The 72,089-nt window shown below is 34.3% G+C and overlaps 2 protein-coding genes across 2 annotated transcripts; one reads left to right on the top strand and one right to left on the bottom strand.

Moving 5' to 3' along the window:
• Nucleotides 1-13,997: 13,997 nt before the first annotated feature.
• LOC139866058 (uncharacterized) lies at nt 13,998-15,461 on the bottom strand. Its single transcript, XM_071854184.1, has 3 exons — nt 15,306-15,461; nt 15,039-15,114; nt 13,998-14,915 (listed from the first exon to the last, which is right to left on the bottom strand). The coding sequence occupies exons 1-3, from the start codon at nt 15,309-15,311 to the stop codon at nt 14,491-14,493; spliced, it is 507 nt and encodes a 168-aa protein (XP_071710285.1). The 5' UTR covers nt 15,312-15,461; the 3' UTR covers nt 13,998-14,490.
• Nucleotides 15,462-37,073: 21,612 nt separating this feature from the next.
• Nucleotides 37,074-43,687, top strand: LOC139869384 (uncharacterized). The gene is made up of 2 exons (XM_071857702.1): nt 37,074-37,217; nt 42,803-43,687. Exon 2 carries the CDS (start codon nt 42,803-42,805, stop codon nt 43,637-43,639), a length of 837 nt encoding a protein of 278 aa, XP_071713803.1. The 5' UTR covers nt 37,074-37,217; the 3' UTR covers nt 43,640-43,687.
• Nucleotides 43,688-72,089: the final 28,402 nt, after the last annotated feature.

Genomic DNA, 72,089 nt, shown 5'->3' with positions numbered 1-72,089 from the left:
AACGATGCGCTGCCGTATTAAACCATGGGATCATATAATGTTTTGTATAATATTATTAGTGTGGTTTGCTTAATGTTCGATGTAAGATAAGCATATGTAAAATAGTGAAGTGTGAAATGCAATAATTTTCCATGGTTAAGTATTATTTGGGTGGTAGTAATTGATTTTCGTACTAAGCTATTAAGTATGAACTTTAACGGGTAGGTACTACCCTAGATATAATTATAAAATGCTAATAAGAAGAAAAGGCTTTTATAATAATAACTGGTTCATATTATTAATAAGCTATAATGTACTATAAATACACACTACATCTATAATATTCCATGTGAATAATTATTTTCTTTTCATTCTTATAGAAGAATATGGCGCGATTGAATCGAATGACGGAACAAGAAGTCGAGGAATTCATCAACCAGCGAGTGAACGACAAAATGTTATGGGTCGAGGCTGCAAGAGCTGCTGCAGTTAACCCAAATCCTCGTGTAGGATGCACCTACAAGACGTTTCAAGCTTGCAAGCCCTCATCATTCAGTGGAACAGAAGGACCGATCGGTTTAACCCGGTGGATAGAAAAGATGGAGACTGTGTTTAAAATCAGTGGTTGTGTTGAAAAGGACATGACCAAGTATGCATCGTGCACTTTACAAGATAGTGCACTCACGTGGTGGAAAAATTATGTGAAGGCTGTAGGAGGAGATGTAGCTTATGATACCCCATGGGAAGAATTCAAAATAATGTTAATCAACGAGTATTGTCCAAGGAACGAGGTTAGGAAGTTGGAAGATGAATTACGAAGCCTGAAGGTTGTTGGTACTGAAATCACCAATTACAATCAGCGATTCATGGAATTAGTTTTGCTATGTCCTGAATTGGTTCCAACCGAAGAACGGAAGATTGAAATGTACAAAGATGGTTTGCCCAAAAAGGTCAAGGCAAATGTTACAGCATCGAAACCTAAGACAATTCATGAAGCTATAACCATGGCAAACGAGCTAATGGATCAGGTCATCATGGATAAGAAAGTATCCAATACTGATGTGAAGGTATCAGGTAACAAAAGAAAGTGGAATGGAAATTATGATTGAGGTAACCAACAACAATCTTTTAAGAAACAAGAAATCACGCAAGGTGCGGGTAGTGGTTTAAGCTTTGGTTATAAAGGACAAAATCCTTTATGCAACCGATGCCACAAACATCACTCTGGTTACTGTAATGTGGTATGCAACAAATGTAATCGAAAGGGTCATCTTGCTGAAGATTGTAGGGCTCTCGTTACAAATACAAATGGTACCAAGACTCCTGCCACTAATGCAAATAGAACTGCTTTGGCTACTGTTACTTGTTATGGATGTGGGAAACAGGGTCATTATAAGAGCCAGTGCCCGAATCCAGAGAAGAATATCGGACCTGCACGAGGGAGAGCATTTGTTATTAATGCTAGAGAGGCGTGTGAAGACCCGGAGCTTGTTACGGGTACGTTTACCATTAATAACTTATCCGCATCTATTATATTTGATACTGGTGCTGATAGAAGTTACGTGTATAGAGACTTTCACGCTAAATTGAATTGTTCATCATTACCTCTAGATGCTAAGTACATGATTGAGTTAGCTAATGGTAAACTAATTAAAGCCGATAAAATTTGCCGTGATTGTAAAATAAATTTAGCCGGAGAAACATTTAAGATTGATTTGATACCCGTAGAATTAGGAAATTTTGATGTAATAATCGGCATGGACTGGATGTCCAAAATAGGAGCTGAAGTTGTGTGCTCCAAGAAGGCAATTCGCATTCCTCGTAAGCATAAAACGCCAGTAATGATTTATGGAGAGAAGGGTAACTCAAAGCTAAAACTCATTAGTTATTTGAAAGCTCAAAAGTGCTTGAAGAAAGGGTGCTATGCTATCTTAGCACATGTTAATAAAGTCGAAAAGAAAGAAAAAGAGAAGTGCATCAATGACGTGCCTGTGGCAAGAGATTTTCCTGAAGTATTTCCGGAAGAGTTGCCGGGATTACCTCCATTTAGATCTGTAGAATTTCAAATAGATCTTGTACCAGGAGCTGCACCGGTTTCCCGTGCTCCATATAGACTTGCACCGTCCGAGTTAAAAGAACTTCAGAGTCAGTTAAAAGAATTACTGGATCGTGGATTCATACGACCAAGTACTTCACCGTGGGGAGCTCCAATTTTATTCGTCAAGAAGAAAGACGGATCTTTCCGAATGTGTATAGATTATCGTGAATTAAATAAGTTAACTATCAAGAATCGGTATCCACTACTGAGAATTGACGACTTATTTGATCAACTCCAAGGATCATGTGTGTACTCGAAAATTGACCTAAGATCGGGCTATCATCAATTACGTGTCAAAGAAGAAGATATACCGAAAACTGCTTTTCGGACACGCTACGGTCATTACGAATTTTTGGTCATGCCGTTTGGATTGACGAATGCGCCAGCTGTATTCATGGACCTCATTAATCGAGTTTGTAGTCCATATTTAGATAAGTTTGTTATCGTTTTCATTGATGATATTCTTATCTATTCCAAGAGTGAGCAAGAGCATGAGCAGCATTTAAGGTTGATATTAGAGTTGTTAAGAAAAGAACAGCTATATGCTAAATTTTCTAAATGTGCTTTCTGGTTGAAAGAAGTGCAATTTCTTGGCCATGTTGTTAGTAGCAAAGGAATTCAGGTTGATCCAGCAAAAATTGAAGCCATTGAAAAATGGGAGACTCCTAAGACACCAATGCAGATACGCCAATTTTTGGGTTTAGCCGGTTATTATAGAAGGTTTATTCAAGATTTTTCCCGAATAGCTAAGCCGTTGACAGCGTTAACGCAAAAAGGGAAGAAATATGAATGGACTTCTGAGCAGGAGAGTGCATTTCAATTACTGAAAAAGAAGTTAACTACGGCGCCTATTTTATCGTTACCAGAAGGGAACGATGATTTTGAAATATATTGTGACGCTTCGCGACAAGGTTTTGGTTGCGTTCTTATGCAACGAAAGAAAGTTATTGCATACGCATCCCGACAATTGAAGATTCACGAGCGGAATTATACGACGCATGATCTAGAACTGGGAGCAGTCATGTTTGCATTGAAGATATGGAGACACTACTTGTATGGGGTTAAATGCACTGTGTTTACTGATCATAAAAGTCTTCAACATATTTTTGATCAGAAACAGTTGAACATGAGGCAACGTAGGTGGGTCGAGCTGATAAACGACTATGATTGTGAAATTCGTTATCATCCCGGGAAAGCGAATGTGGTGGCTGACGCACTAAGCAGAAAGGAACGAGAACCAATTCGAGTACGAGCGATGAACATAAAAATTCGCATGAATCTCAACTCACAAATCAAAGAAGTTCAACAAGAAGCACTTACTAAAGAAAATATAGGAAATGAAATAATGAAGAAGTATGAGTAGCAACTCGTTATGCGGGAAGATGGAATTCGATATTTTGCAAATCGTATTTGGGTACCGAAGTTGGGTGGATTAAGGAAGTTGATATTGAACGAGGCACATAAGACAAGATATTCGATACATCCTGGAGTTGGAAAGATGTACCAGGATCTTAAGACACATTATTGGTGGCCTAATTTAAAGACAGACGTTGCAACATATGTTGGGGAGTGTTTAACTTGTTCCAAAGTCAAAGCAGAACACCAGAAGCCGTCAGGGTTACTTCAACAACCAGAAATTCCAGAATGGAAATAGGACGGTATTACCATGGATTTCATCACAAAGTTACCAAAGACTGCCTGGGGATACGACACCATTTGGGTAATTGTTGATCGTCTTACCAAATCTGCACATTTCTTGCCTATAAAGGAAATAGATAGAATGGAGAAATTATTACGATTATATATAAAGGAAATAGTTTCAAGGCATGGAATACCTATTTCCATTATATCTGATCGTGATAGTAGATTTACCTCAAAGTTCTGGCAATCACTACAGGAGGCACTAGGAACTCGTTTGGATATGAGCACCGCATATCATCCGCAAACCGACGGGCAGAGTGAAAGAACAATTCAGACTCTTGAAGACATGCTCAGGGCATGTGTGATCGATTTTGGAAACGGATGGGATAAATATCTACCATTAGCAGAATTCTCGTATAATAATAGTTATCATGCGAGCATTAAAGCTGCGCCATTCGAAGCATTGTACGGAAGGAAGTGTAGATCTCCTATTTGTTGGAATGAAGTAGGAGATCGACAATTAACTGGTCCCGAGATCATACACGAAACGACTGAGAAGATAGTACAAATCAAGGAGAGATTGAAAACAGCCCGTAGTCGCCAAAAGAGCTACGCCGATGTTCGAAGGAAACCATTAGAGTTTCAGATCGGTGACATGGTTATGTTAAAGGTGTCACCTTGGAAAGGTGTAGTACGTTTTGGAAAAAGGGGTAAACTAAACCCAAGGTATGTAGGCCCGTTCAAGATCATCGAACGCATTGGACCGGTAGCTTATCGACTCGAGTTACCGCAACAACTCGCCGGAGTACATAATACCTTTCACGTCTCAAACCTTAAGAAGTGTCTTGCAAATGAAGACCTCACCATTCCTCTTGAAGAAATCCATGTCGACGAGAAACTACAATTCATCGAAGAACCAATCGAAATCATGGATCGTGAAGTTAAACGGCTCAAGCAGAGCAACATACCGATCGTTAAGGTTCGTTGGAATGCTCGAAGGGATCCCGAGTTTACTTGGGAACGAGAGGATCAAATGAAACAAAAATATCCACACTTGTTTTCTGATGACGCAAAATAGGTACAATTTTAAAATTTCGGGACGAAATTTATTTAACGGGTAGGTACAGTAATGACCCGCATTTTTTCGATCGTTCTATACTTATAAGATTAATATTTATATAAATTAAACCTTACCAACAAGATAAGCAATCCAAATTGTTGAGACTTATGTTTTCAAAGAGAGTTTTACACAACGATTGACCGTCTAGTTTGACCGATGATATCACGAACTATACAATATATGATAATTATATGTTTGTGTATATATATGTATATATACATATTTAACATGATCTAAGGATGTTTTAATATCTCATTTTGTATTAATAACAATAAGTTATAAGTATATTTTGAAACTACTAACTTAAGTTTTCAAAACAATAACCATACGTAACGTTATTTGACATAAATACTTATAACCTATAATGTTTATACATATATCGTATATGTAATGTATTTAATCACTTTTAAAGACTTAAATACATAAAACAATATAAGTATATTCACAAAAGATAGCTATATTTGAATTCTCATTCCATTTTTCACAAGATTTCTATACGTATATCTAGAGTACATGTACTCGTATCATACCTAGCTTCTATACGTATTTACTATTAGTATATACACATAAAATCACCACCAACCAGCCCTTGTTCAATGCCTTATGTATAAGGTAATTACTTTTGGATGATTGCAAGACTAATTAACAAGATTACAAACTTGAATTTTGTTTTGTCTCCCCCCCCCCCCTTGATCACGTTTTTAAGGGAGTAAGGGTACTCCATTTTTGATTCACTTTTACTTCCATTCTCTAGCTAAAAACACACACATCTTCATAACCCTTAAACTCCATAACCATTCAGCTAATATCCATGAAGATCTAGCCATAAAAACATCACTTAATCACCATAAGAAAACTCTTACAAAAACACTTCAAGAATCCTTCCAAGAACACAAACTTACTTCCAATCTTTCATCCAATTCCATCACCCTTTTAGTTCTAGGTTTTCACTCATAATTTACAGCAATCTTGTCCAAGTAACTTGAGGTAGTAACTTTGTTCATAACCTTATTCGATTCATATATATATAGCTATCTTATTTTGTGGTATAAAATTTTAACAACAAGAACATAGTTTGAATGTTTTCAAACTTGTTTGCAAACTAAATAGATCCTTCTAACTTAACTTTTAAAATACTTCAAGACCTGTAATATATCATAAATATATGCTAACTTAACAAGGTAAAACTTGGTTTTTCAAAGAACACCTTAAAAACTGTTTTTACGACGTCGGAGTGCAACCGGGGGCTGTTTTGGGTTGGATAATTAAAAACCATCTTAAACTTTGAATTGGAGGTTTATTTTCTGGAAAAATGATTTTTACTATGAATATGATAACACATAAAAATTTCATGATTTAACTCAAAGTATAAGTATTTTTAGAAAAATAATCATTTAAGGTTGTTTACATGATGGAAAATGATTAACTTCATAAGTTTCACTAAAGTTTGACCTATGACCTGTGATTTCGAATACAAACTATGGTATTTACAGTTCATAGTCTTAAAGAGGGACTCGATCCAAGGAAGTGGCAAGTTGAATCAACGAAAACGGAGTTGTAACGAAGAAACTATGACCAAAACGAGATCGGATATCTAAGACTAGTTTAGCTACGAAAATAATTGGAGAAAATTAAATAAATCACATTTTTTTAAAATAACATGATATTTTATATATATGTACTCATAATTTAATTTTATATGGTTCAGGATCACCCGTAAACAATACGAGAAGATTAATCATAAGATCCCATGATTGTACGCACCACGTCATTTGACAACACCGGTACTTTATGTACGCAACACGTCATTTGACAACACCGGTACCGTGGGTCAAGATTAATCTCGACCAATACATATACGATGGGGGTTTTATTTATTTCATTGGGGGTTTATTAAACACCTAAAAATGAACCATTAAAATTGAATTACTAACATCGGACTGCTAACTACGGACTAAGGAATTATTAAAAGTATTAAAAGTATTATAAGTATATATATGTGACGTTTGTTTAAAATGAAAATATATTGATAAATTATATATGGATAGGTTCGTGATATCAATCGGAGACCAAGTCGAAATTACATATCTTCAAGACAAAAGTGAGTATATAGTCCCACTTTTAAACTCTAAGTATTTTGGGATGAGAATACATGTATTTTATGTTTTACGTTATGGACACAAGTAACTGAAAAATATATTCTACGTTGAGTTGTACCACTGGCATACTTCCCTGTAGCTTGGTAACTGTTATTTACAGCGGTATTGTAAACGCGAATCCTGTTGATAGATCTATCGGGCCTGACAACCCCAACCGGACTGGACGACCAGTATTCAACGGTTGCACAGTACTTCGTTTTGTGACTACACTTGGTACGGTGTAGTAAGATTTCATAATAAAGGGAATATGCGACGTGATTAAATGTTAAGTATGGTTACCAAGTGCTCAACCACTTAGAATATTTTTATTAAAACGTTTATATATGAAATCTTGTGGTCTATATATATATTGCTGCCGGCATTAAACCTATCTCACCAACTTTATGTTGACGTTTTAAACATGTCTATTCTCAGGTGATAACTAAAAGCTTCCGCTGCAACATGTTGAATTTAAACAAGATCTTGAGTATGCATATTTGTGTCAAAAATAAAACTGCATATCGGAGGATTTGTAATGTAAAATATGCTAGAAATCGTATTGTTATCATCACATGTAAAGTTTGTAAGTCTAAGATTATCGCTAAACGATAATCATCTTTTTATTGTCTAAAGCTTGTATTAAAATAAGAGTTATGGTTTGTAATGTAAAATAAATGCAGTTGTTCTTTTAAAAATGTCGCATATAGAGGTCAATACCTCGCAATGAAATCATACGTTATCTAACTCGTTCTTATGGTTAAGGACGGGTTATGACAACCACCTTCCCATCGATCGATCCACACAAGCCCATCCGTCACTGGATTAATTCAGGACGACAATAATACACCACGAGTTAGACGAAACATCAACACTTGATACAGGGTTTCTGCCCTAAATCCTCCAACACATCCTTACAATTGCGGCTTCCTAGTACTAGCATGGACACTATTCGTGTACTAGAATCCTGTCAACAATGGATTATCATCACAACAATTCGCAATTCGTCACGTGACCCACAAAATTATCCACCAACGCCCGGTGAATCCTCTTGCCTCGACCGTCCGTTAAGGATGGCCTTGATATCTCAATGCAACTAACGGGTCACATCACTAGGGAACATGCTCACGCAAACAAACAACAACCACGTGTCTCTATGTGAGACAATCGGAACCGGCACTCCCCGCTTCACAATCATTCATAAAGTGGAATAATCCACTAACATTTTCCACGAACACGTTTCCCGACAGGGAAAATACAGTATCCTTCGCGACATCAAACTCATACCCATTCAATAATACTATCTGAGTTTCATGACAACCCAGATTTTCACTATGAGAGCACCCACAATGACAGCTTCATTCTCTCACTTCGGGATCTCAAACTTCACATTTGGTCTCATACCGCACATTGGTACTACATGACCACCTTACATAGAAACTCTTACACTTCCTTCGATCCCATCATCACAATCTTCACGCATAACATTCCAGAATTGTAACTCACGATCGTAATGCACGATCTCGAGTCGACATCAAAAACTCGTCACTCTTCCTCGTTAGAAACTCTGAATACCTATTGAGGTTTAGCACGGTACACTCCGACATTTCACTATACATAACACCACCGGAGTTTCCTCGAGCGGCAGTAAAAACTCCCACGCTTAGGATTCATCTCCACATTCTCACCGCCAAGATGATAACACCCCGCAGAATTACCATTCCACAACACACGTGATCATTCTCACCATTGATCGTAAACTCTAAATCACTGCAGTTCACTTTAGGCTCTCAGAGCCGTCATACACAATCGCTAGAGATGTCGTACACTCGACGACATCGCACCTTCATACCAACAATCACAACTAACAGCCCTTCATCGTTCGCAAAGCGAACTCCATCCAAGTCTTACATACGCCTCTAAGCCTAAGCATATGCCACTCCGCTTAGTCAGTCGTGCATCTTAGTCGAGATCACCCGACCTTCCACGCAACGAACCTTCATCAACAATTGCTCACTCTCATGGAGAAGAGTGACCAATCCGACACAATCATTCCATCGACCGCAATATCAATACCTCATCATAACCTTCGGACTAACTGACCATTAAGTCCTTCACCGGCTCACCAGTCATCTTTACCCGTCTATCTCTTAAGAGCAACAAGATTTGCTCACCCGTCACTTCATAAGAAGTATTTACCGTGATGCTCTTAAACTTCGACTTCCGCAACCGTTAAATTACTATCACCTGTCGATCACTATTATAATCTCCGATGCTTTCAAGGGTATCTCACGGGCACCCTAAGCATAAAGTGATCACACCATCACCAGAGTTAAACATTACACTAGCAGGTATAAGAAGGTACCTAACGCAGTGTCATACAGACTCCCACCGCAATCCACCAAGATTTAGAAACTCGATCTTTGGGGTTCCATACATCCGATGTCACCCCCTCTCCACAATAATGACCCGAAGTCATAAATACCCGACAAACCTTACGGTTTATCGCCTTATCGAAAGTTCCTAGCGATCACACTCTACCCACAATCTCCACAAGGCCAACGATATAGCCTAACGAATCCCTTTCATTTAACACTAAGGAGATGCTCGGGAACACCAAGTCTTACACCCTTCCACATATCGGCACAACCACAACAACAAGGGGTATTCCGTTAGGAATGTTACCCTATAATCCACAACACACTAACACAATCATCATCATCATACGGGTCCCACTCCTATGAGTTTAATGACCCGAAGACTCTTCGATTTGCCAATTCCAAGGCGACTCACCACTAGAATCCTAACACGATTCTCGAACCATACACTCTATCGAGTGTAACCTAATACTACAATCATTAGACTTGTCGCATTCCATTATGAAATTCGAGTCCTCGTTGCGCACACATGGACACATAAATCGGTCATCCTACTTACGATAAGTAACTACAACTAATGACAATCTCAATAGTGCACCCACTACTTAGGGTGACTAGGCACACACCAACTCGTGAGTTCGCTCACTCACCTTAGCTCACCGAAACCACCGTAACACTTCCCGACTAACAAGGAACCCGATGTGACAACAAGCACATCACTCGAGACCATTATATCCTAGGAACCAATAAAAGATTCCAAATTCATCCCGAATCTACCCCAGCCATGCCACGTTTCCTCCGTTCGGTACTCGTCATGTCATGCTCGATGTCAAGATACACTTTCGTAATAATGGTGATCAGTCACTATTACCAATGCGTACCTTACCATTTTCACATGGTCAAGCAAAGTACTTTACCCGGACTGACGCAACATTCACACAAGATAACTCCTAGTACGCGAATGACCAAAGTCCTTACCGTGAACTTGATCACCCAATCCGCCAAACATGCGAATCTCTAAAAATAGATTCGTCTCTAGGACACCGCACCAATAGATACCTGTATATATACACCAATATACAATATAATAATAAACGTACACAAGTGCACCACAACAACAAGTCAACCTACAACCTAGGTGACTATCACTAAAACAACGTCCAAGTTCGCCTACTTACATTAGGCACTAGCTATCTAAGGCACTAATTTACACGCGAAATAACGCCCCACATAATCACACTTTGAACAAACACAAGTCCTAGTTAGTCACATACTCTAAGGCACTAACAAATCTCAATCTGACCCGTACTCCTACAAGTCCCGCAAATAATGCACAACTGTCAATAAGTCTAAGACTAGGCACCTATTCCAAGGTCACCTAATTCTCTTAGACTATGCTTTGATACCACTTGTAATAACCCAACTTCGATTAACCAAAAACACGACTTATTATTATTATTATTTTTTGACATACCATCTGGACGGCGTCCAGTTACAAAAGACAGGACGACGTCCCAAAAATTAAACGGCGTCCAGTTGAACTAAAATGTTCTGTGCCAGAAAATTCCAACCCACGTTATACTGGACGGCGTCCAACACACCTGATCAGTCCCATTCCATTTCAAAACAAGCTTTAACACTTCAAATCCACAACCAAACATTTTGTAACAACCAACTCAAGTTTTACATCAATAAAACGTTAAATAAAAGTGTTTACGTCACAAATACGGGTTAAGACTCAATAACCCAATCCAATACCAAGAGCATAATCTCGGGGACTACCAAATCCCCAATCCGCGTCCAAACATCCAAAAGCTACCCCATCGAGCCCAAGCGCTCCTACGCGTCTAGTCTAACAACTAGCTAGCTTTACAAATCACTATACCTGTAAAAAGGAAAACAACGAGAGGGGTAAGCATAAAGCTTAGTGAATGCAATAATTATACATATACATATATAATGTACCTACTTGCATACACTTACTCACATACCGCATACATGCTAGCAATATAATTAGTAAACCATCTCAAGTATAAAGCTAATAACCTCCAATATCGCAAGCTAGCATAACCAATAGCATAATACTCAAACAATATAATGTGCTACACTACAACACATACACAAACCATATGGTTAATCATAAACGCTATGGTGCTACCGGCTCATGGTTCACACCATACATAATGCTATGACGCTACTGGCTCCTTGGTTCACGCCACTACGCAATTGAGTCATACTCTTTTATAGTGCTACCGGCTCCTTGGTCCACACTTTGGCGCTACCGGCTCGTGGTTCACACCTCATTTTATAGTACTACCGGCTCGTGGTTCACACTTTGGCGCTACCGGCTCGTGGTTCACACCTCATTTTATAGTGCTACCGGCTCGTGGTTCACACTTTGATGCTACCGGCTCGTGGTGCTCGCATCAACCCAAATACCAAGATGTTACCGGCTCGTGGTTCACATCATGACACTCGTCACATACATGTTATGGTACTACCGGCTCATTGGTTCATACCATAACATTTACAAATAAATACACTATATACATACATGCATAATTATTCACTCACCTTGGAATGCCCGCACAAGTAGTGTATTATGATCTCCGTCCTCATATCCGAGCAAGCAACCACCTATATCACACATAGGCACAATATGCACATAAATATACATTCTCTAAAAGAGAATTCGACACAATTATCCCTTAGCCGAGGGATCACACCTTGCTCGCCACAACCCGCCCATTTAACACCTAATGGACACAAACCAACTACCACTTCGGGTGGTAATTTAAATCCACTCAACAAAGTACAATTTAACCTAAATTATACTTGACACCAATTAAACCAACCTAGGTCTTAACACTAAATTACTACTTAAGTAGTAATCATTTCAAACGTCATTTACACCAAAACTCCAACACGTGCAACATTGACCCATATTGCTTTTGATCACGTTTGACTTATGTTAAAATATCATTTTAACCCAAAATTACTTCTCGCGAGTAATTACACCCAAAAACATCATTTAACACTTAACGAAAGCGTTTAACATCCATTTAATCCAATTTGACACATAAACTCTAATTTTGACCCATTTCAAAATTAGTCAACCAAATACACTCAAAAGTGTTTCAATACTTCCATAATCACTAAACTAAGTGATTACACCCAAAAGCAAAGCCTAATCATGGCCAAAACGTCAACCAACCCAAAACCCGTCAAGTATCAAAAATGATTAGTCACAATAAACCCACTTTGTCATCTAAACGGTTTTCACAACTAACAAGCTCAAACCCTAACTTGAATATCAAATCAACAAAATGAAATTCGGAGTTGAGACTTACCAACACTACCACAACGCAGCCGTGAACGAGGTGAACAACTTTAACTCTCGCGACTTGACCCGATTCGCTCTTCTTCTTCTCCAAACCAAGCTCTCTCTCTCTCTCTCTAAAATGGGTTCCTCTCTCTATAGGAATTGATGAGAGTGTTTGAGAAGGTGAAAATGGGGATAAGAATGAAATTGGATCAGTTTTAATGGCTCAACCAACCCCCAAGTGAAAAGACTCAAATAACCTCCTTTAAAAACTTTAAAATTTCACAGCTGGCCCGTCAGGCCATTTGAACGGCGTTCAAAATGGCTGGACGGCGTCCAAATGAACTGAAACCACTTACTTTAGTATATATAAATAAATTAATACTCCGTATTAATTTAATTTACACATATAAAACACTTATGCCATGTAATCGAATTCGGGTCTAGGATTATCTAGACCCGACCCAAACTGGCCCGATGTCATCCTAATTTTGACCATTCACATGATCATAAGGCCATAAAGGAATATACATGTCATGAATACATCCCATACACAACTTAAACAAAACCTCACCATCATAGCTTTTGTTTCTTTTCATATCATGATAACTAAACGACAAAATTACTACATGAACATGAACATAAGTTACATAACCCTACTAATACTACTCTCCAACTTTTTCCTCATGTTACAAACTGTAAACTTGAAGATCATAATACCATTTTCAACTATGACATTATTCTTTAAAAAAGAGACTAACATATCCGCATTAACATGTTCTTTTCATTTCCTCCCCGGAACATATTCATTGTCATCTACGGAGTATAACATGCTCGTTCGGTGATTGGTACTTACTCGATGATTCTATTTTGGTTTTTCGGAGACGAGAGATTTTCTTGGTTTGTAGGCCTCGGTTAGGTGTTCTCGGATTGCCCGGTGAACGTTTTGGTTGTGCGGTTCTCGAGGAGTGACTGACTTGGGATTGGATACGGGATCAGGTTTATATGTGTATTTAGGTTTTAGTCTGGTGGTTGTTACTAGTTTGTTTGTTTATTTCACACTTTCAATTATGCTCGCTCTACTTTCAATTTAGTCTAGGTAGTATCAGACGTTTAGAGCGAGTGTCAATTTCAATGTATTCCCACTACAGATCAGCAGGATCTGCAATGTTGTAACACCGGTTCTTTGAACCTTATATATATATATATATATATATATATATATATATATATATATATATATATATATATATATATATATATATATATATATATATATTTTTTCGCCGAAAAATAATATAGAGTATAATATACTTTCTCACTATTACATAAACCCACTATATTAATACAAAAAAAAAGTACGGAGCAATTTACAAACAATTATATCATGACATCCATCCTCAATTGTGCTATGGAAAGATAAAATGCAGCGGGGAAGGGTGAGGGCACAACCATGTCATTGGTGTCCTCACATGTCGATGGAAGTGCTCTGATAATTATATCATTTAACCAAAGCCAAATCAATCATTATCCAGAATATCATACAACTCCTATTGCATAAAGCACAAGTCATTACTGCATGACTGCTCTAGAATCCAAGATTCTTGGTCTGGCAAAAACAAGTTGCCTTAATAATACTAATACATTGCAACCTCTTGAACTCAATAACTATAACTCAACTATAGCTATAATTAAGAAACAAATTTACATTATTAAAAAAACTACAAATTGTTCACACTCCCTCTTCAAACAACCTCCAAGATCTGCTTTCTTGATTTTAGCAAGAGACTTGATTTAAACACGTGTTAGTTACTTGATTAGCAAATAACACAATTGGGGGTTTCATCATGAACAACTTTAGAATAATATGGTGTTGGTTGATGATTATACTGATTATATGGTTGAGGTTGTTGTTGTTGGTAATTATAATAAGGATAAGGTTGGTAACTTTGATGATTTTGATTATACGCAGCTAATGCTGCTTTATAATAAGCTTCTTCTGCTTTCTTTTTATCCTCTTCTTTTTTCTTATCATCTGCTTTCTTCTTATCATCTTCTTTCTTCTTGTCACCGCCGCCGGCGCCGCCGTCTTCCTTCTTTTTCTCCGGCTCCTTCGCCGGACCAACTGATACTATATCTGTATGACAAATCTTTCTCAGTTTTGACACAACTGTAACTGGATCTACATCCCCTGTTACAGTCAGTTTTTTGTCTTTCATATCCATTGCTATTGAATCCACCCCTGTTTTGATCAAATCATATTAAAGATTGAATCTTTTTCACAAATCAAGATCTGGGTTTGCTTAAAAAGTACAAATGTTTATGACCCGGATGCAAAAGTTACAAACTTTGTGTATTTTAGTACCTGGGAGACTTGAGACATTTTTCATGGCTTTTTGCTTGATTCTGTCATCCAAGAAATCTAACTTCAACACAACTTTCTGCAACATAATTGGAAAAGGGACACAAATTTAAGTAACCCATATAAGATTTTCATATATAAAGAGTTGTGGATTGTGAATTATGTACATAGTTAGGAAGATGTGAATTTTAAAGCATGATGGTTGAGAAAAAAGAAAAAAATAATAATAATATTGATATTGATACAAGTAACATAAAGTGATGTACATACCTTCATGGTCTTTTATTGTATTGAAGTTGAAGAGATCTGTATGAGAATCAGAGAAAAAGGTTGCAGACTTTTAAGTTATAAAATAGAACAAGAACAAGAATATGCTTATAAAACTAGGTGGATTGTGGTATTTAAAGAGAGGGGGGTTCAAGCCAGGTCAAGTGAAACATGTAGCGTGGGTCAACATTTTTGTAAGTTTTTAAGTCAAGATTATCAACAGTAATGGTGTTAGATTAGGGAGGAGGCGTTTAACTACGTCAAGATGGTCAAGTGCACCAAAAGAGTGAGGTGGGCTGAGTCAATAGGTCAATATTTGTAAGTTTTTTTTTTTTTTTTTTTTTTTTTTTTTGGCAAAGAAACAAAAACTTATATAAATAAAACTAATCTCCAAAAAGGAGACTCAATATTTGTAAGGTTATAAAGTCAAGATTGTAGACGTTGATGGTGGATGAATCTTCATAGAAGGAACCTCAAGAATTGTATTTTGGCAGTTTATAGATGCGTATTGCCTCATTGGCTATTGTCCAGCGTGGATTTATTGGTGTCTTACACACAACATATTCGGGCCGGTTGGTACTGATTGAGTGATAGGCCCACAAACTTATTATATTATACCTATATCTAAATGGTATACTGGAAATGAACAGTCCAATTCATTTTTCTACTTTCAACAAACTTTAACCCTTAACTTTTAATTATATTATACCTATATCTAAATGGTATACTGGAAATGAACAGTCCAATTCATTTTTCTACTTTCAACAAACTTTAACCCTTAACTTTTAATTAAAATACAAATTGAACCCCTCACTTTATACGTTTATTTTCCCTCAAATTTCACAAGCTTAACCCCCCACCTTTTATTAAAATACAAATCGAACCCCCACTTTACTAACTTTTTTTTTTACTAATATTCAACTTTCACAAACTTAACCCCCTAACTTTTATTAAAATACAAATCGAACCCCCACTTTATACGTAAAGTTTTTTCAAATTTCACAAACTTAACCCACTAACTTTTATTAAAATACAAATCGAACCCCCACTTTACTAACTTTTTCTTTTTAAAATAAAACCCGAACGCTAAAAGAAGCAACTTTCACAAAAGGAACAACCCTTCAATGTTATGTCGAAAAAAATTCTTTTTTACAAAATAGATCAAGACTTTTTTTTAACTCGCATTCAAAACGGAGCCCCCGGCGCGAAGCGAGGGCTCCACAACTAGTTTATTTCTAAATCACATGTAGATCCAAATATATCAATTTTAAGGTACATATTTCCTATAAAATAATGAAAGTATGTTTTAATTATTATTACTTTACTATATATTCTAATTCTAACTTTGTAAATAACAACCAACCGTCTCGCGGCACACCCCTCAAATTTACTGTTCAAACCGAATTACAAAACCGGTCAACCCAAACCCGGCGACCCGACCCATCAAAAAAACCAAACCACCCTCAAATCTTCACCCCAATCACATTTTTCACCCAAACACTCAACGGACCACATTCTAATTGTGGTAAATAACCAATCAAACGTCTCGCGACAAACCCCTCAAATTTACCGTTCAAACCGAATTACAAAACCGGTCAACCCAAACTCGGCGACCCGACCCATCAAAAATACCAAACCGCCCCCAAATCTTCACCCCAATCACATTTTCCACCCAAACACTCAACGGACCATATATTCCCGCTCGTCGCGCAGTTAAATTTTTTCGACACCACCGTTCACCTTGAAAAAATTTAACGAACACAACATGACTAACTATACGTGAAACGGAAGTCTTTCAAAAAACGCTAAATATTTCGTGCTACCTCTTCTACGTACACATACAGACACAGGTACAATAAACAATATTTTGGGCTACCTCTCATACATACACACACACGTACAATAAACAACCCAAACTAACTACATCATATCGATGTTTCCGTTCTATTTTTAACGCATTCTTACTCTTTTTTCCCTTTTTTCCCCGGACACCACAGAGAAGGAAGTTGCGGTGTGTAACTCTCAACAAATTAGTCTTTTTTTTGTTAACAGTAGATTATAGATTATATCGAGAGTTTATATTGTGGTTTCGATTAGTCTTTTTTTTGTTAATAGTAGATTATAGATTATATCGAGGGTTTATATTTTGGTTTCGATGACTTTCAGGCCGAAAACTGTGTAACCATATAGTAGCGTTAAAATGACACTAATCCGTTGCGAAGCGCATACCACAAATCTAGTTATAGATATTTTTTGGTCCATTTAAGGATCATAAACAACTATATATACGAGCAAGATCAAAGACGGAATAGATAAACATGATGAACACGGATAAATCAATATAATATAATAAACGTTGAAGTTACAATATTGATTTAAACAGAGAAACATTGGTGCCAGGGGAGATCGAGCATGATCTCCCCTTAGCAATGGATCGCCAAACACGGCTCACCAAATTAGGGTTTAGACTATTTTCTCTTAACCCTAATGAACACATTTAACTGATATATATAGGCAAACTAGACATTAACCCTAATGGGCCTCATTCATACGAATGTGCCTCTAGATATTATGGCCCAACAGTTACATATGCTCATGTAACTGATCAGTCTCACGCGTGTATACATCAACTAGGTGTACAATAAAATAATAAACGTTATTCGCCCAGTGACGGCCATACAAATATCAATCAACAAATTCCCCCTTGGACGTTGCTGGCGAATTATTGTAAACACCTCTTGCAATCTTCAGTCAATCTCGATAGTAGTACCATAATCTTATGAACCACAAACTCGATCAAAAGTCTTCCAGAATACTTGAAAACCCAAACTTCGAACAAAAATGTATTCCGTCCATTGAAGTCGAAATGTTAATCGTCGTCCTGTAGTTTCTTCAAACTTCACTCGTACGCGTTAACCGTAGTACTAATACAATAAGATTCCCCTAGGACTGAGCTCGATCAAATTCTTGATGTTCTAGTCTTCATACAAACCAATAAGCTCGACATCGTCAACTGTAGAACTTCCCCTCTTTTAATAGTTGCATCCTAATTAACTTTATAAGGCACATATCGTCTTCATGAATCAAACATTATAGGCATATAATAGAGGCTTACGTCCCACAACTAACAATCCCAATCATATCAATAAGTACTCCAATTAGTCACCAAGAATGACAAATGTATGATCATGTGATTGCGTAACAATAACCCAAAAGTGCGGAATATAAAATATAACATAATTGGCCCATAATACTCGTATGCTCCCGACTACCCCACAATATTTCTCAAAGTCAATTACACCCATGTTCTTCAATTTATTCACAAACTTATGTAAGTCTAATGAACAAATGGAGATCGTACATTAAGCTTGTATAAACGACATCTTCATGTGAATATATAAAAATTGAAAAACACACCTTTATTAACCCGAAAAATTCTTCCGAAAACTGCAGCAAAATCAAAAATACACATCTAAATATTCAACGGTCCGATCATCACCAAAATTTACCTCACCTAGAACGATATGTTTAGCATCTACAAAAAAAAAAATTCACGTTGATCCAACGGTAGACGAAGCCACAATGATTTTTCTATTACAACAGCAAAATCATAACCCTAAACGTTTTTCTGTGCGGCTGCTGAATTAGAAAAATTGTATCTCCAGATTTAACGGTCCGATCACTTTCATATTTTAACCACGGTTACATATATATGCGTTTCGAATCTACATCCCAATAATCAAAGCGATCCAACGGTTAAATAACTTATTATGAATTTTTCCATATATTGCTGCATAATCAAAACCCTAACGCGTTTTGCTGAACGGCCGCAGCAGCTTCGATAATTCATATCTCAACATTGAAAGCTCCGATCGCTATGAAATTTTAACCACCGTTAGATCTACGTGTATAGATCCTACAGTCCAAAAATCAAGTAGATCTAACAGTAAAGAGACCGTTATGAATTTTCTCTCACAGCAGCGCAATCAAACTCCAAGAGTTTTTCAAAAACGGCTGTGAACTTCAGAAAATCATATCTCACAATTGAACGGTTTGATCGCCCTCAAATTTTAGCTGCTATTAGATATGTGAGTGAAGAACTTACAGTAAAATTTTCAAGGCAATCCAACGGTTGACGAACCCATTACGTTCTATCTTCCCAAACAGCTCCAGAAACTCTAAATTTTTAACCTTTTTCAATTTAACGTCTTCGATCGATCCGAATCAAAAGCTCAGTTGCTTCCAGCTCTGATACCAATTTTTTGGTTCGTTTAAGGATCATAAACAACATTATACGAGCAACAAGGATCAAAGACGGAAGAGATATACACGATGAATCAAAATTAATCAATATTATTGATACATAAACGTTGAACTTACAAGATTGATTAAACAGAGAAACATCAGTGGCCAGGGGAGATCGAGCATGATCTCCCCTATGCACAGGATAGGCAAAACGCGGCTCTCCCACTTAGGGTTTAGACTCTTATCTCTTGACCCTAATGAACATATTTTACTGATATATATATATATATATATATATATATATATATATATATATATATATATATATATATATATATATATATATATATATATATATATATATATATATATATATATATAGGCAAACTAGACATTAATCCTATATATATATATATATATATATATATAGGCAAACTAGACATTAATCCTAATGGGCCTCATTCATACGAATGGGCCTCTAGATATTATGACCCAACAGTTACATATGCTCCTGTAACTGATCAATTTCACGCGTGTATACATCAACTAGGTGTACAATAGAATAATAAACGTTATTCACCCAGTGACGGCCATACAAATATGTATCAACAATATTTAAACTTAAATTTATTTAAATATACTATTATACGAGAGCTTATCTTATTCAATTCTAAAATTATTATTTAGTTGATCAATTCATATATAGTATTTGTATTCGATAGAACGTTTGTATATATAGTTTTAAAGACTACTATTTCGCAAAAAATCATACAAACTCACCAAGATATATATATATATATATATATATATATATATATATATATATATATATATATAGTGGTAGGATCAAGAGGGAAGTAACCATTCGGGGGGAAGCGGGGGGAAGCAAAAACTTTTTTTTCTTCATTTTTTGAAAAAACTTTGTTCACGAACATTATAGATGAGATAAAAATATGAACATTTAGTAGAGACACTTTGTGATAAATGTTTTTATTTTGGCGGGAAAACGCTCGAAGAAGTAATATATAACAATTATCGTGTTTTTCGAGCGTATTTTGAGGTTTTAGCTATTGGGGTTTAGATATTAGGGTTTAGGGTTTAGATTTAGGGTTTAGATTTAGGATTTAGATTGAGTTTTTAACATGAACGGTTTAGAGTTTAGGGTTTAGGGTTTAGGGTTTGGTGTTTTGGGTTTATGGAATAAACCCAAAACACCAAACCCTAAACCCTAAACTCTAAATCGGGCTATATTTTACTTCACAAAACATGAAAAAAAAACGTTCATATTCTTCACGAACAATATTATCTTGAATGTTATTTGAAATGTCCCGTTCTTATTGATTAAAAACGTTCCATATTAATTGATTTCGTTGCGAGATTTTGACCTCTATATGAGACGTTTTTCAAAGACTGCATTCATTTTTAAAACAAACCATAATCTTTATTTCATAAATAAAGGTTTAAAAAGCTTTACGTAAATTATCAAATAATGATAATCTAAAATATCCTGTTTACACACGACCATTACATAATGGTTTAAAATACAAATATGTTACATCGAAATTAGTTTCTTGAATGCAGTTTTTACACAATATCATACAAACATGGACTCCAAATCTTGTCCTTATTTTAGTATGCAACAGCGGAAGCTCTTAGTATTCACCTGAGAATAAACATGCTTTAAACGTCAACAAAAATGTTGGTGAGTTATAGGTTTAACCTATATATATCAAATCGTAACAATAGACCACAAGATTTCATATTTCAATACACATCCCATACATAGAGATAAAAATCATTCATATGGTGAACACCTGGTAACCGACATTAACAAGATGCATATATATAAGAATATCCCCATCATTCCGGGACACCCTTCGGATATGATATAAATTTCGAAGTACTAAAGCATCCGGTACTTTGGATGGGGTTTGTTAGACCCAATAGATCTATCTTTAGGATTCGCGTCAATTAGGGTGTCTGTTCCCTAATTCTTAGATTACCAGACTTAATAAAAAGGGGCATATTCGATTTTGATAATTCAACCATAGAATGTAGTTTCACGTACTTGTGTCTATTTTGTAAATCATTTATAAAACCTGCATGTATTCTCATCCCAAAAATATTAGATTTTAAAAGTGGGACTATAACTCACTTTCACAGATTTTTACTTCGTCGGGAAGTAAGACTTGGCCACTGGTTGATTCACGAACCTATAACAATATATACATATATATCAAAGTATGTTTAAAATATATTTACAACACTTTTAATATATTTTGATGTTTTAAGTTTATTAAGTCAGCCGTCCTCGTTAGTACCCTACAACTAGTTGTCTACAGTTAGATGTACAGAAATAAATCGATAAATATTATCTTGAATCAATCCACGACCCAGTGTATACGTATCTCAGTATTGATCACAACTCAAACTATATATATTTTGGAATCAACCTCAACCCTGTATAGCTAACTCCAACATTCACATATAGAGTGTCTATGGTTGTTCCGAAATATATATAGATGTGTCGATATGATAGGTCGAAACATTGTATACGTGTCTATGGTATCTCAAGATTACATAATATACAACACAAGTTGATTAAGTTATGGTTGGAATAGATTTGTTACCAATTTTCACGTAGCTAAAATGAGAAAAATTATCCAATCTTGTTTTACCCATAACTTCTTCATTTTAAATCCGTTTTGAGTGAATCAAATTGCTATGGTTTCATATTGAACTCTATTTTATGAATCTAAACAGAAAAAGTATAGGTTTATAGTCGGAAGAATAAGTTACAAGTCGTTTTTGTAAAGGTAGTCATTTCAGTCGAAAGAACGACGTCTAGATGACCATTTTAGAAAACATACTTCCACTTTGAGTTTAACCATAATTTTTGGATATAGTTTCATGTTCATAATAAAAATCATTTTCTCAGAATAACAACTTTTAAATCAAAGTTTATCATAGTTTTTAATTAACTAACCCAAAACAGCCCGCGGTGTTACTACGACGGCGTAAATCCGGTTTTACGGTGTTTTTCGTGTTTCCAGGTTTTAAATCATTAAGTTAGCATATCATATAGATATAGAACATGTGTGTAGTTAATTTTAAAAGTCAAGTTAGAAGGATTAACTTTTGTTTGCGAACAAGTTTAGAATTAACTAAACTATGTTCTAGTGATTACGAGTTTAAACCTTCGAATAAGATAGTTTTATATATATGAATCGAATGATGTTATGAACATCATTACTACCTTAAGTTTAGTAGGTAAACCTACTGGAAGTGACAAGAAATTATCTAGCTTCAAAGGATCTTGGATGGCTTGAAAGTTCTTGAAGTAGGATCATGACACAAAAACAAGTTCAAGTAAGATTTTTACTCGAATTAAGATAGTTTATAGTTATAGAAATTGAATCAAAGTTTGAATATGAATATTACCTTGAATAAGAAAGATAACCTACTGTATATAACAAAGGTTTCTTGATCTTAGATGATTACTTGGAATGGATTAGAAAGCTTGGAAGTAAATTAGTAAACTTGAAGGGATTTTTGAAGTGTTCTTGTGATGACCCAGAAATTTCGACTAAATTTAAACTTAATCTTTGTATGATTAACATTTCCGACACGATAAGCAAAGTCTATGAAGTTGAATCTCAAAATTTTAAACTATTCAAATACTCTTCGATTGTTCTCAACGATTCGCGAACCATTATATGTAAATAGATACATATATATACTATAACTTGAAAACGTAACAAAGTTTTAATTGCATGATACCGTACATTAAACTTATTGGTTTATATATCTATTTGAATATATATGATTTCAAGTTATTTAGTAAACGATAGTAACATTCGTTTATTGATTCGATTGATATTTAGATAAGTTAACTAAAGCGTTTAAGATGAACCAGTAAAACACTAATTTGCTACAGTGTTTTCAATTTGCCACATTACTCAAAATGCTACAGTGTTTTCGAAAATCACTATTTGCTACAGTGAAATTGACTTTGCTACAGTGAATTGCTACAGTAAAAATTGACTTTGCTACAGTAACTTTGCTACAGTAAAACACTATTTTAGTGAAGAATGACCACGATACTTAAATGTATAAGTTATATTTCATAGAATATAATTTAGTGAAGAATAAGCCTAATTATTGACAAAGGTATAGGCGGTAAAACGTAAAATGCTAGTTTTCTCAGTGTACGAAACCACGTTCGAAAAACCGGAACCGGGACATAAGTCGAGTGACGACATACGACTTATCGGAACAAAAATTACAAGTTAACTATGCACGTGAATTTAATATAATATATAATTAATTATATAAATTAAATATATTATATTATTATATATAATATAAAATTATGTCGACAAACAAGAAGTTAAAACAATGTGAGCTGTCCCTGGTCCTCATGCGAGTCGCATGGCCAGAAGGCCATTTCCATGCGAGTCGCATGACTCTCCGAAAACGCCACCAGAGTAAAGAAAGTTCTCACTCTCCGAAAACAACCCCGAAATTACAAACCGTGTATATCAATGCGTATAGCAATATAAAGACACGGGAGAATGAAAAACAATATAACCCCAAGGTAATAGTAGAAGAAGATAACCTCCTCTGGTGGCAGATGAAAAAGAAGAATGAATGATATGATAGCCAAGAAAATATCAAGAATCAGAACTGGATGAAGCATTTTCACAAATCTTTTGTAAGTATGAAATAAGGAATAAGATTATAGGAATGGTGAAAATAAATGAAACGGAAGTGGTCAATTTATAAGCGAAATATCAGACATAGCAATCGAGGCAGATTACGCATTTAATCAAAGAAAATCCTAATTTCCGCAAATTCCGAAGAATCAAATCTTATTTAGAATATGAAGATTTTCTATTCCTTAAATTCCGGAAATCAAACGTTACTACGTCAAGAGATAAGACGCATCTCTATTCTCCATTTCACTCTATTACGATAACTTCTCTCATACGCTTCGAGTAATCGGATTGTTTTGTCCATATTATTCAACGATGATAAAATTCTATTTATCAATTCATATTCGTCATGAAAACATTTTTATTGTTAGCCATGACGACCTCACTCAAATTTCGGGACGAAATTTCTTTAACGGGTAGGTACTGTGATGACCCAGAAATTTCGACTAAATTTAAACTTAATCTTTGTATGATTAACATTTCCGACACGATAAGCAAAGTCTATGAAGTTGAATCTCAAAATTTTAAACTATTCAAATACTCTTCGATTGTTCTCAACGATTCGCGAACCATTATATGTAAATAGATACATATATATACTATAACTTGAAAACGTAACAAAGTTTTAATTGCATGATACCGTACATTAAACTTATTGGTTTATATATCTATTTGAATATATATGATTTCAAGTTATTTAGTAAACGATAGTAACATTCGTTTATTGATTCGATTGATATTTAGATAAGTTAACTAAAGCGTTTAAGATGAACCAGTAAAACACTAATTTGCTACAGTGTTTTCAATTTGCCACATTACTCAAAATGCTACAGTGTTTTCGAAAATCACTATTTGCTACAGTGAAATTGACTTTGCTACAGTGAATTGCTACAGTAAAAATTGACTTTGCTACAGTAACTTTGCTACAGTAAAACACTATTTTAGTGAAGAATGACCACGATACTTAAATGTATAAGTTATATTTCATAGAATATAATTTAGTGAAGAATAAGCCTAATTATTGACAAAGGTATAGGCGGTAAAACGTAAAATGCTAGTTTTCTCAGTGTACGAAACCACGTTCGAAAAACCGGAACCGGGACATAAGTCGAGTGACGACATACGACTTATCGGAACAAAAATTACAAGTTAACTATGCACGTGAATTTAATATAATATATAATTAATTATATAAATTAAATATATTATATTATTATATATAATATAAAATTATGTCGACAAACAAGAAGTTAAAACAATGTGAGCTGTCCCTGGTCCTCATGCGAGTCGCATGGCCAGAAGGCCATTTCCATGCGAGTCGCATGACTCCAGATTTCAGGCCACATCTATAAATTTCAGTGTTTTCGCTCGATTTAAATCACACACATACACAAATATATATATATACTCCGTAATATTATTTATTATTTATTATTATTATTATTATTATTATTATTATTATTATTAATAAGATTATTATTAATCTTATTATTTTTTATTATTATTAGTGTTATTATTTTTGCGATACAAAAATAATAATGTACAAAAAATATTACGACGGAGTGCTGTCCAAGTAATTTTCAAAACGAGTTTCCGAGCGAGCTAGAGCTAAGGAAAATATGGGTTATTGCCAAGGAAATTATGGGTAATGTTCGGGGGTATTTTTGTGAATCAAACCTCGTGTTTATCATCTCCGATGCGTCTACGTGCTTTCCTACAATATTGTATATCAATATTTATATGCGTGAGTTTCATAAGATCCCTTTTACTCTCTACATTTTTGGGCTGAGAATACATGCAAATGCTTTATTAACCGATATACAATATTTATATGCGTGAGTTTCATTGATCCCTTTTTATACATATTTTTGGGCTGAGAATACATGCGCTGTTTTATAAAATGAATACAAAAACTAAAACTGATTTGAGTGAGTTTCATAAGATCTCTTTTACTCTCTACATTTTTAGGCTGAGAATACATGCAAATGCTTTATTAACCGATATACAATATTTATATGTGTGAGTTTCATTGATCCCTTCTTAATTGCTTTTGCAATATATATTTTTAGGCTGAGAATACATGCACTTTATTTAAAACGCAATGGATACAAGTACATACTAAATTCTATACTGAGTTTGAACCGAAAATCCCTTAGCTTTGGTAACTAGTAACTGCCGGTTATAAGAACTGGTGGGCGCGAGTAGTAGTATATGGATCCATAGGGCTTGACATCCCCGTCCGAGCTAGAGCGCTAGCCTTTTAACGGACGTATGCTATTTGAGAAGCGTACACGTTGGTTTGCGTGTATTATTAAGATGATTATACAAAGGGTACAAATTATATAAACGTTAAAGTTTAGTTACCAGGGTGCTCAATTTTGTAGAACCGATTGATAAACGTTTCGGATGAAACAACTGAAATCTTGTGATCCACCTTTTATGTAAAACCTATTGATAAACGTTTTGAATAAAACAAATGAACTCTTGTAATCCACATTGATATACGGATTATGTGTAATATTAAAACTATGAACTCACCAACCTTTGTGTTGACACTTGAAGCATGTTTATTCTCAGGATTCTAGAAGTCTTCCGCTGTTTGCTTATACGTGATACAAGATATGTGCTTGGAGTCATACATGCTATATACAAGAAACTTGCATTCACCAAACCATTACCATGTATCTTATTTTGACTGTATTGTCAACAGATGTATTATTGTAAACCATTTAAATGGTGATTGTCTATACGTAGAAATCCTCAGATGTTAAAAACCTGAAATTTATATATTCATTTATGAAATACCTTTTCAAACGAATACAATGTTACAAAATGTATCACATAGAGGTCAAATACCTCGCAATGAAATCAATGAATGACGTGTTCGTCCATATGGATTTGGAGCGATCGTCACAGTTCTTGAAGTGTTCTTCCTATGATGATTATAGCTTGATTCTTGAAGTGATTTTTGATGAAGATGATGATTAACTACTGAAAAAATACGTTCATAATAGTGTGTGTGTGTGTGTTGAGAGAGAATTAGAAAGAGAATTGGAAGTGAAATGGAGTGAATGATGAGTGGTAATTGGTGAGTGGTGAGTGGGGTTAAAAGGAGTTCTAGTTAGTTGACTAGCTCATGGTATAAGTTAAAATTGATTAGTCATACATGACATAATCAAGAGTGGAATCTCATGCTAGTTCCTATTGGTATATACTCATAGTAAGTACGTTTTGAAGCTGTGTATAATACGGGTAAGAATACGACTAGAATTCTTGATGAAAGAAAAGAATGGAAAAGTAACTGTAACCATTTTCGTTAAGTATGAGTGTTTTGATATATGTCTTGAAGTCTTCCAAAAGTATTTTAATACATCTAAATACACTACATGTATATACATTTTAACTGAGTCGTTAAGTCATCGTTAGTCGTTACATGTAAGTGTTGTTTTGAAACCTTTAAGTTAACGATCTCAATTAATGTTGTTAACCCATTGTTTATTATATCTAATGAGATGTTAAATTATTATATTATCATGATATTATGATATATTAATATATCTTAATATGATATATATACATTTAAATGTCGTTACAACGATAATCGTTACATATATGTCTCGTTTCGAAATCCTTAAGTTAGTAGTCTTGTTTATATGTATATAACTCATTGTTAATATACTTATGGAGATACTTACTTATCATAATCTCATGTTAACCATATGTATATCCATATATATATCGTCATGTCGTTTTTACAAGTTTTAACGTTCGTGAATCGCCGGTCAACTTGGGTGGTCAATTGTCTATATGAAACATATTTCAATTAATCAAGTCTTAACAAGTTTGATTGCTTAACATGTTAGAAACATTTAATCATGTAAATATCAATCTCAATTAATATATATAAACATGGAAAAGTTCGGGTCACTACATTATTTTTGTCGATCGTTTTCCCGCCTAAATAATAACATTCATCACGAAGTGTCTCTTCTAAATGTTCATATTTTCGTGTGATCTTGATGCCGGAAAAAAAAAATTCAAAAAAAACGAAAAAAAAAAAAATTTGCTTCCCCCGATTGGTTACTTCCCCATTGATCCTGCCCCTATATATATATATATATATATATATATATATATATATATATATATATATATATATATATATATATATATATATATATATAGGGGCACGATCCATGGATAAGCTTAAAAGGAGTACAAACCAGATAAGCAAAATAAAATTTTTTTTTAATTTTTTTTTACATTCATAAATCTGCATTAAAATGCACCTCTAATCAATTTTTTTCATAAAAAAAAAAGTTCAAAATCTTTCAAAAATCGATAGTGAATGGTAAAATTAACCATTCATCGGGTTAATTTATCATTCATCTTGTTTACGATTAATGATAAAATTAATCAATGCTAAAAAAACTAGATGAATTGTTAAATTAATCATTCATCGGTTTTTTTTATCATTCATCATAAACAGATGAATGGTTAAATTAACCATTCATCTGCTTTTTTTTAGCATTGATTAATTTTATCATTTATCGCGAACAAAAATGAATGATAAATTAATCAGATGAATGGTTAATTTTACCATTCATCATCAATTTTTACCATTCATCATCGATGTTTACCATTCATCATCGATTTTTGAATGATTTTGTTCAAAAACCTTTTAAAATTTTTCCGTTTTCTTCTATTTGTATATTAAAGGATCGTTTTTTTTTTTTTTTTTAAATTTGAAATTTTACTTATCCAGTTTGTGCCCCATTTAGTGCTTATCCATGGATTGGTCCACTATATATATATATATATATATATATATATATATATATATATATATATATATATAACCTTTTGAGTAATGGAAATAACAAGTTGGTAACATCGTGCGTTGGAAAAACCTCAGTAAGAATATTTCAAAAGATACACTCCGTATAATTCAAGTACACCCATATTCATCGGTGTAGATCGCCACGTATGAATATCTCCATCAGTTTAAATGAGAATTATCATGCTTACTTGCAATAAGTGCTTCAGATGTCTTTAATTTGAACAAAAGTTATAGGCAATGTTTGGCTTGACATGTTAAGATTATTATTATAATTATTTTGATGAAAGAGGTTTTTCTTACAACGCAATCTAATCAATTTATTTTATAATTATTAAATTAAATTAAATTAAACTACATACTCATTTGCGTCATCATCCTTGGAATCCTATTGGCTACAAGGGTCATCTTTCACTGTTACACTGCCAACCTCCACATCCCTGTTAAGCTGTTGCCATATACCCTAAATACTTTCTAGAAAATACCCTAAATACTTTCTAAAAAATACCCTGGCTCAAACCTTATCACCGACATTATTTCCTCCATCAGTTACAAACAAAACTTTTCTATGGTATTCACGTTCTACTATCTCCCACCATACACATCCAGTCACCACCAACAACCACTACCGGCCGCCACCAACATCCACTTTTTTCAAGTAGCACTCTGAACATTAAAAAAAAAAAAAAAAAAAACGAATATGATTTTAATCAATGTTTGAATCAAACAATAAACACTCTATTAATTGAAATAATACTCCTAATACTAACACACTAAACAATCCATTTAATCACTACCTCGGTAGCACCACCATAGCCGTCACAACCTGTGACCGCCACCGTTAAAATTTGCAGCCATAAGATCTGGAAATGGATAGCCGAGCAACGGCAATTGCGACCAGTGACAAACTATATCTTTGGTTTTTTCGAAATATCAAAACGAACACCACCTAATGGCTTAAAATAAAATAAAATAAAAAAGGGCATAACCCATAGATAAAAAGGTGGGTTGTTGGTGGTAAGCTGCGGTTATCAGACCTTGCAATGGTTTCTTTTGGTAAAAAGAGAGAATGAGAGTAACAACGACATGAGTCGGGTGGTAATTGGGCGGTCGGAGTTAGGTTTTGAGATTCAGGGTCATCGAACTTTAGATCTGTGAAGGAGACGACAATCGGAGGTGATTGTAAGCGTTTAGATGGCGATTGACGACTGCAAATGGTGGTGGGCTATGACGGCAGCAACTTTGGAAGGAGATGGAGTTGAGAGTGTTTGCTAGGGTTTGAGCGGTGGGAGGTGAAAAATGAAAATTATTTTAAAAGTGATTTTATTTAGGGGTCGATGAAAATGCAAACTAAAAATTATTTTGAGAATCAGTTTTGTTATGTAGTACAATCTGGATGGATCTGTATATCTGGTACAATAAAATATTTATCAAAATTGGGCCAAATAAATCAATCAGTAACATAGGGCCTAATTTTTGGCCCAAAGAGTGATTTTGTTTTTTAAATTTAAATGACAAATAATATTAAAAATGGTTTTGAGAATCAGTTTAGTTGATTGTATAAATTTTTAGATTAACTTTTACGTTACTCCATATTACTCCACTGTTTAACAATTAACGTTTATAACTAATTAATTTTACCTATATCCGAGTATATGTTTTTAGATGGTATAATCAAATGCATTGTAAAAAGATCACGCGGACACCACACGGACAACTTTTAAAAAGCTTGACACATTTCAAAACAAATTTTATTATCACTTGAAAATTTTTACTTACCATTTGTAGCATTTTCACAAAAGCGAACTTTTTATTTTTTCTTTTCTTCACAACTTTTTCTCTTCATTCTTCATACCTTTATTTCTTTTACGTTAATCAACTGATCAAAATTAACCTTCCTTAACTGACATATTGACCGCATAGCGAAGCGCGGGTATTTTATCTAGTTATTAACTATTTTCTGACCCTATAAGATATGAGAATATCATGATATCAACATGTTATCAACATGTTACTACATTTTTAAAAGATCATTATCTAGAAGCCACAATTCTTGACATTTCAATGAGTTTATGACATTTTATAGAAAAAAGCTAATTCAATTACTACCTCATTAATTACATTTATCAAACAACATAAGCTAAAAATTTCTAATATGTCAATTTAAATAAGCTAACCTAATTACATTTATTAAATCTCGATTAGGCGCCCTCTTTTTCGCCCCCCTTCTCCTTTGTTTTCCTTTATGTTTTGTTGCTTGTAATGTTGGTATTTTTTTTTTATTTTTATTTTTAGTTTAGAGTTGTGAACTCGTTTTCACTTTGTTCGTGTTTAGCTAAGCTCGAATAGTTGTTTGGTTCTCTTGTGTAATTTGAGGCTTCATTTTTCTAATTAAGTTTTCCCATGTGATTATATAGTTTTGAGTTTACTGCAAAATAAGATCACTATGAAATTGCGCAAACGATTAGGTGTTGTTTATTTTTTAAAATGTTTTTGTCTGAAGATCTGCAGACCACGTCTCAGATGTCTTCGGAAAAACAAATAGTCTGCAGTAAAAACGTCTGCGGGCGCAAACATAAGACATAATAAAATTTCCAGACTGAAAAACAAACGACACGTTATTGTAATAATATATATTATGTTAAATGGTTATACTAAAAAAAATAAATATAAATTTTGTACAGCTACTTTTCTTAACAAATGTTATGAGATTGTAACCTTAGTGAATGTATTGACAATTAACAATGTAACTTAAATCATAGAATTGTAATTTCTATTCAACACTTATCTTATTACTTAATAATTATATATTGGGAATGTTGAAAGTTTAGCCTCCCGGGTTAGTTGCAAAGTTGGTGAACTTCCGTTTATTTATCTTGGTCTCCTGGTCGGTAAAAACATGAGCAAAGACCAAAATTGGAAGCTCATGATTGAAAAATTCAACTCAAAGCTCCCCAAATGGAAAGCAAGATCGATTTCATATGGTGGAAGATTAACGCTTATTAAATCGGTTCTTAGTAGTTTACCGCTATACTATATCTTCTTATTTCGTGCCCCCTTGAGTGTTATACAAAATTTAGAGAGTATTAGGAGAAACTTTTTTTGGGGCAGGACGGGTGAGCGTTCAAAATTGTCTTGGGTTAAATGGGATGAGTGTCTTTTACCTTATGATGATGGGGGTTTAAATATTGGGTCTTTACGCGGGAAAAATTTTGCACTTTTGGGAAAGTGGTTTTGGCGGGCAAAAACCGAGACGAACACACTTTGGGTCTCAATTATTAAGAGTATTTATGGTTCTAACGGACTACTTTCCCCTACACGTCTCTCCGGACCATTAGGGGTGAGTAGTGTTTGGTCCAATATTTTACATGCAGGTGTCATGATCGAGAAGATGGATATCGAGTTTGCTTCCTCCTTTTCAAAGATAATTGGTGATGGGTCGGATATGATTTTTTGGGATGATCCATGGCTTTGCGGTATTCCATTAAAGCAAAAGTTCACGCGTTTATTCACTTAGAAGAAGAATCGGACGCTAGAGTTCAAGATCGAGTTACATGGATTGATCGACATATTATTTGTAATTTTAGATGGAAAAGCGATGTTTTGGGTCGAGCTTGCAATGACCTCGACCTCTTAACGCACTACTAAATGCTTATGTGAAACAAGATAAGGCTACAGAATCGTGGATTTGGGACCTAGCGGGAAACGGGTTATTTAATACAAAAAAGTTGGCGAGTATTATCGATGAGAAAGTTCTTAACAATGGGTCGAATGTTCGTGATGATGAATTTTTGAAGAATCGTTTGGTTCCTAGTAAAGTCGCGATCTTCATATGGAGAGCATTAAAAAGGCGGATTCCGGTACGTACCGACCTCGATAAAAGAGGTATAGATTTGGATTCCGTTAGATGTCCTTTATATGATGATGATGTCGAAACTATTTGAAAGGATCCGTCCTAATCCATCTGGACGAATACATTACATTTGGTTATATCGCGAGGTACTTGACCTCTATATGATACATTTTACAAACATTGCATTCGTTTTTAAAAGACAAACTTTCATCACATCGAAAGTTGACAGGCATGCATACCATTTCAGAATATATCCAATCTATAATTGACTTAATAATAATCTTGATGAACTCAACGACTCGAATGCAACTTCTTTTGAAATATGTCATGAATGACTCCAAGTAATATCTCTAGAATGAGCAAATGCACAGCGGAAGATTTCTTTCATACCTGAGAATAAACATGCTTTCAAGTGTCAACCAAAAGGTTGGTGAGTTCATTAGTTTATCATAATCATTCTTTTTCATCATTTTAATAGACCACAAGATTTCATTTAATTAATTGTACTCGTAACCCGAGTACAAAATAACACGCGTAACCCGCGAATTAAAAATCATTCATATGGTGAACGCTTGATAACCGACTTAACTTTAATGCATAGAATATCCCCAAACAGAACCTCTCATCTGTATAATAATAATAATCTCGAAGTACTAAAGCATCCGTACCCCGGATGGGACTTGTCGAGGTCCATAAATCTATCTTTAGGATTCGTGTCAATTAGGGGTCATACCCGTTTCCTAATTATTAGGTTACCCAGCTAAAAAGGGGTGATATTCAATATTCATAATCCAGCCATAGAATGTAGTTTTTGATCACTTGTGTCTATTTCGTAAAACATTAGTAAAATCAACGCATGTATTCTCAGTTCCAAAAATATATAAAAAGGGAGTAATGAAACTCACAATACTGTATTTTGTAGTAAAAATACATATGACGACACTGAACAATGCAGGGTTGGCCTCTGATTCACGAACCTATACCATTTGTATATATATATATATATATATATATATATATATATATATATATATATATATATATATATATATATATATATATATATATATATATATATATATATATATATATATTAAAACATATAATCGTAACTGAACAAATCTATATATTATATCTTAATTTATATATTATATATATTTAATTTGTGTATATATTCAAAATGATTAATATTATTATAGTTATATATAGGTATATGTGTTTAGTGTTATAGTAAAAATGCCTAAATTGTTATATATGAGTATTTCTAAAATAATTTGTTAATATAGTTAATATATACTTATAATAATATTTTTTTAAAACTTTTTTTTTTATCTTCATAATGCTTTTAATAATAATGATATTGTTATTACTAATAATCATATTACTTTTTGTTTTAAAATGATAACTTTAAATAAATGATTAGTAATGATAATAAGTTTTAGTAATAATAATAGCACTGTTAATAAATATAATAATAATAATAATAATAATAATAATAATAATAATAATAATAATAATAATAATAATAATAATAATAATAATAATAATAATAATAATAATAATAATAATAATAATAATAATAATAATGATGATGATGATAATGTTAAGATAGTACTTATAACAATAATAATGATAATAATGATATTACAAATTTTAAATGTGTTACTATACTAATAGAAATGATACTAATATCAATATTAATGAAAAACAATACTTTTATTATTTTCATAATAATACTAATAATATTCATAATTGTATCTAATATTCTAATAATGATAATAAATGATAACTTTTATAAATATACCTATTTTAGTAACAATAATAATAATAATTATAATACTTATAATGATAACAATAATTAATATCAACAATAACAATTAATAATAATAACAATAAATATAACAAAATAAAAAGAAATCTACCTTCAAATAAGCTTTTTATAAAAAACAATTGCCTCAAGCAAGGCTCGAACCCGCGACCTCTCGAAAACCCGAACACAACTCAAACCACTACACCGTTTCTGTTTTATCTGATTTAAACGCCATTTAATTATTCATAACCCGTATCATTTATTTTTCAAATTTCCTTTTCACCTTCTTCTTCAGTTATAACCGTATCAAAATCATACCCAAAATCATAACCGCAAAATACAAATTGAATTAAGATTTGAATTTTAATTATAAGCCACCTGTGTTGGATTCTTTTGTTCAACAGCAAAAAAAATATATATATATATATAGAACAATTTTCAGCAGTCGTTGAATGGAAGAAAAAAGAATGAAGAACACAAAATCGATTTTTAACATAGAGATGTTTTGAGACCTCAGATCCTTCATGAAATATCTTCTAAATCGTCATTACAACACTCTGGTATTACCAATTGAACCAGAAACAACGCCTACATTACGAATTTGAATTATAAAAACTCAGTTGACTTTTTGATTGTAATCTTTGACTCGAAAATTCATACACAATATGAAAAATTGGCGTTTGATACTTTGCAGAAAGTTTAAATGAAAGTTTTCTAATAACTTTACATTTATAGATTTTTAAAATCGACTCGAAATTGAGATTTTCCAAAAAAAAATTCGCGTACAGGGAAACTCCCAGTTTCTCTTCCTTATCTGATTTAATTTTTTCTTAATAAAGCACATATAATTAATGATTGATAATGCAGGTGATACATTTGAATGGTTTTCAGATTACCAAAAGAATTCGTTGGATTTATAGTGAAATTGTGAAGGGTCGACTAGTACTCAGACAAAAGAAGAACAGGAAAAGAAAATAATAAAAAATAAACGCAGAGTACCTTCATAATAGAATTTGTTTTTAATTGATTGTAAAGTAGTGACGATTCGATTTCTTCAGACAGGAAACAAAGTTTAACTATAGACCGAAAGATACATCAAACAGAATTGTACGAGTGTTCTTGACTTTATATAATATATAATTAATATTAATATAATTATATAAATAATAATAATAATACTTTTAATATCCTTAGTAAAATTTATAATAATAATGTAAATAAAATAATACTAGTAACTAGTTAAAGACCCGCGAATTCGCGGGTTTAATTAAAAAAATTTTTTAATAGCAATTTAACAGTTAGGCTAGTATGATATGGTAATTGTTATACAAAATCGCAAACAAATATGTGGTAATTGTTATACTAAATAGCAAACGAATATAAAGTAATTGTTATACTAAATCACATGGCAACCAATATGTCAGAATGTACTAATATAAACGTAACCCACTTGTAGAGTTGACACTCATATGGCAGCCCGTGTTTGCATCCTTTGCTGCTTCAGAGTTCAAGCTTCAACGCAACCTATATTATGAATTCCAAAAGATAAATTAGATCCAATTAAGTATTGCAACAATTTAAAGAACCAGATAACTATTAGTATATGTTACACTTCTGTAGCACAAAAACCAGTTCTTTTACGAGGAGCCGGAGTATCAATATGACGAGCAACAAATACTTGCCCAAATCCCACCTTTCCAAATTTTCTATCAATCTTATAAGACGGGGAACCACCAACCTGGACCTATTGATAAAGGAGAATCAAAAGAGAAAATTATCATTACTTATCACACTATACATGAAAAATATAGGTGGCTAATTATAAAGGATTAAACTTTGATCAACCATTGCAAAAAAAAAAAAAAAATGACTTCACAAAATATTAAGCAGTCATGAAACCAATCTGCAACAACACAATGACAAACAGAATAAACAAAACGTTATTACTCCATATAACAGTATCGAACAACCTAAAAAGCTTATTATAACAACACAATGAACCATTACAACAACAACACAAAACTCAATCCCACATGTGTGAGGTATAGGGTAAGTAAGATGCAAACAATCATTCATCTATTCTATAATTAACAGAAGTTTTTTCACCCAGAGTGAAACACTTTAAGGGTCCGTTTGGTTCGCAGGATTTCATGGGATTTTATGGGATTTTCATTTGAAATCCCATGAAAAGACATGTTTGGTTGGAGTTTTTTTAGAAAGGATTTGCAATTGAAATCCTACAGAGACAAGGGATTCTTAAATCCTTTGGGTTGGAGGAGGATTTCAAATCCTATCAAAATGTCAATTAACATACATCATCTTTTTTAATAAAAAATACACGTCCTGTTTTCTTTCTCCCCAAATGTTTCTTTAATCTTCCTCCTTGTATACCACAGTCCACAAACAAATTTTCTCCATGTTCAAAAATTGATTCTCTCATCATCAAACACGTCAGGTACCATCAAATTTAATAGATAGTAATTTTTACTCAGATTTTTGCATCTGTATCTATTTTCTTTTCATTTTAAGGTTTGTAATTTTATATTTATTTTCTTTGATTTTGGGCTTACATATGTGCTAATTCCATGTTTCGATGTGCAATTTGACTGATTTTGAATGCAATAAAACTGAAATCTGGAACAAGTTTTGGGGTTTGTGTTTGTTTAAGCTCACTAGTGGTGGGCATTATACTTTACATACCTTGACATCCCGTGAACTGCATTTATTCTGATTTACTCCTAATTGGACAAATTACAACATATTTTGTTAGTCATTGTCAATTTAGAGATGGTTTTTATTATTTTGTTCTAGTTGAAGGTGTGAAGTAAAAAAAAACGTATTAATTAGCAAAAGTGGCTCGTGTGTCCATATTCATGTATGTAAGTCTGATACTCACTTCTATATGGTTGTAATCTCAGCATATGCTTCCTGCACTTGAGTAATTACTGCATTATCGAGTTATTCATGTATGGTCTTAAAATATCTTACTGGCTTTTGAAAAAAACTATATTGAAATCCTATAATAAAAGATTTGAACCAAACACACTATAGGATTTCAAATCCCATGGAATTTCAAATCCCATGGGATTTAAAATCCTGGGATTTCAAATCCCCGAACCAAACGCCACCAGAGTAAAGAAAGTTCTCACTCTCAATGTTTTATGGATAGAGAGATTACTCCCGAATGGACCTCCGGGCAATAAGTAAGTTAAAAAAATGCGAGATGCTATAAAAATGGTAGAATTAAATTTTCATGAGTTTTAAACCTGCATTAAGTTCAATTTAGGCTCTAAGCAACAGTCAAATCGCCAACAAATCAACGCTTGCTGTTAACTCAATTGATAGAACCATTGTCTGCTCAAAATAAAGTTAACATGATTGTAAAAATAAGTGAAGGGTAATAAATTTTTGTGCTAAAATGATTATTTCCTAAGTGGTTGCATTATTAAAGTAGTGAACTTAAACAAAATTGTACTCTCAAATGTATAAGCATTAATAATGAAATGTATTTCACAAATTTGACTTAAGCAAACCAAGTCATATACATTTGTTCATAGTATGCAACTGAAGAGGATCAAAAAAAGAAATCTAATAAATTTTACCTATAACGGCATGGATTCATTACTGTTTGGGAATGAATTTTTTTAGCTAAATTTGTAAGGCAACTAAAGAGATTATAGAGCAATTTGAACCCCTTTCATTGTAAAAGAAGTTTTGACCTGGGCAAATTATATGCGTTGCAAATACAACATTGCATCTATACTGATACAGCTACTATTAATTTTTCTCTTAAATTTATGAATTTTGAAGTGATAATCATATCTTTTGAACAAGGCTAATCTAGTATACTCCCATTAGATCGTTTTTGGCCACCAAACACAAAAGGGGAATGCGTGCAAACAGAATCTGAACAAACTGAAGCACGTTAAGCTATTCTTTCAGAGCATCCAATGTGTCCTCAGAACGTAAGAACGCACTGTGTGGCATTATAAGAGCATTCCCATTCATGACTCCCAACTTCATATTAACACGCTGCCACTTCAACGACACATCATCATTTCCTCCTCATTTCTTTTCTATCACTAACCCATCACAACTCACTCCCAATCATGACATACCATCACATGACACTTTATTATTTTATTATTAAACTTAATTATATTATATTATATTATATTATTATTAATATTAATATTGTTAACTCTATTATTGTTTATATTAAATATAAAAATATTATTATTCTGTAGTAGATGGCAAAGTTAAATGTGAATGAATAAATTAAAAATATATTATTTGTTTAAGGATCCAACAAACTAACAAAATCATCTTCTTCCTATTGTATATACATATGAATACGTACGTATATATTTTCTATCTTCTATGAACACCATTAAAACTCACTTTGAAAAGGAAAAAAAGAATAAATACTTGTCTTTCATTATGCTACAAATTCACGAAAAGGACCACGAATTAAAATTGGCGGCATATTCACAGGTCTATGCTATCGGCGTTTTTTTTACGGACTCAATCACGGAATATTCACGAAAGGGTTGGGAGTCCTCTAATGCAGCCTACCACTCCCACTGTTTGTTGTTATGTTTTTGAGTTCAGTTTTGGAACCACGATAGCAAATATTATATATTTACAAAAGTTAGACATTAATATTAGCATTAGAAAATTAAAGAATTATAAAACGCATTTGATTAGTGAGGCTAAATAAATGAATATAAAGATCAAAAAATTTAAATATTTTTCAAAGTCTTTTTGTATTTAAACAGATTAGTGAGGCTAAGTGTAACGACCCGACTTTTTCGACTTGTTTTTGTGCTTTGTGTTTTTGCGAAACTACGTATTTGTGCGTACTGTGCTACTTTATACTCTGGAATCTTTATACACATGGCTTACTTTCATTTATATGATAAAACGTGCCTTTAAGTACGTAGGTTACTTAACTTAATCACCGGATGCCTTTATGACCGTTAGTGTCACTTGACGTTACGAACAAACTGCGTACTGCGTACACGTTTAACTTTTGTCGTAATCGGAATATTATGACTACGAAATCTTAATTATTATTTTATAATAATAATTACTTGGATTATTGGATGCTTAATTACGCGTAGTAATTTACTTATGCTTACTAGTTAGTCTTGTTGGACTTTCTACCTTGTTGGGCCTTAGCCCACCCTACACTAGTTAGTGGACTATTTAATTAGCCCAATTATTAATAGCTAGTGACCCATTAATATGTAAGCCAAATGCCCATTTATTAGAGGGAACATGCTAGCATTTTTGTCAAGTATTATCCTTAATGTTGTATGAGATCCTAACATAAGCACCAACTTTAGATAACCATTAACCAAAAAAGCAAAAGTTGATCTCCCTTGTCCCCCCATGAAAATCACGGCCAAACCCCCCTCCCCTCACCTCATTCACCTATAAATACAAGTCTCATTTCATCCATTTTACACTTGCTCTCATTTATATTTCACACACACTTACTCTCTTATTTCCTCTATAGTCTTTCTCACTCTAAAACTTGTAAGTTTTTGAATTTCTTATTCTTCTTCTCTTATCATTTTCGTGGTCATCATCATCAATAAAGGATCAAGCTTTTTAGCTTTGATCTTGATTACATCTTGTAGATTCAAACTTGGATTTGAATCATTCAAGAACATGGAAGATTCAAGCTTTCTAGCTTTGAATCTTCACCTATTTTGTAGATCTATATCTTTCAACTTTAATCTTGTTATTTTGTTATAAAGATTCAAACTTGTGTTTGTAATCTTCATGTAACTTAAAGATCCAAGCTTTATGCTTCAAGATCTTCAAGAACAACCAAGATGCAAGCTTTCTAGCTTGAATCTTCATATCTTTTGTTGGATCTAAGTTTCCTAACTTATGATCTCATTATTTTGTTATAAAGATCAAAACTTGTGTTTATGGTCTTCATGTAACTTAAAGATCCAAGCTTTATGCATCAAGATCTTCAAGAACACTAAAGGTTCAAGCTTTCTAACTTTATGACCTTATAACTTGTGTGAAAAGGATCCAAGCTCTCTAGCTTAGGGTTCTATCACTTCATTTGACTTAGATTATGTTCATACTTGCTTGATTGAAGTAAAGCTTGTAGCTTTAGTTGTGAATGTAACTTGTAATTGTGTTAAGACTAAGGATATGATGTAACCTTGGTTAATCATCCATCTAAGACTCTTAAATGAGTTGTGTTCTTACTTGGTCTTAACATATTGTGTGTTTATGGTAGAATCTTGGTCAATGTGATGCTAACCCATCAACGAGTTGTACACTTGAAGCTACAAGCATCAAGGATGAGAACCGTGATGAGCATCAAGCACTAAGAACCCCACCAGAGCACCTTGCTTACTCCTGATCAGACCACCTGGGCTACTGGAAAGTTGATTTTCAGTTAGTTCGGTTCGAGTAGATGATTTTCCATTTAGACCTCGTCTTAATCCGAGTTACGGTTTAGGATTTATGGCCTTCCGAAAGTCACTACACCCTATTAACGTTGTGCTGAAATTTCTGACCTACTCGCACTTAAACCATCGCCACGGTCAAACGAAGACGTGTTTGGTTCTAGAAATTGGTCAGCAACTAGAGGACTCCCATACGGAGCCATAGCCACTGATTACGCATCTTTTCGTTTTGTATAGAGGTCGTAGCATCTGACCGAAGTCAGTCTATTGTTTCGATCTCTATTCTTGTCAAACTTACTTAGCTTTTACAATGATGAATGATGATGATGATGACGCTTAAACTTATTTTATGCACTATTAGAACTTATGAGGATAACATACTGACCTAGTAACCTTTGACTTAGGTTGACGACCTTTCGGACCGACTTACTACTTGCATACTTTCATTATCGACTTTACCGCTCTTATCACTGTGAGTTATAGCATCCCTTTTTACTTTAATTATTTTGGGACTGAGAATACATGCGCTTTTTACGTTTTACATACTAGGCACGACTACTTAAACTTTATATATGTGTGGGTTATACAACGGCATAAACTTTCCCCTTAGCTCGGTAACGTTTAGTCATTGGTTTTTGAACCGGTGAACGCGAATCTTAGATATGGATCCATTGGGTTTGACATCCCCATTCGGGCTAGTCGCGCTAGCATTTAACGGGTGTTTAATACTTCGTAAACATACGTACTCGCCAAGTGTACTTTTAGGGGGTTACAAACGTTAAGTTAGTTACCAAGTGCCCACGGTTAAACATATACTTTTCATACTGTTTTGAAACGCTGTTTGAAGCACTGAAATCTCGTGGCCTACCTTACATTACTGTTACAACTTAAACTATAGCTCACCAACATTATTGTTGACGTTTTTAAGCATGTTTTCTCAGGTGTTTAGAGGTTTGTTGCTTCCGCTGTTTAGACTTGCTGTCTTGGTGTTTAAACTTGCTGTTAAGGACCTGCTGTGCTAGAATTCCGCTGCATTACTTAGAGATGTCTCAATCATGGAACTTTTCTTTTGCATTCGTAGTTTATGTTATTTTCAAATAATGACTTTGTAACGACCTTTGTGTCAAATTATCTTTTGTAAACGCTATCTTTTTATGAATGCAAAACTGGTTTTCAAACAGCATATAGTGTTTGACCTTGTAATGATCCTGTTGTTGATGATCCGTACACGATGGTTTTGTACGGGGCGTCACATTTGGTATCAGAGCATTGGTTGTAGGGAATTAGGTTGCATTATTGAGTCTAGACCGGACCGAGTAGGATTCACTAATAGGACTAATCTACAACTTGCTAGTTTACTTGTTTCTGCGGAACTTACTGCATGCTACTGCTTACTTTTACTGCTATATGACGTATACTGCTACTTAATTTTCACTACTGCATGACATTATCTGCTTTCGATTGCATGATACATCTGTACGGTTTGTTATTATTGCCATGCTATTTACTGCTATAGATGATCTAGACTGTCGTAGTTATTTTGCCTAATACGTGCTTGCTTTATGACTTACTGACATGGAAAAAGTTATTTTTCCCTTTTCAGATGTCGGATGTCCCGACCGTTATAATTTTGGAGAGCGACTCAGACTCACCCTCCACCTCGCCTGCCATTGTTGCCGATTCACAGATCCCGTCGTCGACACACTCCAGTGACTCTGGCGCTTCGTCCTCTGGAGCCAGTGGCCATGGACCCGACCCAGTGATCATCTCAGACGGACACGAGGATCCACCGGAGATTCCAGCTCCACTCATCCCAGGACCCTCGGAGCCACAGCACCATTCCGGTGGTGTTGTGATTCCTGGGGAATACGGGGACGTTCCGTTCCGTAATGAGCATAACCATTGGGCTAGACGCCTTCCTGATGGGCGTGTCGTTCTGATCCCACCTTTCAGATATCGAATTATGACTACTGGCCGAGCAGAGCCACCTCCAGCTGTTTTCGACGACTCATCATCCGACGACTCATCCTCTGATGACTCCAGTGATGAGGATTCCGATGAGGACCCTGAGGAGGCGCCCGTGCAGCCACCCTCTACCCCGCCGAAGAAGCGGTATCGTTTCAATGGTACCGTTATTCCAGGGGTTAACGGAGGTAGGTCGTCCGTTAACGCACATGGACTGAGGACTAGGGTCACCGCCCGCAAGCGGGTTGTGCCGTATCCTGCCGATCCATTCGTGCGTAAGGCTTACCATTACGCACCATCTACTTCTGGCGCTGGAACATCTGCATCACCTGTACCATCTGCACCGCCTGCCCCACCAGTATCTCCTTCCGTCGAGGAACTGACGAGGGAAGTGGAGATCCTCCGTGCTCGGGTGACTGAGCTCGAGGACCAGATGTCCCATGTAATGGACATCCTTTACCCACCGTCACCATAGGGCATTGTAGTAGAATTCATTATGTAATCTCGTTTGCAGTTTCATGTTTTACTCATGTATTGTACGAACCTATGCGGATGTATGCAACTTATTATTAATGAATGGAAACTTAGTGTTGTTTACTTTTTGTACGGTGTTCTAATTACGTTACTGTATGATGATTCTGTGGTATCTGTATCTAGTTGCATTACTTAGTTAACATGTGTTGCGTTGATTCCATGTTGGTTGCCATATACTATATTATTATTTATTAAATGCTGGATTTTGACTTAAGTCAAAATTTTTGTTTAGAAGAGCAATGGCAAACGGAAGAGCAGCGCCCACAGCAGTACAAATTGAGGAAATGATTGCTGAAAGAGTAGCTGCAGCTATTGCGGAAATCAACCCACAAGCTCCACCAATTAACCAGCCCATTCATAACGAGTGTACATATAAGGAGTTTCAAAGCTGCAAGCCCCACAACTTTAGTGGTACTGAGGGGCCAGTTGGATTGACTAGGTGGTTTGAGAAACTAGAAGCTGTGTTCCGTGTAAGCAACTGCTCAGAGACGAACAAAACCAAGTATGCCTCCTGTACGCTGTCGGACGGTGCCCTAACCTGGTGGAACACACTTGCTTAGGTCAAAGGTATTGACGAGGCTTATGCTACTCCTTGGGAAGAATTTAAGGGAGCCATGATCGAAGAGTACTGCCCCAGAACAGAGATACATAAAATGGAGGCTGGGTTCTGGGAGTTGAAGGTTGTGGGAAACGATCTTGATGGTTACAACCGTAGGTATCTGGAATTAGCGCTGATGTGTCCCACGATGGTTACCCCGGAGTTTAAGAGAATGGAACGATACTTGTGGGGACTTCTCAAGTCCATTCAGGGAAATGTCACCTCTTCTAAGCCACCCAACGTCCCGGAAGCTATGCGCATGGCACACACCCTGATGAACCAGATCACCCACAAGGAACCTGAGAAAGCGAAATCAGAATCGGGGACTAGTCATGAGAAGCGTAAGTGGGATGGAAACAAGGGAAAGGTCTTTGATCAAAACCCAGCTAAGAGGCATGAGGGTTTCAAGAGAAACAACGACTGGAGGAACCCCAACCCGAACACTAGCTCGAACCCCAACTACAAGGGTAGTCTACCGCAGTGCAAGAGGTGCTACAAGCACCATACCGGGTACTGTAATGTGGTCTGTGAAACGTGCCAAAGGACCGGGCATATTGGTAAGGACTGCAAGATTCCCACCCCAACGGTGAAGACAAACCCTACTGGACCAAGGCAGTGCTATGAGTGCGGACAACAGGGCCACTTCAGGAATGAATGTCCCAACAAGAGAAAAGATGGCGGGCCAGCGCGTGGAAGAGCTTTCAATGTAAACGCAAGGGATGCCCGTGAGAAACCCGACTTGGTTACAGGTATATTCACTATCAACAATCTATTAGCTTCTGACCTATTTGATACTGGTGCCGATAGGAGCTATGTTTGTAGACACTTTTGTTCTAAGATAGATTGGTCGTTAGTTCCTTTAAAGGAGAGTATGCTTGTTGAGGTAGCCAATGGAAAACTTGAGAAAGTTGACCAAATTGGCCGAGGAGCTATTATCAACATAGATGGTGTGAATTTCGAGATTGAGTTGATACCCATCAAATTGGAAAGTTTTGATGTGATTGTCGGTGTGGACTGGTTGACCAAAGTAAGGGCCGACATTATCTGTGGAGATAAAGCTCTTCGTATACCCCACGGAGATGGTGAGCCACTGATTATTTACGGAGAGAGATGTAGTTCGAAACTGAACCTCATTAGTTGCATGAAAGCACAAAAGATCATGAAGAAAGGACGTCTTGCTGTTTTAGCACATGTGAAAACGTTAGAAGCGGAGGTGAAGAGTGTGAATGATGTACGAATTGTGAACGAATTTCCCGATGTCTTTCCGGAAGAATTGCCTGGATTTCCGCCACCGAGAGCAGTGGAGTTCCAGATCGATCTAGCTACGGGAGCTGCACCCGTAGCTCGCGCACCTTATCGACTAGCACCTTCCGAACTGCAAGAGTTGCAGAGTCAACTGCAGGAATTGCTAGACCGTGGATTTATCCAACCGAGTTCATCGCCTTGGGGCGCACCTGTTTTATTCGTGAAGAAGAAGGACATATATTTCCGCACGTGTATCGATTATCATGAGCTGAAAAAGTTGACGATTAAGAATCGGTATCCCCTTCCCCGGATTGACGATCTTTTCGACCAACTACAAGGATCAAGCGTTTACTCCAAGATCGATCTGCGATCCGGTTATCACCAATTGAGGGTGAAGGAGAGTGATGTGATGAAAACTGCGTTTAGAACCCGTTATGGTCACTATGAGTTTCTAGTTATGCCATTCGGTTTAACCAACGCACTTGCCGTGTTTATGGACCTCATGAATCGAGTATGCAAGCCATATCTGGACAAGTTCGTTATCGTCACTACAAGAAATATGATTATATGAGACCCCTATAAGTGTCCTAAAATGTGCCATTTAAGGACCTTTCACTTGAAAGGACGCACCGAAATGACGTCTCCTATAAGACGGTTGTATAAAGTGAAAAGGGTCCTAAAACGCAAATCACATTATGTAACCTATGTAAGAGTCTCATTAGCAACATTGATAGGGTCCTTATATATGTACATATTAGGACACTTTAAATATGGTTTAATTATCTTATAGTATTTTGAGACACACAAAAGAGTATTTAAAAAGTACTTTATAGGACACTCACTACAAAAAAAAGTATTATCTTAGGACACCCATAAGGGTCCTAAAATGTGCTTTCTTGGGACCTTTAACTTGAAAGGACCCTCTGAAGGGTGACCCTATTTAAGGTTATCCTATTAACGGAAAAAGGGTCCTAAAACTCATTATAAGACATTTGTTTGAGTCATATAAACAACATCGAAAGGGTCATTATAGAGTGACATGATTATATTTCAATAAAGTAATCTCGAAACCTAACATCATTAAACATAAAAAAATTCATAAATAATCCAACATATAAAGACTTCGAATAACATTTAACAAGATTGTAAAATCAACGAAAAGCAACACATAACGTCTTGGGTTGGCATTTATCTTTATCAATCATCACGTACCACCTAAAAAACCATCCATGTAACACACTAAGAATCACTACCTGAAAACATGTAAAGATATAAACAATAAGAATCTAATGGTTATAATCTATACCACAACCAAGATGAAGAAATATAAACAACAATTTGTCATGTGTGTAACAGTTAGGTGACAATGAGAGTTAGAATACATGACTTACATGTCGTCGTACCTTTGTTGATCTCAAGTGTTATGGTCCGAGCAAACTGCAGCTTGAATATGTATACCTTCTATGACCTTCCATGAATCAATGCACTAACTGAAGTTTTATATCAACTGTAGATGAACCGTTTTGAGCTGAAGGTGGCCCGGTTGATATCAGATCCAGTAGAAAATATGTGCCACTTTTTTGTGGTTGCGTTGTACCTGTAATGATTAAAGTAAAGATGATGGCACATGAGAGACTATTATGAGAAAAAAATAAAAAAAAATTACCCAGTTTGGTCACATGCTGTCAATAATATTAATGCATCCAACTAAAAATCGCTGCTAACTTAAAGACTGGTCCAGTTCACACTGCAAAGCTCTTAACTTGGAAAGGATCCACTGAAACTGAAGGTGTCAACTGCAACCCATTTATATGAAATGGGTAGTTAAGGTTTTATTTGTTTGATTACATCAGATAAGCCGGGTTAAAGAAGTCAAAGCCTTCTAAAAGTTACAAATACCTACAAAGTACTAAATTATTTTAATTAGAAGAAATTACACATCTACACTAATTAAGATAAATATTACACATCAACAATTCGTAATACAATAGGTAAAGAAATCAAGGCTGCAAAGCTGCACTCTCAAGCTAGTAGCTACCTAGCATAAATAGAATTAGAAAATCTATTCAAATAACAAGAAAAGAGATATCCTTCATGAAATATCTGTATAGCTTTAGAGGTAGAAATTTGAACCCATGCAGTTATCAAAGGGCAGATTTGGATTATGTTTTCAACTCAATAGGGTCAAATTAATCAATGTTGCAAACTTGGAATTACTTGGCAACTCCTCGGCGAGTACTTGGTTTATGAAACTCGGCGAGAACTCATTCGAACTCCGAATTACTCGGAAAATGGGTCAAAATTTGGCCAAAACTCGGGATTAGTCGGAAAATGGGTCAAAACTCTGTCGAAATTAGTAAAAGTCAAACTTGGTCAACATCCGAGTACTCCCGAGTTGCCGAGTACTCCTAAAAAAGTCGCGACCAAGTACTCCCCGAGTAGCGATTTTTGTAAAAAAAAAAAAAAAGGTAACCAACTTTGATCCAATTTCTATTACAGTAGCCGTTTTTTATAGTTCAAAACATGATCAGTGTTCTAAAATACTCAATTGCAGGTAACCTTCTTAGTTAACTAGTTTGCAGGAGGTGTTGTAAAACTTGGAATTACTCAAGGAGTACTTGGTTTTTGCAACAGGGTCAAACTCGGTATAGTCAAGGAAAAAACACTCCATATAGTCAAGGATAAAAACAGTGAACAAAACAAAATAGACTTTTTATGTATATTAACACCATGATCTTCATATATAACTAAATGCACTTGCAATTTTATTAAACTCGAGTGAAGTAAACATACCTTAACGGTGATCTCAGCTTTTAAAGGCCTGGTAGCACCCCATATAGTCAAGCATAAAAATAGTGGACAAAACAATAAAACTAAATAGGGCAATCAAAGCTTGTAATCATCTTGTAAGCCTCTTTTCATCATCATATTCATCATCCTTTCCATATAGTAAGCCTTAAATGATTACCAATAGCAAGTAAAATTTGAGTTTTGTACCAAAATTTAGATACAAATAATAACCAAAATATCTAAATTTAGATACAAATAATAAGAAAAATATCTAAACATACCAACAATCAGACCTCTAATACTTGTATTTTATATCAGTATACCTGTGAGAAAAATGGTTGTCAGGTTGTGCCTGTATTATCAGCATCTAAAAAGATAGAGAATACACCTTCCAAACAGTATATAAGCACACAGAACGAATACATTGATGCAGTAACCAAGATACAATAAGAAAATCAGTTGACGGTAAGTTATTAATAAGAAAATCAGTTGACGGTAAGTTATAACCAATCTCTTTCAAAAACTAATACTCAATCAAACCATAAGCTTATAAATTTGTCCACATTTTCGTATGTCCATTGCTTTAAATAAATAAGAATGTAGCATAAACCCCAATAATTACGTACCATTATGAAGAGGTTGATAGTCACTGCTGTAAAAACGATGATCAAACTTGTTCTTTTGATGTTTATGGACGCATCAAATTTAGCTACTCAATTTGTCTGACCAAACAAAAATAAATTAGGTTAGGGTAAACATCAAAGAAAAATTTGCCACTTACCACCATCAATTATCAAAAGAATTATAAACCTTAACAAGAACAAAAAGTAAAAGCAAGGGTTTTCAATCTCTAGCGGGAAGGAAAAACAGACCAAGATTTTAAGTAATCGGAGGAAGCGACGATGGTTGCGCCGGGGATAGTTAAAGATTCACCTTTTTTTATACAAGAGCTTTGGAAAACTATAATTTGAGATAGTATTACAAAAATATAACTGATGTTTATGATCTTTTTACAGTTTAAAAGAAGAAAGGATGATTACTACGAAGCACACTATGAAGGTGAACAACTTGAACATCTGTACAAATATAAGAAAATCTTAACATTAACAAAAAGAAAAACGAACTAATTGTAGAAAGACCATTGTTAAAAGAAGAAGGGATTACCAGTTGTTGAAACATGAATATCTTAACACCAAAAAATAAGCATCCAACAATATCTGTACAACTACATAAGCATCCAAAAAATAAGCCCTACATATTATACATATAACACATGTATATATTTCATAAACAAAAGTAATATTTAGTATATGATATTCCTTTGACAGAACACTATATTGCTAAAGCCTTGACTAATTAGGGTGATTGTTATTTTTACTATGTCACAGTAACATGAATGAGTGATATGGCTTACTTCTCCAAAAGTATATTAAATTAGTTGCAAAACAGCAATTACAATGCAAAAAAGTTAAACACTTTAAGAAGAACATACTATGAGGTTAAGTTTTTAAAACTTGAATAGCTGAAGATGCGATCATCTTTCATGATCATAGGACCTTTTAGCCACCATTCTCCTTGTTGCATTGGAATTAAAGCCTTCTCAGTTTCGGGATGAAATATTTTAGCGTCTACATTCAAAAGGGATAAAAACATAATAACGACAAACGGAATATAACGATTTTGGGTTTAATCAAATAAACAATAAAATTGATAAAAATTTAAGATTGCCACTTCTAACTAAATCTCGTTAGGTTGAAGATTAAAACAAAGATTATATGTTTACGCTAAAATATGGAGAAACAAAATATGAACTATCAAATTGATATAAATTAGAGTCCTGTTGTGCACCTAATTTGTCGTAGATACAGAAATGGAAGACAAAGTAGATAGAGAGATAACACGAATCAATGTCACAGAAATCAAGCATTCAAGCCTACATCATTATCAATAATACCATAAAAATCAATTAGATACTGAATTAGTTGTGATCAAAAACAGCAAGTAAACAATGTTAGTATATACAATCAAAACAAAATGAAGATAAATATATCAGTAGAAACTTAATCTATTCATTAATGACGGCTTCAAATTCATCAGTGAACTTTTGACGAGCAAGTGATTGTTGTGGAAGAGTAGGTAAAAAATTGAGCTCTTTTTTTACAAACCCTCGAATATTGCTGCCGTCGGTGGCCACTGCTCCGCCGCTGCACCTGCTCTGACACCGACTCAATCACCGTCAACTGTATGATGCTTCTTTACGCCATCCCACTCTTATCATCGATCAACCTTCTAACCACCCCCTCTCTTTATGCACACAAATCGTAACAGTAATCTCAAATTACATGTCACATAAAAAAAGTAGATAGAGAGATAAACACGAATCGATGACGAAATACATACAAAAAATGAATCATTTAAATGATGGCAAATGTTTGAGAAGAAACCCTAAATAGGCGATTATCTGAGAAAGTTAGGTTATGTGTTTATGTTTAAGATTTACTTTTGGGAAATTTAAGTTAGGGATTTTACAAGAGGGAAAATGAAACGAGAGATTCAATTTTTATTTTTGTTTTGGAAAAAGGAGGCATTTAGGCCGCCAAATCTCAAAAACTGGAAGAAAAAATAAATATTGGAGGTGGTATACAATAAAAAATGTGAGGGGTTTTACATATAAATGTCTTTTTAGTTTGTTTCCTATGACTTTCATATCAATTGTCCTTTGAAGACATATGATAATAGTACCCTAAAATTTATGTCATATCGATTAGTTTTTTAGGACACCACTTTGTAAACGTATCTCTTAGTACAACCCATTTTTCAAATGTCCTATAAAAACATAGTATAATAGGACCTCTATAAATCATGTGTCACATCAAATAGGACTTTAGGACACAACTGTGTAAGCGTATCTCATAATAGGGCTTAATTTCTAAGTTTCGTATTAAAACCTAAGATAATATGACCATAAAAACTCATGTGTCACATTATATAGCTTTTTAGGACACCACTGTAAAACTGTATAGTTCTTTAGGACACTATTAAAAAGCGTTAAGCTTTTTAGGACATAACTTTATAAGCGTATAGGTTTTTAGGACATCTTATAGCTTATTAGGACACCTCTTTATAAGCGTATCTCATACTAGGACCTCAAATATTTAACCATCCCAATAAATGGCTCGTTAGGACCCTAATTTACGAGGGTCCTAGGGAAAAGGTCCTATAAACTCACTTTTCTTGTAGTGCGTTTTCATAGATGATATCCTCATCTATTCCCGAAGTGAAGAAGAACATGAACAATATCTTCAACTAGTGTTGGAACTCTTGAGACAAGAGCAACTTTATGCCAAATTCTCCAAGTGTGAATTTTGGTTGAAGGAGGTCCAATTTCTGGGTCATATTGTGAGTGATCAAGGTATCAAAGTTGATCCCGCAAAGATCGAAGCTATCAGCAAGTGGGAAACCCCCACTACTCCGACTCACATCCGCCAATTTCTAGGTCTTGCCGGTTATTACCGAAGATTTATTGAAGGTTTTTCTCTGATTGCACGTCCTTTGATCGCGCTGACTCACAAAGGGAAGAAGTTCGTGTGGGAAACTGAACACGAAACAGCATTTCAAAACTTAAAGCAGAAATTGACCACTGCACCTATCTTATCTCTTCCTGAAGGCAGTGATGATTTCGTCGTATATTGTGATGCCTCGAAAAATGGTTTTGGTTGCGTATTAATACAAAGATCAAAGGTTATTGCCTATGCTTCTCGTCAACTAAAGATTCACGAGCGAAACTACACTACTCAAGACCTCGAACTTGGAGCCGTTGTCTTTGCGCTCAAATTGTGGAGACACTATCTTTATGGAACTAAAAGTACCATCTTCACCGACCACAAAAGCCTCCAGCACATATTCGATCAGAAACAACTGAACATGAGGCAGCGATGATGGATCAAGATGCTGAACGACTATGATTGTGAACTTCGTTACCATCCTGGAAAGGCAAATGTTGTAGTCGATGCCCTGAGCTGAAAGGAGAGGACGGTACCTCTTCGTGTCCGCGCCTTGAACATCACCATTCATTCAAATCTCAATAGCCAGATCCGAGTAGCCCAAGATGAGGCTCTCAAAGAGGAGAATATTTCTCAAGAACACTTGAACATTCTCGTTTCACGATTCGAGGTTAAGGAGACTGGACTCCGATGCTTTGCCGGAAGGATTTGGGTACCTAGTTATGGAGATCTACGGAGCCTTATACTAGATGAAGCCCACAATTCGAGATATTCGATTCATCAAGGAGCCGGTAAAATGTACCACGATCTCAAGGAACAGTATTGGTGGCCTAATCTTAAGAAGGATGTTGCAACTTATGTTAGTAAGTGTTTGACTTGCTCGAAAGTTAAGGCCGAACATTAAAGGCCATCTGGATTACTTCAACAACCAGAAATCCCGCAATGGAAGTGGGAAAGGATAACAATGGACTTCATTATGAAGCTACCAAAGACGGTAGGCGGATATGATACCATCTGGGTTATCGTTGACTGGCTTACTAAGTCTGCACAGTTCTTAGCCATGAAGGAAACAGATACGATGGAGAGACTCGCTCAACTATACATCAAAGAGGTTGTATCCCGTCATGGTGTGCCCTTATCGCTCAACTATACATCAAAGAGGTTGTATCCCATCATGGTGTGCCCTTATCGATTATCTCAGATTGCGATCCCCGTTTTGCTTCCAGATTTTGGCGTTCTTTGCAAGAAGCCTTGGGAACTCGTCTCAACATGAGCACCGCATATCACCCACAGACCGACGGTCAGAGCGAACGAACAATTCAAACTTTGGAGGACATGTTGCGTGCCTGTGTTATTGACTTCGGAAAGGCTTGGGAGAGACATTTGCCACTAGCTGAATTCTCTTACAACAACAGTTATCATTCGAGTATTAATGCCGCACCTTTTGAAGCGTTGTATGGCCGCAAATGCCGTTCTTCTATTTGTTGGGCCGAAGTAGGCGAAAAGCAAATCACCGGACCCGAGGTAGTCCATGAAACAACCGAGAAGATTGTATAAATTCAAGTGAGACTTAAGGCGGCCCGTGATCGCCAAAAGAGTTATGCCGACCTTAAACGTAAAGACTTCAAATTCAACGTGGGTGACCGTGTAATGTTGAAGGTCGCACCTTGGAAAGGTGTGATCCGTTTTGGAAAGTGCGAAAAGTTAAACCCGCGATATCTTGGTCCTTTTGAAATCTTGGAGCGTGTTGGACCCGTTGCTTACCGTTTGGATCTTCTGACTCATTTAAACGCAGTTCACCCTACTTTTCACGTGTCGAATCTGAAGAAATGTCATGCTGAACCAGAACTTGTCATTCCTCTCGATGAACTTACGATTGATGACAAACTCCACTTTATAGAAGAACATATTAAAATCATGGACCGAGAGGTTAAGACTTTGAAGCACAATAAGATTCCAATTGTTCGAGTCCGATGGAATGCCAAACGTGGACCTGAGTTTATCTGGAAACGAGAGGATTAAATGATGCAGAAGTATCCTCACCTTTTCCCGACTCCAACACCTGCCTCAGCTTAAATTTCGGGATGAAATTTCCATTAACAGGTGGGTAATGTAACGACCCGACTTTTTCGACTTATTTTTGTGGCTTGTGTTTTTGCGAAACTGCGTATTTGTACGTACTGTGCTACTTTGTACTCTGGAATATTTATACACATGGCTTAATTTCATTTATATGATAAAACGTGCCTTTAAGTACGTAGGTTACTTAACTTGATCACCGGATGCCTTTATGACCGTTAGTGTCACTTGACGTTACGAACAAACTGCGTACTGCGTACACGTTTAACTTTTGTCGTAATCGGAATATTATGACTACGAAATCTTAATTATTATTTTATAATAATAATTACTTGGGTTATTGGATGCTTAATTACGTGTAGTAATTTACTTATGCTTACTAGTTAGTCTTGTTGGACTTTCTACCTTGTTGAGCCTTAGCCCACCCTATACTAGTTAGTGGACTATTTAATTAGCCCAATTATTAATAGCTAGTGACCCATTAATATGTAAGACAAATGCCCATTTATTAGAGGGAACATGCTAGCATTTTTGTCAAGTATTATCCTTAATGTTGCATGGGATCCTAACATAAGCACCAACTTTAGACAACCATTAACCAAAAAGCAAAAGTTGGTCTCCCTTGTCCCCCCATGAAAATCATGGCCAAACCCCCCTCCCCTCACCTCATTCACCTATAAATACAAGCCTCATTCCATCCATTTTACACTTGCTCTCATTTATATTTCACACACACTTACTCTCTTATTTCCTCTCTAGTCTTTCTCACTCTAAAACTTGTAAGTTTTTGAATTTCTTCTTCTTCTTCTCTTATCATTTTCGTGGTCATCATCATCAATAAAGGATCAAGCTTTTTAGCTTTGATCTGGATTACATCTTGTAGATTTAAACTTGGATTTGAATCCTTCAAGAACATGGAAGATTCAAGCTTTCTAGCTTTGAATCTTCACCTACTTTGTAGATCTATATCTTTCAACTTTAATCTTGTTATTTTGTTATAAAGATTCAAACTTGTGTTTGTAATCTTCATGTAACTTAAAGATCCAAGCTTTATGCTTCAAGTTCTTCAAGAACAACCAAGATGCAAGCTTTCTAGCTTAAATCTTCATATCTTTTGTTGGATCTAAGTTTCCTAACTTATGATCTCTTTATTTTGTTATAAAGATCAAAACTTGCGTTCATGGTCTTCATGTAACTTAAAGATCCAAGCTTTATGCTTCAAGATCTTCAAGAACACTAAAGGTTCAAGCTTTCTAGCTTTGTGACCTTATAACTTGTGTGAAAAGGATCCATACTCTCTAGCTTAGGGTTCTATCACTTCATTTGACTTAGATTATGTTCATACTTGCTTGATTGAAGTAAAGTTTATAGCTTTAGTTGTGAATATAACTTGTAATTGTGTAAAGACTAAGGATATGATGTAACCTTGGTTCATCATCCATCTAAGACTCTTAAATGAGTTGTGTTCTTACTTGGTCTTAACATATTGTGTGTTGATGGTAGAATCTTGGTAAAGGTGATGCTAACCCATCAACGAGTTGTACACTTGAAGCTACAAGCATCAAGGATGAGAACCGTGATGAGCATCAAGCACTAAGAACCCCACCAGAGCACCTTGCTTACTGTTTTCGGGATCTTATCAGACCACCTCGGCTACTGTAAAGTTTATTTTCAGTTATTTCGGTTCGATTTTATGATTTTTTGTTTAGACCACGTCTTAATCCGAGTTACGGTTTAGGATTTATGGCCTCCCGAAAGTCACTACACCCTATTAACGTTGTGCTGAAATTGCTGACCTACTCGCATTTAAACCATCGCCACGGTCAAACGAAGACGAGTTTGGTTCTGAAAATTTGTCAGCAACTAGAGGACTCCCATACGGAGCCATAGCCACTGATTACGCGTCTTTTCGTTTTGTATAGAGGTCATAGCAGCTGACCGAAGTCAGTCTATTGTTTCGATCTCTATTCTTGTCAAACTTACTTAGCTTTTACAATGATGAATGATGATGATGATGACACTTAAAATTATTTTATGCACTATTAGAACTTATGAGGATAACATACTGACCTAGTAACCTTTGACTTAGGTTGACGACCTTTCGGACCGACTTACTACTTGCATACTTTCATTATCGACTTTACCGCTCTTATCACCGTGAGTTATAGCATCCCTTTTTACTTTAATTATTTTGGGACTGAGAATACATGCGCTTTTTACGTTTTACATGCTAGGCACGAGTACTTAAACTTTATATATGTGTGGGTTATACAACGGCATAAACTTTCCCCTTAGCTCGGTAACGTTTATTCATTGGTTTTTGAACTGGTGAACGCGAATATTAGATATGGATCCATAGGGTTTGACATCCCCACTCGGGCTAGTCGCGCTAGCATTTAACGGGTGTTTAATACTTCGTAAACATACGCACTCGCCAAGTGTACTTTTAGGGGGTTACACACGTTAAATTAGTTACCAAGTGCCCACGGTTAAACATATACTTTTCATACTGTTTTGAAACGCTGTTTGAAGTACTGAAATCTCGTGGCCTACCTTACATTACTGTTACAACTTAAACTATAGCTCACCAACATTATTGTTGACGTTTTAAGCATGTTTTCTCAGGTGTTTAGAGGTTTGTTGCTTCCGCTGTTTAGACTTGCTGTATTGGTGTTTAAACTTGCTGTTAAGGACCTGCTGTGCTAGAATTCCGCTGCATTACTTAGAGATGTCTCAATCATGGAACTTTTCTTTTGCATTCGTAGTTTATGTTATTTTCAAATAATGACTTTGTAACGACCTTTGTGTCACGTTATCTTTTGTAAACGCTATCTTTTTATGAATTTAAAACTGGTTTTCAAACAGCATATAGTGTTTGACCTTGTAATGATCCTGTTGTTGATGATCCGTATACGATGGTTTTGTACGGGGCGTCACACTAAGATAACTAAATAACTAGACCTTATCATCCTCTTAGATAATCCTCTTTATCTTGACTTACATCCATCTTTCGATTTGTTATTAACAATCATGCTGCAAACAACGAAACGAAACACTAAGTATGTACATATTAACATAAAATTAAGTAACAATCACATGTGCAAAATCATGAACAATAGTTTCAAAATGGGTCAAATAGTCTAAAATATATAATTTCAAAAAATGTGAAAATATTATTTAGAAACATTGTAATCATCATTCCTGCAGCGATGTGATCAGAAACAATTTTAGGGATATGACACAAAAAGATAACAAATACTTACAATATGGTGCATGAGGATCAATTGTTAATTCACAAGCTTCCCCTTCTTCAATCTCAGTCTCGAATTTCATATTTTCACCTTCAAAAACATACAACAAACTCAATGGTATTCTCTAATCTATATTCCCAACACAAATCATCCAAAAAACCCCAAAAGAAGATTTTAAAAATAGTTCCTATTTTTCTATATGAAAAGTTGAAAACCATTATTAAATTCAATCGTAAAAATAAATCAAATCATAACAGCTCTGAAGGGTTAATATTTTTAAAATGGATTTGAGTTTTGGAATTGTGATTTGGAAGATTCATGTGTACGTGTATTTTTTTTAAGAGTGATGATTATATTCTTTCCTTAAAAATTGAGGTGGAAGTTAGAAGTTTGGGTTTTGTTATGGGAGTTTAAATCAACATTTATTGATATTTAATTTGTTTAATTGTAATCCAACTGTGTATGCTAATGAAATTCTACTGATTTAATTTATATTTAAATAACAATATTGATTGATTGAGATATTTTTAATTAATTTAAGGGGTTACATGTAAATTTAAATGCCCGTATTTTAGGGAGCCATTTAATTGTAGTTTGTAATTGTAATACTATTGTGTTTTAAGGGTATTAAAGTCTTTTAATAAAGAATGCTAAAATTGATTACTAATAGAAATTCATGATTTGAATTAATGGTTAGATTACTTTGTTTAATCATGATCTAATGGTTTGGATTTGATTTGAATGGTGAATTTGAATATTTATTTCACAATTAAGCTTTTATTTTAATAAGAAGAGAGATATTATTAATAATAATAAAAATCATGATAATGATAATCTTAAATAAAAATAATTATTTTTCGTAATAATATTATATTATTAATAATAATCATAATATTATTTATAAGATAATACTAATAATACATTCAAAAATAATGACAATAATAATAATATGATGATGTTAATAATAGCAATGATAATTTTAATAAATTTAATAATAATCAATAAAATTGATAATAATATTATTAATAATACTAATTAATATTAATAATAATAGTAATATTAATAATAAAAGTGATATAACAATTTTTACATATCAAATTTCAAATTTATATACTATATATAATAATATTATTAATACTGATATTACTATTAATATCGAAAGTAATAATAATATAGTAATTATATTTTTATTTGCAGGTAAGATTAATATGTTGCTATTATATCTTATTAGTTATGTAATATTTAATAATTATATTATATCCTATGATAACATTTATTGGATATTAAATATATATATATATATATATATATATATATATATATATATATATATATATATATATATATATATATATATATATTATTATTATTAATTGAAATCATATATATATATACATATAGTTTTATAATAATAACATGTATATGTTTGCATATAATCTTTTTAATTGTACTTAATTATTCTGTTTATTATTTTACATTTTTAATTTCAATTGATTAAATTGTATTTTATTATTTCAAATTATTATATATATGATAATGCTAAAAACGAACACATATTTCATAGCATTATCCTTCAAGAAAGACAAGCTTTTAGTTGCAATTGTTCTATTTACGAGTGATATTCGTTTAAATAACAAAAGGTGAAGACAAAAGACAGATTCGACGATTTGAAGACGCAAACGACCAAAAAGCTAAAAAGTACAATGTACAATCCAAGTGGTTCAAATTATTGATGAGAAACGTCTAGAAATTACAAGGGTACAAGCCGTAAAACGCAAAGTACAAGATATTAAATAGTACGCAAGGACGTTCGAAAATCCGGAACCGAGACATGAACCAACTATCAACGTGCAACGCAACGGACCAAAAATTACAAGTCAACTATGCACAAGAATATAATATAATATATAATTAATTATATATATTATTACATATTATATTTATAAGCCACCCACGTTTAAATCACTATGATGAGCTAGAATCCATATCTCTGCACTCGCAGAGCTGTGAAGCACAAAACCTCCGCACTCGCGGATCTGTACAGTTCAAAGTGGGCCTATAAAAGGTCGCGCATTCTGATCGATTTTATGATCCCTTTTCCTTCTTTCTATCTACGTAAAATATATATATATATATATATATATATATATATATATATATATAGTTTTAATTATAATTTTAATTTAAAGTTTAATAATAATAAGGTTATGTTGGCGAATGTTTTAAGTTTGTAAGTCGAAATACTATTCGTGTAACGCTACGCTATTAATAATCATTGTAAGTTATGTTCAACCTTTTTAAAATAATGTCTCGTAGCTAAGTTATTATTATGCGTATTTAAATCGAAGTAATCATGATGTTGGGCTAAATATAAAAGACGGAGTTATTGGGCTTTGTACCATAATTGGGGTTTGGATAAAAGATCGACACTTGTGGAAATTAGACTATGGACTATTAATGGGCTTTATATTAACTAAACGATACCTCGTTAATTTAATATAAAGGTTACAATTTGACGTATCTATATATAACCACATACGCTTAATCGGGTACGGTGGGTGGGATATTTATAAATACGAATTATTGTTCATTTGACCGGACACGGGGATGGATTAATAGTCACTGGACTCATTAAAATAGGGGTGGATTACATTCAAGGGTAATTGGTGTAATTGTTAACAAAGTATTAAAACCTTGGATTACACGCAGTCGATAACCTGGTGTATTCATTAAACAAAATATTAAGACCTTGTTACAGTTCGAATCCCCAATTAGTTGGAATATTTAACTTCGGGTAATAAGATTAATTTGATGAAGACTCTCGCACTTTATAATTATGACTGATGGACTATTATGGACAAAACCCGATGGACATATCGAATAATCCAGGACAAAGGACAATTAACCCATGGTAATAAACTAAAATCAACACGTCGAACATCATGATTACGGAAGTTTAAATAAGCATAATTCCTTTATTTTATATCTCATCGTACTTTTAATTATCGCAATTTTATTTATCGTCATTGTATTTATCGCACTTTTAATTATCGCACTTTTATTTATCGTCATTTACTTTACGTTTTAAATTAACTTGTATTTTATATTTAATATTTTACATTAGATTTTAATTGTGACTTAAGACATAAAATTGACAAACCGGTCACTAAACGGTAAACCCCCCCTCTTATAATAATAATATTATTACTTATATATATATTGATACAAATATAGTTTAAAATAAATATAACGTTAAACTCAGCTACCTCCCTGCGGAACGAACCGGAGTTACTAAAAACTTCACTACTTTACGATTAGGTACACTGCCTATAGTGTTGTAGCAAGGTTTAGGTATATCCACTCTATAAATAAATAAATAACTTGTGTAAAATTGTGTCGTATTTAATAGTATTTCGCAATAAAAATATAACTATTTCGTATACACCTCGCATAACATCAAATATTTTTGGCGCCGCTGCCGGGGAACACTCAAACGCCGAAGCGAAACTCCATAAAAAAGAGATTTTTATTAAGTTTTAATCTATTTTTGTAAAAATATAAGTTTTAAATATTAAAAACAAAAATATAAAAACATAAAAAAAAGAAAATCTATATCTATATTTTTAAGTTTATTAAAAAGTTTATATTTTTATTTATGGTGAAAAGTTATAAAAAAAATTAATAAGTAATTTTTAATATAAGTTTTATTTAAATTACATTTTCTATAAAATAAAAACAGAAAATTAAATCAAAGTAAAAAAAAAAATATTACACGCTGAACCTGTCAAATTTGAGCCTGCAATCGTTTGAATCTGCATACTCCGCACTCGCGGAGGTTTTGGGCAGCTAAAATCCGCACTCGCGGAGCTGTCTGACAGCTGCAACCTGGTACATCATTAATTACGGGTTTAGGGTTTAATTTAATTATTATTATTATTATTATTAATTAACCTAATTAGGGTTTATATTTAATATTAATTAGTTATAGTTTAATTAAAGTTGTATTTTAAGTTTTAAGTGTTGCCTAGTTTTATAAATTTATAAAATTAATACATTTATACATTAATAAAAATAATATTTTTATAAAAATTGTATTTTTATAACTTTAAGTTTTATTTTTATATTTTGTATCTTTTTATTTCGTTTAATCGTAATTTGTATATTTATCGTTCGTAATTAGTTTAAACTTAGTTTTTCCGTAGTATTTTATATTTTTAGATTTTTAGGCATTGCCGTAAAATCCCTTAAGTGCTTTTTCTTTAGATTAAGATTTAGACGCTTTAGAATTTTACGACGTCATTTATCGCTTTAATATTTAATAGATTTTAGTGCCTAATTAAGTTATTGCCGTTTTGGATATAGAATTCCTTTTAAGCTTTAATTCCTTTAGACGCAACTTTTAATATTTAGACTTTTAAGTTTCGACGCTTTACTTTCTTATTTTTGTTTTTTGACTTTTTATTTTTCGACGTTTTATTTTTCGACGTTTTTCGACGCAAAATTATTTTAAGCGGTTAAATTGATAGACATCCAAAATTTTCTGGTTCGTACTAATAGTTGGATTTGTTAGTGGCGAGTTGTGGGCTTTCGATTTAAAGGGTCCTGGCTACTTGCTGCATCTATTGGCTATTCGAAACGTGGACAAAATCAGAAAAGTCTATTAATTTGATAGCTTATATAATTTTTTTCTTTATAACTAATAGGATATTCGGTGAATGCACTGAGCAAAACGTTCACCATCTTTCATACGTTCACTACCTGTAACTCGATCAAGACATCTAGCCAACATTGTCGCCGTTGATTTTTCTTTAGAATCGCCATCTAGTCGACCAAGTACTCCAATTCAAATTTTTGATAATCCATTTTTTGAACCCGACCTCACAATTGAGAACCCGGAGGATATTCAGGGACAATTCAGAGATCCTGAACCACTAATCATTCCTCCCGAACCACAAATCACTCATCCAGAAATTGTCGAGGAAGAAACCATTAAATCAGAATCCTTTAGTGATTCAGATTCAACAATTTCAATCATGGAAAATCCGGAACCTCTAAGTATGGAAGACCGAATGAGGGCTAAACGCACTGGTCAAGGTCATGCAATTACTCAACCAGACATTAATGCGCCAGATTATGAAATCAAAGTACAAATCCTACACATGGTAACTAATCAATGCCAATTTAGTGGTACGCCGAAGGAAGATCCAAACGAACATCTTCGTACCTTTAATATGATTTGTACTCTATTCAAAATCAGAGAAGTTGAGGATGAACAGATGTATCTCATGTTATTTCCCTGGACTTTAAAGGGAGAAGCCAAAGATTGGTTAGAATCGTTACCTGAAGGAGCGATTGACACATGGGATGTTTTAGTTGAAAATTTTCTTAAACAATTCTTTCCGGCATCTAAAGCCGTGAGACTTCAAGGAGAAATTGGTACGTTCACGCAAAAGCCAAATGAAACTCTATATGAGGCGTGGACAAGATTTGGAAAATTATTGAGAGGATGTCCTCAACATGGTTTAGACACTTATCAAATAGTACAAATATTCTACCAAGGATGCGATATTACTACACGAATAGACATCGATATAGCAGCTGGTGGTTCCATTATGAAGAAAACCACAACTGAAGGTTACAAAATTATTGATAACACTGCTTCCCACTCACATGAGTGGCATCAAGAAAAAGACATCGTTAGATCATCTAAAGTGGCTAGAGCCGATTCTAGCCATGATTTTGATTCCATTTCTGCAAAGTTAGATGCTTTCGAGAGACGAATGAAAAAGATGACTAAAGATATTCACACAATACGAATTAGTTGTGAGCAGTGTGGAGGACCACATTTGACAAAATATTGTCTCAGTATTGAACAAACAATGGAACAAAGAGAGAATGTTTCATACATGAACCAAAGACCTGGAAATAATTATCAGAATAATTATCAACCGCCAAGACCAAACTACAATCAGAATTATAACCGAAATATTCCATACAACAACCAACAAGGTCCTAGCAATCAACAAGTATCTAACAATACTTACAATCAGTAAAGACCTAATTTTCAAAATAAACCACCACAAACCGATGATAAAAAGTCAAATTTCGAAGATATGATGTCAAAGCTAGTTAAATCTCAAACTCAGTTTTTCACATCTCAGAAACAAACCAATGAACAAAATGCTCAAGCATTTAGAAATCAACAAGCTTCAATCTAAAATCTGGAACAAGAAGTAAGCAACCTAGCAAGGTTGATAGGTGAAAGAAAACCGGGAAGTCTACCTAGCGATACAAATGCTAACCCCCGAAATGAAACAGCTAAAGCCATTACCATGAGAAGTGGTATTACACTTAAACCACCTGAAATTCCTGTAATTTCTGATGACTCTATTCCTACTCCACAGGCACCACAGCCTGAGCAAGAGAAGGAAACAGAACCGGTAGTTGAAAAGGTTAATGAAGATAACACAGTTAAGGCTAAACCTTATGTTAAACCATACCAACCACCGCTTCCTTACCCAAGTAAAATGAGAAAAGAAAGACTTGAAGCCGAGCAATCCAAATTCTTGGATATCTTTAAAAAAATAAATGTAAATCTTCCTTTCATTGATGTGATTTCAGGAATGCCTAGATATGCTAAATTTCTGAAAGATCTAATCACAAATAGAAAGAAAATGGAAGAACTTTCGGCTGTCGCAATGAATGCTAATTGTTCTGCAGTGCTGTTGAATAAACTACCAGAAAAACTCTCTGATCCAGGAAGTTTCACAATTCCATGTTTTCTGGGAAGTCTTAGTTCAATAGAAGCATTGGCAGACTTAGGTGCTAGTATAAATTTAATGCTGTATTCATTATACGCTAAACTAGACCTCGGAGAATTGAAACCAACACGAATAAGCATACAACTAGCCGATCGATTAGTAAAATATCCTAGAGGGATAATAGAAAACATGCTAGTTAAAGTTGGTACTTTAGTATTTCCAGTAGATTTTGTTATTCTGGACATGGAAGAAGATTCTCGAGTTCCTCTCATACTAGGAAGACCATTCTTAAACATGGCTAAAGCAATAATAGACGTGTTTGGTAAGAAACTGACCCTAAGTATAGAGGACGAGAGTGTTACCTTTTCTGTTGATAGAGCCATGCAACAACCGCAATCTGCAGATGATACATGTTATTATATTCAAACTATAGATTCACATGCAGAATTGTTACAAGAATTTCTAGAATTACAAGGAACAGGAGAATGTTCATTAGGAGAAGGAACTGAACCAATTGATGAAGCTGAAATGTTAGCCGCACTTATGGCTAATGAATACGAACCAACAACAGAAGAACTTTAAATGTTAAAAGAGGAAGATAGATATCGATACAAATCATCGATAGAAGAACCACCGACATTAGAGTTAAAGCCACTTCCAAACCATTTGGAATACGCTTATTTACATGGTGAATCTGAATTACCTGTAATAACGCCTTCTCTTACGAAAAATGAAAAATCTCAACTCATTTCCGAGCTAAAAGCTCATAAACCAGCTATTGCATCGAAGATTCATGACATTAAAGGCATAAGTCCTTCGTATTGCACACATAAAATCCTTATGGAAGAAGGCCATAAAACATATGTGCAACGCCAACGAAGACTAAATCCTAATATGCAAGATGTTGTTAAGAAAGAAATTATTAAACTGCTAGATGCAGGTTTAATTTATCCAATCTCTGATAGTCATGGGTAAGCCCAGTTCAATGCGTACGTAAGAAGGGTGGCATGACTGTCATTACAAATGAAAAAGATGAGCTTATTCCTACTAGGACTGTAACAGGATGGCGTGTCTGTATTGATTATAGAAAATTAAATGACGCCACCAGAAAAGATCACTTTCCCTTACCTTTCATTGATCAAATGTTGGAAAGATTAGCCGGAAATAGTTACTATTATTTTCTTGACAGTTTTTCCGGATATTTTCAAATTCCAATCGCACTCGAGGACCAAGAGAAAACTACATTCACGTGCCCTTATGGTACTTTTGCTTACAAACGCATGCCATTTGGACTTTGCAACGCCCCTGCAACCTTTCAAAGATGCATGATGGCGATTTTTCACGACATGATAGAAGAATGCATGGAAGTTTTCATGGATGACTTTTCAGTCTTCGGTGATACTTTTGAAACATGTCTAGTTAATCTTGAACGAATGCTTATTAGATGCGAGCAATCAAATCTAGTTCTTAATTGGGAGAAATGTCATTTCATGGTTAAAGAAGGCATCGTTCTTGGTCATAAAATTTCAAAGGAAGGAATTGAAGTGGATAGAGCTAAAGTAGATGTAATTGCTAAACTTCCACATCCCACCAATGTTAGAGGAGTTAGGAGTTTTCTAGGGCATGCCGGTTTTTACCGACGTTTCATAAAAGATTTTTCTAAAATTGCCACTCCTATGAATAAACTCCTAGAAAAGGATGCTCCATTCATCTTTTCGGATGAATGCATCAAATCTTTTAATATTCTTAAGGAAAAACTCACTAATGCACCGATCATGATAACTCCAAATTGGAATCTACCATTTGAACTTATGTGCGATGCAAGTGATTTTGCAATGGGAGCCGTTTTAGGACAAAGGATTGAAAAACGATTTCAACCTATCTATTACGCTAGTAAGACGTTACAAGGAGCACAAATGAATTACACAACTACTAAAAAAGAACTCCTTGCTATTGTCTTTGCTTTTGACAAATTTCGTTCATATCTCGTTCTAGCTAAAACGGTAGTCTATACCGACCATTCTGCTCTTAGATACCTATTTTCGAAATAAGATGCCAAACCACGATTAATCCGTTGGATCTTACTCTTACAAGAATTCGATATTGAAATCCGAAACAAAAAGGGAGCAGAAAATCTCGCTGCTGATCATCTTTCTCGTCTTGAAAATCTCGAATTAGAAGTTCTAAATGAATCGGCTATACAAGACAACTTTCCTGATGAATATCTTTTGAAGATCGATTATAATGAAATTCCATAGTTTGCAGACTATGCAAACTACTTAGTATGTGGATTCCTTAAAAAAGGGTTGTCGCACCAAAAACGAAAGAAATTCTTTAGTGATATAAAACACTATTTTTGGGAAGATCCACATTTGTTTAAAAGTTGTCCCGATGGAATAATACGCCGATGTGTATTCGGGGATGAAGCTAGTCAAATCTTAAACCATTGTCACACAGGACCAACAGGAGGGCATTATGGGCATCAACTTACAGCAACAAAAGTTTACGATGCTGGATTCTATTGGCCTACAAGTTTTAAAGACGCACACCTTCTTTGTAAATCCTGTGATGCATGTCAAAGGGCCGGAAAAATAAGTCAACGTGATGAAATGCCACAAAATGTCATTTAAGTATGCGAAGTTTTTGACATTTGGGGTATTGACTTTATGGGTCCATTTCCAAAATCTCATAATAATCTCTACATTCTCGTTGCCATTGATTATGTATCTAAATGGGCTGATAATGCTAAAAACGAACATATATTTCATAGCATTACTCCTCAAGAAAGACAAGATTTTAGTTGGTATTGTTCGATTTACAAGCGATATTCGTTTAAATATTAAAAAGTGAAGACAAAAGGCAGATTCGACAAATTGAAGACAAAAAGGTCCAAAGAGCTAAAAAGTACAAGATACAATTAAAAAGGTTCAAAATATTGATAAGGAACGTCTCAAAATGACAAGAGTACAAGTTGCGGAACGCAAAGTACGCGATTTAAAATAATACGCGAGGACGTCCGAAAATCCGGAACCGGGACCTGAGCCAAGAAGAAACGCCCGACGCAACGGACCAAAAATATCTAGTCTACTATGCACAAGAATATAATATAATATATATATAATTATATATAATTATATATTATATATATTATTATTATTATATTACGTCGACAAAGAAGAAAACAAAAGCATTTGGCTGGATCCAGGGTGGCCATGCGACTCGCATGGCCAGAAGCACAAAACCATGCGAGTCGCATGGTGTGAGATTGCTGGTCAGGTCCTATAAAAAGCCAGTTTTCTGACGAGTTTGATAATCCTTTTTCTCTTCCTCTTCATAAGTAATATATATTTATATTTATAATTTATATTTTAATTTTAATTATAATTCTAATAATAAGGGTATGTTAGCGAATGTTGTAAGGGTGTAAGTCGAAATTCTGTCCGTGTAACGCTACGCTATTTTTAATCATTGTAAGTTATGTTCAACCTTTTTATATTAATGTCTCGTAGCTAAGTTATTATTATGCTTATTTAAAACGAAGTAATCATGATGTTGGGCTAATTACTAAAATTGGGTAATTGGGCTTTGTACCATAATTGGGGTTTGGATAAAAGAACGACACTTGTGGAAATTAGACTATGGGCTATTAATGGGCTTTATATTTGTTTAACTAAATGAAAGTTTGTTAATGTTAATATAAAGATTTACAATTGGGCGTCCCTATAAATTACCATATACACTCGATCGGACACGATGGGCGGGGTATTTATTTGTACGAATAATCGTTCATTTAACCGGACACGGGAATGGATTAATAGCCACTAGAATAATTAAAACAGGGGTGAAATTACATTCAAGGGTAATTGGTGTAATTGTTAACAAAGTAGTAAAACCTTGGTTTACACGCAGTCGATAACCTGGTGTATTCATTAAACAAAGTATTAAAACCTTGTTACAATTCGAATCCCCAATTAGTTGGAATATTTAACTTCGGGTATAATAATAATTTGACAAGGACACTTGCAATTTATATTTATGACTGATGGACTGTTATGGACAAAAACCAGACGGACATATTGAATAATCCAGGACAAAGGACAATTAACCCATGGGCATAAAACTAAAATCAACACGTCAAACATCATGATTACGGAAGTTTAAATAAGCATAATTCTTTTATTTCATATTTTATTTCCTTTATTTTATATTTAATTGCACTTCTAATTATCGCACTTTTATTGTTATTTAATCGCACTTTTAATTATCGTACTTTTAATTATCGCAATTTAATTTTATCACATTTTTATTATTCGCAATTTCATTATCGTTATTTACTTTATGCTTTAATTTAAAGTCTTGTATTTATTTTATATTAGGTTTTAACTGCGACTAAAGTTTTAAAATCGACAAACCGGTCATTAAACGGTAAAAACCCCCCTTTATAATAATAATATTACCTATATATATATTTGTATTTTTATAAAAATAAACTAATATAGCGTTGAGCTTTGTTTAAAGATTTCCCTGTGGAACGAACCGGACTTACTAAAAACTACACTACTGTACGATTAGGTACACTGCCTATAAGTGTTGTAGCAAGGTTTAAGTATATCCATTCTATAAATAAATAAATATCTTGTGTAAAATTGTATCGTATTTAATAGTATTTTCTCCTAAAAATTAATAGTATTTTATACCCCTCTGCTTTCACATCAAGTATTTTTGGCGCCGCTGCCGGGGAATGCTCGCCGAAGCAAAACGCCATATTTTTAATTTTTAAGTTATAATTAGTTTTTGTAAAATTTATATTTTTGTTTAAAAATTAAAAAACATATATAAAAAAAAAAAGCTTTTAAAATCGAAAAAAAAAAAAAAAGTATTTTAAGTATATTTTTAAGTTTTTCTTTTATTTTTACAAAATTATAAAGTATTTTAAGTTTATTTTTAAGTTTTTATTCTAATATATTTTATTTAAATTTAAAACAGAAAATAAAAGAAATTAAATATAAAATAATACGTGACCCGTCATTTGAACCAGTCCAGTTGAACTGGTCCAGTTCAGTCATGCGACTCGCATGACCCCCCCCCCCCCTAAAACCATGCGACTCGCATGAAGGGTCTGACAGGGCCACATCCAACCCTAATTTCGCATTAATTACGGGGTATATTATATTATTATTAACTAAACCCTAATACTATTATTATTATTATAATTAAGTTTAATTTATTTAGTTATTTTTACTTTTATTTACTTTTATTATTTATTTACTTAATACTTTTATTATAAAATATAAAAATAATATTTTTATAAAATCTAATATTTTTATAACTTTTTATAACTTTTATATTTTGTCCCTTTTTAATCGTTGTAGCGTAATATTTATATTTTTCGCTCATATTTAATTTTAAACTTAGTTTTTGCTATAGTTATTTTTACTCCTATATTTTTAGGCTTCGCCGTAGAACTCCTTAAGTGCTTTTTCTTTAGACTAAGATTTAGGTGCTTTAGAATTTTGCGACGCCTTTTTACGTTTTAGTTTCTTTTTAAGTTATTTCCATTTGGGATTTAGTTTTTTCCTGTAAGCTTTAATATTTTTAGACCTTTTACTATGTATCAATTATCATTCCAATTAGTAATTTCAATTTGCGATTATAATTTTAAGTTAGTTGTAGTAATAAGGTTAGGTTAGTAAAGTATTTTTAAGTTTTTATAAGTTTCTTTTATTTTTCCGTCACCTTTTATTTTTCAACCATTTTTCCTTTTTCCACCTTTTTCGACGAACTCTTTTTCTCTCTTATTTCTCGCTATTCTAGTTTTAGGACTTAGAATTTATTCTACTTCTTATCTAAATTTCTTAAAATTACGAAAATTTATTTTGAGTGGTTAAATTAATAGACATCAAAATTTTCTGGTTCGTAGTAATAGTTGGATTTGTACGTGGACCGGGTTATTGGAGCCAAACAGTCCTCAATTATATTGAGACCAAACGAATCCTGCCCCTCTGCTGCATCTTTTGGCTATTCGAAACGTGGGCAAAATCAGAAAAGTCTATTGATTGGATAACTTATTATAATTTTTCTTTCCTTTTAAAAACTAATAAGATATTCAGTGAATGCACCGAGCAAGACGTTCACCACCTTTTGTACGTTCACCACCTGTAACTCGATCAAAACATCGTTTAACAAATATAACCGCCGTTGATTTTTCATTAGAATCGTCATCCAGTCGACCAAGTACTTCAGTTCAAATTTCCGATAATCCAGTTTTTGAAACAAACCTCACAATTGAGAATCCAGAAAATATTCAGGAACGGTTCATAGATCCTGAACCACTAAACTTTCCTCCGGAACCACAAATCATTCAAACAGAGATTGTTGAGGAACGAACTATTAAATCAGAATCATCTAGTGATACCGATTCAACAAATTCAATTATGGAGAATCTGGAACCTTTAAGTATGGAAGATCGAATGAGAGCTAAACGCACTGGCCAAGGTCACGCAATTACTCATCCAGACATTAATGCGCCAGATTATGAAATCAAAGGACAAATTCTACACATGGTGACTAATCAATGCCAATTTAGTGGTGCGCCAAAGGAAGATCCAAATGAACATCTACGTACCTTTAATAGGATCTGCACACTATTTAAAATACGAGAAGTGGAGGATGAACAGATATATCTCATGTTATTTCCCTGGACTTTAAAGGGAGAAGCCAAAGATTGGTTGGAATCGTTACCCGAAGGGGCGATTGATACATGGGACGTTTTAATTGATAAATTTCTTAAACAATTCTTTCCTGCATCTAAAGCCGTAAGACTTCAAGCAGAAATTGTTACGTTCACACAGAAGCCAAATGAAACTCTATATGAGGCGTGGACAAGATATGGAAAGTTGTTAAGAGGATGTCCGCAACATGGTTTAGACACCTGTCAAATAGTACAAATATTCTACCAAGGATGCGACATCACTACAAGAAAAGACATAGATATAGCAGCTGGTGGTTCGATTATGAAGAAAACCGAAACTGATGCTTACAAAATTATTGATAATACTGCTTCCCACTCACATGAGTGGCACCAAGAAAAAGATATCATTAGATCATCTAAAGCAGCTAGAGCCGATTCTAGCCATGACTTAGATTCCATTTCGGCAAAGATAGATGCTTTCGAAAGACGAATGGAAAAGATGACTAAAGATATTCATGCTATACGAATTAGTTGTGAGCAGTGTGGAGGACCACATTTGACAAAAGATTGTCTAAGTATTGAATTAACAATGGAACAAAGAGAGAATATTTCATACATAAACCAAAGGCCTGGAAATAATTATCAGAATAATTATCAACCGCCAAGACCGATTTACAATCAAAACCAGAATTATAACCGAAATATTCCATACAACAACCAACAAGGTCCTAGCAATCAACAAGTATCCAATAATACTTACAATCAGCAAAGACCGAATTTTCAAAACAAACCACCGCAACAAACCGATGATAAAAAGCCGAATTTAGAAGATATGATGACGAAGCTAGTTGAAACTCAAACGCAGTTTTTCACATCTCAAAAACAAACCAATGAACAAAATGCTCAAGCATTTAGAAATCAACAAGCTTCTATTCAAAATCTAGAACAAGAAGTAAGTAACCTAGCAAGGTTAATAGGTGAAAGAAAACCGGGAAGTTTACCAAGCGATACAAATGCTAACCCCCGGAATGAAACAGCTAAAGCTATTACCACAAGAAGTGGTACAACACTTAAACCACCTGAAATACCTGTAACTTCTGATGAAACTATTCCTACTCCACAAGAACCACAACCTGATCAAGATAAGGAAAAAGAACCGGTAGTTGAAAAGGTTAATGAAGATAACACAGTTAAGGATAAACCTTATGTTAAACCATACCAACCACCACTTCCTTATCCGAGTAAAATGAAGAAAGAAAAACTTGAAGCCGAGCAATCCAAATTTTTGGATATGTTTAAACAGATAAATGTAAATCTTCCTTTCATTGATGTGATTTCAGGAATGCCAAGATATGCTAAATTCTTGAAAGATCTAATCACGAATAGAAAGAAAATGGAAGAACTCTCGGCTGTTACTATGAATGCCAATTGTTCAGCAGTGCTGTTGAATAAGATACCAGAAAAACTATCTGA

This window comes from Rutidosis leptorrhynchoides, chromosome 9 (genome assembly GCF_046630445.1).
Source record: "Rutidosis leptorrhynchoides isolate AG116_Rl617_1_P2 chromosome 9, CSIRO_AGI_Rlap_v1, whole genome shotgun sequence".
Taxonomy (NCBI): domain Eukaryota; kingdom Viridiplantae; phylum Streptophyta; class Magnoliopsida; order Asterales; family Asteraceae; genus Rutidosis; species Rutidosis leptorrhynchoides.
This window is presented reverse-complemented; position numbering and strand designations above follow the sequence as displayed.

Excerpts from the sequence above, each read along its gene's own strand:
- LOC139866058 (XM_071854184.1), bottom strand. Across the intron at positions 14,916-15,038 it reads AAATGTCTCAAGTCTCCCAG|GGGTGGATTCAATAGCAATG; the intron begins GTACTAAAATAC and ends TGATCAAAACAG.
- LOC139869384 (XM_071857702.1), top strand. The coding sequence starts at position 42,803 with ATGTCGGATGTCCCGACCGTTATAATTTTGGAGAGCGACTCAGACTCA.